This window comes from Ostrea edulis, chromosome 2 (assembly GCF_947568905.1).
Source record: "Ostrea edulis chromosome 2, xbOstEdul1.1, whole genome shotgun sequence".
NCBI lineage: Eukaryota > Metazoa > Mollusca > Bivalvia > Ostreida > Ostreidae > Ostrea > Ostrea edulis.
Window position 1 is genome coordinate 103,764,815 of NC_079165.1, and position 60,848 is coordinate 103,825,662.

General features: G+C 35.8%; 3 protein-coding genes and 2 long non-coding RNA genes across 7 annotated transcripts; 3 read left to right on the plus strand and 2 right to left on the minus strand.

The window, feature by feature from the left end:
• Window positions 1–3,934: 3,934 nt before the first annotated feature.
• On the minus strand, window positions 3,935–16,394 carry LOC125667258 (bone morphogenetic protein 1-like). The gene is made up of 14 exons (XM_048900623.2): window positions 16,156–16,394; window positions 15,129–15,240; window positions 14,782–14,909; window positions 12,896–13,054; window positions 12,394–12,484; window positions 12,166–12,281; window positions 11,882–12,064; window positions 11,630–11,768; window positions 11,399–11,520; window positions 11,075–11,230; window positions 10,273–10,372; window positions 8,727–8,851; window positions 5,586–5,738; window positions 3,935–5,225 (listed from the first exon to the last, which is right to left on the minus strand). Exons 1-14 carry the CDS (start codon window positions 16,208–16,210, stop codon window positions 4,873–4,875), a joined length of 1,992 nt encoding a protein of 663 aa, XP_048756580.2. The 5' UTR covers window positions 16,211–16,394; the 3' UTR covers window positions 3,935–4,872.
• Window positions 16,395–18,578: 2,184 nt separating this feature from the next.
• LOC125682445 (uncharacterized) lies at window positions 18,579–46,395 on the plus strand. Of its 3 annotated transcripts, none has more exons than XM_048923047.2 (6): window positions 18,579–18,787; window positions 26,271–26,337; window positions 26,435–26,537; window positions 28,156–28,283; window positions 30,571–30,738; window positions 46,083–46,395. In XM_048923047.2, exons 2-6 carry the CDS (start codon window positions 26,277–26,279, stop codon window positions 46,316–46,318), a joined length of 696 nt encoding a protein of 231 aa, XP_048779004.1. In that variant the 5' UTR covers window positions 18,579–18,787; window positions 26,271–26,276; the 3' UTR covers window positions 46,319–46,395. The 3 variants fall into 3 exon arrangements, with proteins under 3 accessions (XP_048779004.1, XP_048779003.1, XP_048779005.1); XM_048923046.2 differs by lacking the exon at window positions 18,579–18,787 and adding an exon at window positions 19,379–19,653; XM_048923048.2 differs by lacking the exon at window positions 18,579–18,787 and adding an exon at window positions 19,379–19,648.
• LOC130052036 (uncharacterized) lies at window positions 42,495–43,159 on the plus strand. Its single transcript, XR_008800377.1, has 2 exons — window positions 42,495–42,741; window positions 42,839–43,159. It is a non-coding gene; the product is annotated as an uncharacterized LOC130052036 (long non-coding RNA).
• A 2,403-nt stretch (window positions 46,396–48,798) lies between the features above and the next one.
• On the plus strand, window positions 48,799–55,154 carry LOC125667259 (guanylate cyclase soluble subunit beta-1-like). The gene is made up of 8 exons (XM_048900624.2): window positions 48,799–49,434; window positions 49,905–49,978; window positions 52,361–52,461; window positions 52,658–53,657; window positions 53,743–53,974; window positions 54,228–54,371; window positions 54,659–54,813; window positions 54,906–55,154. The coding sequence occupies exons 1-8, from the start codon at window positions 49,432–49,434 to the stop codon at window positions 55,033–55,035; spliced, it is 1,839 nt and encodes a 612-aa protein (XP_048756581.1). The 5' UTR covers window positions 48,799–49,431; the 3' UTR covers window positions 55,036–55,154.
• Window positions 55,043–58,670, minus strand: LOC130052035 (uncharacterized). Its single transcript, XR_008800376.1, has 2 exons — window positions 56,097–58,670; window positions 55,043–55,393 (listed from the first exon to the last, which is right to left on the minus strand). It is a non-coding gene; the product is annotated as an uncharacterized LOC130052035 (long non-coding RNA).
• Window positions 58,671–60,848: the final 2,178 nt, after the last annotated feature.

Genomic DNA, 60,848 nt, shown 5'->3' on the forward strand with positions numbered 1-60,848 from the left:
CAGAAACAGAGGAAACAATTCGAAATACTTACTTTATAAAAACAAGTCCCATTGGTCACAAGGTTTACAGGAGTGGAGTTTAACCCCTATTGTTCTTCAGAAGAGTTTAAAAAGATTTTCTCCCATTTTAATTCCCATAAAAAATTGTAACACCATATTGTGGCCCCGCCCTAACTCTACAGGATCTCTGAATCTACACAACATGGGTATGCTTCAATATCATTATAACAACCCTGGATCTGGCTGTTCTTCGTTATTTTATTTCCTGTATGCATGCATTACGTAAAATTTGATCCCCGATTTTAACCCAACCCTAACCACAGGGTACGTAATTTGAAAGGAAAAAAATTGAATCCGCAAAACTTAGGAATTTTTGCAAATTCCATTGTGGTGCCGAGAAAGTTTTTCCCTGTTTATATTTCTATGTAAATCTCCAATTGTGTCCTCTCTCAAGGCCCCTGCATGAGCATTGATACGAACAATTTGATATGTGCTGTCTGGAAATATTTGCATTTTAATATCACCAATAATGGCCCTGTTAATTTTGATTTTTAAAAAAGATTTGTTCCCTATATATTGCATGTAGAAATTTAATGCCCTAATGTGGGTTCACCCTACCCTGAGGCCATGATTTGAACAATTTAGAATTTACGCTACACATGTCAGAAAGTTTTCATTAGAAAAACTCACTTAATTAAGCTTTCAGTTTTGGCAAGCTGAAAACTTGAGTGTGCACTACTTTGGGTGCTTGCACATTAATATCGTCAATCATAACCTGCTGTTCCCCCGATTGTGGCCCAACCCTACCCTGCGATCCATGATTTGAACACATTAATTGAAATCTGCACTACTTGATCATATGGAGGCGCTTGCATTTTGATACATGTATAACTAATCATGGCTTTGCTGTTCTCGACAAGAAGACTTTTGAAGATTTCTCGTATATCCTCTTGATAAACTACGATCTCTTATTGACATCCACCCTATGCCGAGACAATGACTTCAACATAATTGAATCTGCTCTACCTGATGGGGTGCAAATTATTGACTAATCATACATGTAGCCGTACTATTTTAAAGAAGACGAATTTCTTTTGTTCCCCTATGTATTCCACGTAAAACTTTGATCCCATGTTGTGACCCCACCCAACCCCAGGGACCAAGATACTACCTAAGGATGCGCACATATTACTAGTAATTTAATAAATCATGGCCTTGCTTTTATTAAGAAGATTTTAAAACATTTTTCCTATACATATTCCCTTGCAAATTTTTTCATCCATTATTGTTGCCCTACCCTCATCATGATTGGAACAAATTTAAATTTACAGTAAGAGAGGATGTTTTTCAAATGGGTTTCGTGAATTTGGTCCAGTAGTTCTTAAAAAATTAAATGGTCCCACTATTTTCACTATTTCTGAATTATCTCCCCATAAAAGGAGTGTGGCTTTTCCTTTGAACCAAATTAAATCCCTTTCATCCATATACATGTATGTTTTGGGGAGCTTTGGTTGAAAATTCCTCATTGGTTCTAGAAAAGAAATCGAAATATTAGAAGTTTACGGACAGACAGGTGGACGCCGGACAAGATGTTATCAGAGGAGATCACTTGAGGCTTCAGCTCCGGTGTGTTAAAAGAAAGGCGAAGATAACGAACAGTGATCAATCTCATAACTCCTATAAGCAATACAAAATAGATAGTTGGGCAAACACGGACCCCTGGACATACCAGAGGTGGGATCAGATGCCTAGGAGGAGTAAACATCCCCTGTCGACCGGTCACACTTGCGGCGAGCCCCCATCCCGACCAGGCATTAATAATATCATTAAACACATTTTTAAAAATCATATATGTTCATGTTTCTGCTCTGCGTTTCATCTAATAAAAGCTGATCAGTAGACCGAGAATCACGTGACTTGCGTAGCCAATAGAAATAGGGCAGACTATTGTCCGGTCAACAGTTCATAAACTGTTGATAGAACAATAGACCACGAATGTGAGAGTTACTTTAACAGATAAAATGCTGGTTCTGTATCGAGTTAGTTTTATATAGGAAAAAAATTACGGTGTATAACAAACATTTTTATGACATCTATGGCGTAAGAAATAAAAAAAATCAATATATACACCCAAGGGTGCATAAGCCGAGTTGCATGGGATACATTGTAAAGTCAGGAATGATGTGACATATTTATAATTGTGAAGAACTAATTTCAGTTTTAAACTTTTCAAGTTACTGTCCAGGAACAATATTTGTCTGAAGTTTTCAATCTATTTTTGGTCCCCTATGACCTTGACCTTTGACCTTTTTTTTAAATTTTAAATCTATTTTCGGTCACTGTGACCTTGACCTTTGACCCATTTTCTCCAAAATCAATAGGGGTCTTCCTTACCTGGTACATAACAATATCTTTAAGTATCATTTGATTCAGATTTAAACTTTCTGAGTTATCATCCGGAAACCAAATATTTCTGAAATTTTGATTCTATTTTCAGTCACTGTGACCTTGACCTTTGACAATTTTACTCCAAAATCAATAGGGGTCTCCCTTACCTGGTACCCAACAATATATCAAAGTTTCATTTGATTAGACTGTAAACTTTTCGAGTTATCATCCGGAAACCAATTGTTGACGCCCAACCGCCCGCCCGCCCGCATCACCAAACCAATAGCCGAGTTCAACTTCGTTGCAACTCGGCTAACAAGCATATTCTTGAAATAGACAGGTGGTCAGGTGATCATTGGTAGCCTACTTAGTAACAAGATCCGGGAGTGTAAATGTAAAGTTCGGATAGGCAATGTTCTTCAATAGCCATCTGGAAATTCGTCTTTTGCCTCTCCTTTAATATGTTGGTAAACTCAATTGCGCAAACTTTCGGGATTGTCCAAGGTATAATTATAAATTCAGGGGGTTCAATTATAACTTTTAATTGCAGAAAATGTATGCAAGATTGTTTGTAACGATATTATTTATGGTTATGGTTATTCATGGTTATTGTATTTGAAATGGGAATGAATGAGTAGTGAGCTGAAAATCTGTCTTTAGTCCTTCTTTAATATACATATAGGTTGAGTAAAGGCTACTCCCCATATGGAGAAGGTGGGAATTTCCATAATTTAGAAATGTTTATGTTTGTTTATTTTACGTCCCCTCACTCATATTGAGACGTCACTTGCTGTAGGTGAAGTACCACAAATTTATACCTATACTTAGCGCTCAGGCCGTAGCAGTAAGGGTTCTTTAGTGTGCCAAGGTATGCCGTGACAATTGACCTCCGTTGGTCATATCCGAAAGACACGCGATTCGGTATTCAGAAATGTTAAACGTATATTATGTCAGAACCTTTATCGCTCATTCTTTACTGCCTCTACCTAGAACAAGCGACCCCTGACATCGTATAATTCTGGCTGTGTTAGAACACCGCGTTCTTAGAACAAGCGACCCCTGACATCGTATAAGTCTGGCTGTGTTAGAACACGGGGTTCTTCTGGCTGTATTAGAACACGGGGCTCTAAAGGGTGTCCAGAGTTAAGATCTCAAGGAAATTTATTTATGCAATAACAAACGCGTAATTTCATTTTATTGTTTACGCACTTCCGTCATTAGAGATTTGAATGAGATGACTCTGGACAGAAAAAATTATTAAAAATATACAACGGATAGACAGCTGTTATTAGAGGATTTTGATTATTAAAGAAGAATTACTGGGAGTGAATGGGACCCTGAAACTGGCTGGTAAGCAGTGTAAATAACTTTTAATCGACAAATGTCTCTCAAAGGAAAGGGGTAGATTGAGTTACAAGCCTTGTTATATATTATGAATCAGTGGGATAAGACATTTTTTAAAACATGGATAAATTAGTGTTCTGTGATAATGACAGGTGTATTTAAGCTTCCTGGGACATGAAAAAATGTATAAAGAGACACCATAGATCAGAGAGAAATATTTATTCGTGGTTCGAATTTCCTCCATTGTTTACATATAGGTTATAGTGCAATATCCTTGACCCAGGCGCCTATGGTATTTTTATAAGTGGATTAATAGCGGGTTCAGAATTTCCGGAAAATCATATATTTTTGGGGTCGGGGCGAAAATATTGGGTCGGTGGGGTGACTGTAAACACATACACATTTTTTTTTAACTTTTGCCTTGGCGCTAGTACAATAAAGAAATCTGAGACCGACCGGTTATTAAAGCCCCGAACACCGCACATTGGTCAATTGTTGAAGAAAATATCATGCTATGCACATTTCCATTTCAAAAGTATCAATATAGCATGAGAGCATTGCATGTGTTTTAATATCAATGTGAATGTTATATCCAAATTAAAACGTTTGCCTTACATATGATAACCTTATCAGAACAAATCAAAGTATCGTTGGTTCATTAGAATTGTACAAATGTATTCTTGTATTTCAACTAAAGATATTATTAATGGACCATATACACATGTAGCTCCGTAAAACCTTACAACTGTGAAATTAAGGAATCATTCATGTAACAGTATAAGGAGGATCGTATCATGAATTGACAGTTGGCAAAATCATGAAATGATAGAAAAAACAGTTGAAAATGTATCAATTGAGACAACGATGAAATTGAGCTTTCTGAAGTGTCAAAAACTCACGTGATGGGATTCTAATTGTTTAATTAATGTACTTTAATGCACAGGAGCTACATAGTCATACACAAGCAATTTGTGTACAGTTAAATTTCTTTGACTAACATTAATATTAACTACAAATACATGAAGTCCACAAGGACAGTCAAATAAATCCATTACAGCTTTAAACACATGCACATGTAATCATCCACGCTATGTCAGTTTCACAAACACAAGAACAAACTATATATGGCATTGCTGTAATTCACTTTGAAATAGGCGGTATTTTGCTTTTTATTGACAAAGGTAACTTTGGTAGCTTGTCCACGTTAGCTTTAACCGGCGGTAGTTTCACTTTTGTTTTTGATCTGAGGGCTGTCTTTGGGCGGCGCTTTCGTTTAGCCTCATTGTCACTTTCGTCACTGCTACTAATGCTAGACATGGACGACGCCGATGACAGGCGACGCCTTTTGTGTCCTTTTGATTTCATACCAGGAAGTTTCCCTCTCTTTATCGCTATTGCTAACCCTGCAATCAAGGCCACCCCAATAATGCCTCCTACTACTGCTCCGGCTATTATAGCAACGTTTTTCCAGGGAGTACTGGTTGTTTCTCTCTCTACAATTAAAGAAAGCAAAATCAAAAATCGCACTAAGACTGAAATACACTAAACATACCAGAAAAGTAAGCGTCTTTTGAAAGTTAAACATTACGTTACACAGTAAATAATGTTAAAGTAAAAATGACACGATAAGAATTACCCCCACCGAAGTACTAACACATGTACAAAAGCCCAAAATCTGATTTTGCCTTTGTAGTTAGTTTGAAGTTTCTACCTTTTAACAAATAATAAGCGCTGAGCATAGGCCTAAATTTTGCAGTCCTTCGTCGGCAATGGTGATTTCTCCACATGAGTGAAAAATGCTCGAGTGGGATGTTAAACAATATGAAATCAATCAATCAAACAAGTAATATTACCTGTGGTGATGTAGTACTTAATTCTGAATCCCTTGAACTCGGCATTCGAATCGGTAGTGAAGGCCACTAGTACATAGGCCCCAGTGTACTGAGTGATAGTGGGTTTCTGCACACCACAGAAAGAACCAAGCACGGGGTATGTTGTGCAGGGACCTGTCAAATATAAAGACGTTTAGCTATACACGAGCAGGGGAGAACTGAAGAGAATTCAACAATCATTGTATTGAATATGGATAAAGTAAAACATTTTTCAATGGTTATGATGTACAATAAGTCGTTTTATCAGAGACACATTTAATGGAAACAAGGCGTGTATTGGGAATCCGGTACTGGGGGTACATAATCACCTTTACGTTTTGTGAGTTGATTTTGATTGATCAGCCTCTAAATCTATATGATGGAATCAAATACTATATTAACCTTTCAAACACGTCTTATACAACGAAACACATTATCGCATACTAGAATCACCCAAGGCCTCCGCCGAGACCAATGGTATGATGTGCGAGTATTGATAACCATGTTAAGGGTAGTGTACTCCCAATAACTTTTAATTAACTAACAAAGTATTAAGATCACGTGCATCCCAGGATGACCTTGGTAAATATATTAGTCGTTTGTCAAGTCCCGAGTAAGTTTTCTGTTCGAAATCCGTGTAAACAATGGAATTCGTTTACAATAGATCGTTTTATTTCAAACCCTGTCTGGTTATTTTTAGGTCACCTGAATTCATTCAGGTGACCTATTGCTATCTGTTTTTGTCCGTCGTCGTGCGTCGTGCGACGTGCGTCGTGCGTTAACATTTGAACATTTTCAGCTTCTTCTCTGAAACCCCTGAACCAATTTCAACCAATTTTGGCATATAGCATCTGTGGGTAGAGGGGAACAAAAATTGTGAAATTTGTGGTCCCTGCCCCCCTGGGGCCAGAGGGGTGGGGCAAAAACCATCAAAATGAGTGTAATTTTAAAAAATCAGGGGTTCTTGTGTTAGGGTGGGACTCTATTGGTCATATAGTGAAAGTGTAGAAATTCTTTGAAAATCTTCTTCTCTGTCTCTGGGTATTAAGTAGACAAACTAATAGCATGGTAATGATGAGCAAGGATGCCTCTTTATACCCCCCGCAACAAGTTGTGGGGGGTATACTGGAATCGGGTTGTCCGTCTGTCCGTCCGTCCGTCTGTAGACGCAATGGTTTCCGGGCTCTAAAGCATTATTCTTTCCACCTACCGCCACCATATCATATACATGGACTACCCATGGGATGAAGATGTTCCCTATCGATTTTGGGGTCAAAAGGTCAAAGGTCAAGCACACTGGACATCGAAGTAGCAATATGGTTTCCGGGCTCTAAAGTGTTCTCCTTTCCACCCACAGTCACCATATCATACATATGGACTACCCATGGGATGAAGATGTTCCCTATCGATTTTGGGGTCAAAAGGTCAAAGGTCAAGCGCACTGGACATTGAAGTAGCAATATGGTTTCCGGGCTCTAAAGCGTTATCCTTTCCACCTACAGTCACCATATCAAACATATGGACTACCCATGGGATGAAGATGTTCCCTATCGATTTTGGGGTCAAAAGGTCAAAGGTCAAGCGCACTGGACATTGAAGTAGCAATATGGTTTCCGGGCTCTAAAGCGTTATCCTTTCCACCTACAGTCACCATATCATATATATGGACTACCCATGGGATGAAGATGTTCCCTATCGATTTTGGGGTCATGCGCACTGGACATCGAAGTAACAACACTCAGAAAAGAGGTAGTTTATACCTATTACCAACACCCTTTGGGAGATTGGGGTAAGCGGGGGGTATTCTTAGTGAGCATTGCTCACAGTACCTCTTGTTAAAAATTGTGAAATTCATGGCCCCTGGATCAGGGGTTCTGGTGCTAGGGTGGGGCTCTATAAGTCATAAAGTGAAAATGCATTATTTCTTTGAAAATCTTCTTCTCTGTCCTTGGGTATTAAGTAGACAAACCAATAGCATGGTTATGATGAACAAGGATGCCTCTTTCAAAATTGTGAAATTCATGGCCCCTGGGTCAGGTGTTCTGGTATTAGGGTGGGGCCCTATTGATCATATAGTGAAAATGCATTTTATTTCTTTGAAAATCTTCTCCTCTGCTGCTGGGTATTAAGTAGACAAACTAATAGTATGATAATGATGATCAAGGATGCTTCTTTCAAAACTGAAATTTATGGCCCCTGGGTCAGGGGTTCTGGTGCAAAGGCGGGGCTGACCACATAGCTATTCAATGTTTCTTCCATCCAAAAGTAAAATTCTTATATTTAAACACAAACCTAATTCAAACATTGGAAGGTTGTTACATGATACTCAGGTGACCTATAAGGCCCCTGGGCCTCTTGTTTGGAGATGTATGCCCTTGCAGGAATATGTAATTATGGCCTGTTTTATTTGTAAAACCCACCTTATTTGATTGCAGGCAGCTCTATTCGATATTTCATTATGTGTTGTAGGGGGTCAGATTGCATAATAAAACCCATGTGATACATATGTTCTTGTATTTTTGTTTTCGACTTATTCTGATCCCCACTAGGTTATTCTCTTATATAACTTCGTCATTTTCAAAATAAATGACTTTTTTTCAATCCACATCACTGTCCTGTTTTCACTGCCTTTATCAAGTAACAAGCAAAGGCTACTTGGCAAGTAATATTATTAACTAAGGAACATAAAAAGAATATCACAAATTCAGCTGGTGATATTTCTACGTTGGTGAAAAATAGGACGTAGAATAACAAAAAAACAAATCATTTGTCCGGTTTCGACTAGTCTCATAACGGTCATCAAACAGGGATCAAACATTTGCGAGATCTGGTTTTGTTAATATTTTACAAAGGAAATATCTATTTGGAATTTGTCTTGTGAATGATCACACTGGGTGTCAACCTGATTTTATCGTCAGGAAAAATGGCTGGGAGGCACAGACTTTTTCCAGTTTATCAGCAAAGTTATCTTACTTTCGAAATGTTTCACGAGACAGTCGATATATCGACGGTTCTTCAATAATGGAAGTCTTTTATAGCTATCTGCGAAGTTATTCGGAATTGAACATTCGGAACTAAAGAAACATTCGGAACTAAAGAATCATCCGGACTTGTATATATTACCTCTGTATACTGTTACTTTGTCGTATGAACAGTATGGATCCGCCTCTATTCTTGAATCCTCTACTTCAAGCCTGATATAGCCAGAACCCGTAGGGTTATGAATCAACCAGTAAGTTGTTATTGAACTGAAAAATCAATAAACAAGTTGTTTTTGTGCCGCAAAATAAATCCGTACGTAATTTCTAAGCTGGATGCAACCGATAATTGTTAATGGGCTAAATTCAACCAATAAGATGTTATCGATCTTTTAAAAAATTCAACCATTAGCTTAACTTATTTTTTAGTTGAAAAAGCAACAATCCAATAAATTGCAATTGAACTGAAAATTCAACCAATGAATCATTGCTGAACAGAAAAATCAACCAAAAAGTTGTCAATGAGCTTGAAAAAATTCAAACGGAATATCGGAACTATAAAATTTAGGAACTCTTCAGGAAAAGAAGTTACAAACACAATGCATCACTTTATGGTTTGAGAATTCATCCCTGATACAAAAAATATCTGCCTAATTCAATAATCATTTTTCGAGTGTTGTAAGCGAGTACCGGGGTATCAAAAACATGAGTTATTAGATTAAATGTGTGATGTTTTGTAGGGGAAGACAACATACACACGCATTCATAGTACCGGGTATTTCGTCTACAGTGGATATTTACTCAGTTTGTTTTATTTTCTCGAGTCATTATAGCAGCAGACTATTATGCAACGATAACATAATAATCACATTTATGCATCAATCTCCTGAGATTCGGCTAGTCTGGATATTTGGACTGACGGCTTCACCGAATCTCGGAACAATCTTTTATAATTCATGTCTGGAAATTTACATTCAACTCCGGCCAGTTCTAGCAATTAATGTGCAACTAGGTGACACTGCTGTTCGCTTCAAATAAGTTAATTAACTATTAAACTATGTATCAATATTTATGCAACATGGTACATGTACAGTTTATAAATTCCATAATAAAAACCATCACTAAATTTTCCGTTCAAATCACAGGCAATTGCATCGCTTGGGGTCGAATTTACTATTAAAGAGTAAATTCGACCCCAAGCGATGCAATTGCCTGTGGTTCAAATGCTGCCTTCTATGGCGCAATATTTTATATCCTGAAATTGAAGAGTTGCTATAGTCTGTTTTACTAAATTACTGATATATAAGCATCTCCACATACCTACTGTATATCGCTAATTTCCATTATTTTGGGGTTTGGACAGAACAACTTTTTGCTTGTCAAGAATTTTCAGACATTTTTTCTCCGTCTGCCCCATCCAATCCCATTTTCAAAAACAATGCTTCAGCTGTTTGTGCCTGAATTCACTATCCTCGTATCTGGTAGTTACTTATTGAAAAGTTACCCAAGCTAACGCAGAAAATGAGATCCTGTTGGGCATACTAAACATTAAAACCATAACGGAATCGTAGACAAAATATTGGTTCCAATATTCCATATTCAAATTGTATATTTTTGCAAGAACATTAAACGCTGATGCATACATAATACACACGATGCAGTTTCCGGTTTCAAAAGCAATAGCTGTTTACCTGTTGTACTTGTCCGGATAATTTGGTGATTCTAGGTACTCTGCGGTAGTGTTGGCAACTAGATTAGTGACTCCCGCTGGGGGTATACAGGCAGGTGACGCTAAACAGAAATAAGATTTTTTTATTATAAAAAGATTAAGAAATAGTTAAAATGCCCGGATATTTGTAACAATCTTAAAACTGAACGAAGGTGTAAGCACGGGAAATTGAATTTGAGTTGGTGATTTTTAAGGATTTGCGCATGACTTTTTCAAACAATAATCACTGAAAATGAGACTAACATTCATCTGTTGTTGTTTTAAAATGTTACATGCACATTATTATGTTGACAACGTTATGTGGGCGCTGGATCTGGGGGAGGTGGTAAGCCCCCTCTACTTTTTCACAAAACGTTCATTAATCAACGACTTATCCACCTGCCCTACACTTCTTTAATGAACGACTTTCGTTAGCATTCCAGTCCACAAAATGTTTACATCAATCGAAGTTCTTCGGAATTGCTTCAGATGCATACATGAATAAATCTATGCAGGTATATCAAGTAGATATACACCCTTTTGGTGGATCTACACGGGTGGGGAATTCTAAGTATTATTGGTACATAATTTATAATAATGACCACTAATGAGATTAACTAGATGTCCCTGTTTACGGGGCAAATCCTAGATTTGTTTTCCTTTAGTAGTAAACAGACCGTTATCGAGTTGTTCATTGCTGCATCATTTAAGTGATAGTGTTCATGACATGCAATGCTTTCTTTTTTAATATTTGTCATGTGTATAATATTTCATCCTTGACTTACAATACTCTGAGAGAGTTGTGTACTCTAGATGAAATCCTCTCTGGCCAACCGACCCGTCCGACCGGAACTGAATGTACAGCTTGTTGCTGGTCGAGTTGACGCTGCTGGAAATCTCGCCGCAGTATGTAGCGATGACGGCTGCTTCAGCGTTGTCGCCTGTATTCATAAATTTTGAAACCATTAAATTATACTCGAGGAAGCTTCAGAAGATGTATTTTAGATAAAATTTATATTCACTCGGTTTGATAGGTTTAGGAGTAAATTATTCAACATTGAGTATGAATTTGATGTAGCTTATCATATTGTATATACATATAATTTTACCGTCGTGTATGCGCACGTAGTCTCCCACACAACCCTCACTATCCTCCAAATAGGAGTCTATGACCTTCAGCTGGACAAGGCTATCCTCCGAACCCGCGATCAACCAAGAACAAAACAGGTTCCTAAAATATTTATTTCCTACATTAATTTTAGGTTTGACGTAAAACCCAAGTTGGATTCTATATCTTCAGGGAGAATAATATGTGATGATATCTGTAGGTTAATACTCACGTGGAATAGAAGACGGGGTAGTTGGGGGACTGTATATACTGTGTGTTGTTGGTGGCGGTAAGTTGGATGGTACCACTGCTGCACACGTCGTTAGGGGGCTGTGTGGTGGTGGTCGTCGGAGCTTGTGTGGTGGTAACGGCTGTTAAAGATAGAAAACATAGGGCCTTGAAAATTTGACTTGCATTTAAAATTCCGATTCAAATACTTTTTTCAGGTTTTGTTTCAAATGAAATACTCTCCAGTTCAACTTACTGGGAGCTACTTCTTTAAAACTGAGAACAAATCCATGTCTGCTGTAGCCACTAGCTATGGACCTAAACCTGATGTAAGCAGAAGAACCGCTGGTTGTAAATGTCATACTGCTTCTGCTAGGAAATGTGCTTCTGCTGTCACAGAAAAAACCCTGGGTCAGCGAGGGATCAGTCCTACTGCTCCCTAAAACAAACACCAAGTACACACTTGTATTTTTTTTATCTGAAGACAGTTATATGATTTACTTACATAATGTTAAAAGTCGTTACTATGTACATATATACCATCAAATATCTCTAGCGTGTCCGAAAAGCATTCTTCACCGCTGACCATATCGGAGAACAAAATCTCCATTTCCACCTTTCCACTTGAATTGATCTGCCATCGACATAATGTATTTCTGTTTTTAAAAAAGCATGCATGTATGTAATACACCACGTCAAGAATTATGTTTTTTTATTTTATAATAAGGTTATCTGAATTTGAAATGAGCAAGATAAATGTATACTGACTCGTCGTAGGAATCTGGCCACTGTTTGTTGGTAAGGTACTGGACGGTAGAGGTCGCTGTTAAAGTTACTTCCGCAGAACATCCGTTCTGGTCTACAATAAATCTTTACTTAATTATATTCTAAAACGATTATGGTTTATCTATTGCATTGCATTTAACATGTACCAAGATTAAAGAAATAGGAAACAAACGATCTGTTTTTGCAATCATTGTGAAGATTACCGATATAAGTAAGTAACCCACTGTTTTTCCTACGAAGTATGATTATAGAAATATGAATTAGCCCCTGTGCCTATGAATTACCTCATTGTGAAGATTACAGAAATAAGTAACAACCCCTTTGAAATATCTCATCGTTAAGATTACAGAAGTAACTAACTAATGTTTTTATATGAATTATCGCATTGTGAAGATTACAGAAATTAACTAACCCTCTGGGGGGGGGGGGGTCCCCTTTTTTATGAATTGTCTCATTTTGAAGATTACAGAGAAAAGTAACTAACCCTCCGTTTTTCCTATGAAGTATCTCATTGTAAAACCGGCCTGCTGTATGCTGGAGTCACTTTTGAGACGGAGAATTGCATCTGGCCCAGTCGACACAAACAGTTTACCTTGGCGGGCTGTGCTACATACAGTGGTTACTGTAACGCTGGTACTGGAACCTGTCAGCACGAAAAGTACCGCGATATTATATGCAAATTATTCGCATGTCACAGACTTGCAGATCTTGGTATACGATATTTCGTTTGTAAAATGCTCTACCTTCACATTCCCATATATTAAATGATTAGATACGCAAGAGCTTGGTCTGCTTATGGTCAGTTTTTAAATCAAGATAGGCTACTGACAAACAAGTTGATGTTACAGGGGTTCCAACAGTCTCGTTTAAAATCAGCATTTCGCAAATTCTATGGTCGTTATAACGATATAGTGTGCCAATACAACTTATCATTGGGTCAAATGCTGTCTGACGTGTTTCATACCGATTATTAGGCCGTTCTTGGCGCACTGATTTTGACTACGGATAACTCCGTTTACCTGATCAAGATACGGGGCTCACGGCGGGTGTGACCGGTCGACAGGGGATACTTACTCCTCCTAGGCACCTGATCTTACCTCTGGTATATACAGGAGTCAATGTTTGTCCAACTCTCTATTTTGTAAATGCTTATAGGAATTATGAAATTTATCACTGGTCGTTATCTTCGCCTTTCATCCATAATACTAAAACAGTTCATTATTGAGTACAAAAAGAAACAAAAACTGGGATTTTTCTGATTGCATAGTTCTCGACATGGTTGTTGTATGCTTGTTCTCTCTGCTTTTTTATTCCACTGTTTTTCGCTTTCATTCTGTAGTCCGTCTCTGTGGAGAATCATCTTCGCTAGCCAAGGGTGACGTTTCACGGTGTTTCTCTGTGAAAAGAGAAACACCGTGAAGCGTCACCCTTGGCTAGCGAAGATGACGGAGAGTACCAACAGAAACTAAACACCAGCTATATGTATATCGGTACCAACAGAATATACACACCAGCTATATATATACCGGTACCAACAGAAACTACACACCAGCTATATGTATACCGGTACCAACAGAAACTACACACCAGCTATATGTATACCGGTACCAACAGAAACTACACACCAGCTATATGTATACCGGTACCAACAGAAACTACACACCAGCTATATATATATACCGGTACCAATAGGAACAACACATCAGCTACATGTATACCGGTACCAATAGGAACAACACATCAGCTACATGTATACCGGTGCCAAGACATTTCGGTACATTTGACTATTTTTGTCTTAAAATATTTATGTTTTATGGTATATTAATTGACGTCAACTGTTGATTTTTAAGGGGGTGTATCTCAGTAGACTTGTGTTCTTTTTCTGTGGTTTCTGTAATTATTCATTTACTTTTAAATATTTCAGACGTAAAGTGTAAATGGCAGATATACACGGAGAAAGTGTCATGATCCGAATAGGCACACACATTTTTCAAACTTCACAAAATTTGGGACACAAAACTGACAGGTGAGATGAAAGGACCGCCAAGCATTTAATTCCTCACGTCACAGCGTAATTTAGATATTTCAATACCCATTTAAATAATTACTATTGAAATACTCCACAAATCAGAGGCTATATTATATCCCAGCACAATCTATATTCAGTTGGTGTTGGCTAAATCTCCACTCTGAGTACGTTTTTATCAAAACATTTACAGTAGATATGTGAATTTGAAAGGGAAAAAATAATAATAATAAAATAAAACATTCACCTCTCTCTCTCTCTCTCTCTCTCTCTCTCTCTCTCTCATCAACAATAATATTTAAATTCCACAGCAAGTTCTAAATATATACATTACATAAACCAACCATCAAAGAACTGGAGGTAGTCGTAAACACATTCAGACCCTTCCCCGTCCTCTATAATATACTCTCGTACGTCTACGACAACTCGATTCCCATTTCCGGCAGATATACGCCACTGGCAATCCATGTTCCTGTAGAGGATAAAATAGCTTAATAAAATGAAATACGGAGATGGTAGAATATCAAATGAATAAAATCAATACTGTTAATGTTACATGTAAAATTAACAACCAATAACTACATGTAGAATAAACTGCTGAGTACTTTATAGAAATCTCATTCAGCACCTTATTGTTTGAGAGTACTTTTAATTCAACATATTTATGACAAAATTAATATGCGATACTTACGGATAATACGACACTCTCCATCCTGGAGAACTTAAGGTCTGGAGGGACCGACTGGCCACAGGAAGAGTCTCGGAATTAATCAAATTACTTTCGCTGCATGACTGACTCTTCGCTGTGAATTTAAGATTACATAGTTTTGTATGTATCTGCCGTCAATCACTCTTTAGCACTTGATAACAAGTTTTGTATATATTAACAAATCCGTTCAATAGAACAGTGAGAGCAAATGGTGTAATTGACATATAGAAGAGGGTCAATGAGAGCCGTTCACAATACATACAATGATACCGATTAAACAATGCAATGTGCATTGGATGAACAACACTAGAATAGTACAACAATAAGCAAACCTTCAGAATTAAACAATCATTCAGGGCTTCTCTGGATGTAGCAAAAATAAAACGTGATAATCTGAGTCTACTGTGCCGATTTGGCTCTTCCTATGGTATGTGTCTGTGGTGGGAGCTCCTTTCTAAAGACCTTTTTTTTGTGTTTTCATACAAGAAATTCCACCATGTGATATTGAATTATTCTCGTCTGCTGGAGCAGATGATGTACTAGTACTATAAAGCCTATTTTGCTTGATCAAATATTCATTGCATCAAATGCTTTTGAAATCAAACAATCAATGATATACTCCATGCATGAGGTTCAGGATTGATGTGCATAGTTTCATGATAATGTCATCATGAAACTTGAGAGAATTACGATCTATACAGTACCCGTTTCTGGTATGACAAACGATGTTTTCACAGGTCAACTACTAGACTGTACAGTAATCATCAAAACATACAATGGCGTACATAAATGAAGAGACACTATTGGGTAGTAATATGGCTTCAAGAATTAAATGAAATTGATTCGATATTTTCACCGAGAATGTAGCTTAGACGTCAGTTGTTTTTCTTACTGTCGATGGTGACATTAGTTCCACGAAAACCAAAACAAGAGAATTAAGGGTGGTCGTGAGGAAATCCGATTATATTATCGATACAATTTGTATATATCTTACAAATAAAGAACTCACCAATGTTAAACAAACTGCAAAGAAGACAACAAACTATGACCCAGGACATCTCCATGTTTGATGGAATATCATAGATGACTGCTTACGATTCCATTGAAATTATATTGGCATGTTGTGTTTTTCCCAAACACAGATCTGTTGTCGAGAGAGCCGGTGCTAATCTTTGAGAAATTTAAATGGCGCAGTCGGGCATTTGTCGATTCCCGTATTGTTACTGAGGACTGGGGCGTTTATAATGCGGTTTTGTACGTTAAATCATTGACTGCTATGCCCTTTAAATTGTTTTGGAATATCATCACGGTCCCGTAACTTTTAAGAAAGCTTATTGTTCCTGTTGAAAGTTTGCAATAATTGGTTAGATCATGATGCTAGTGAAATTACAAAGTAACCCCCACCCCTCCCCAATGTGATTACATATTATTTTGATGCTGCGGCAGTAGTGCTCCGCGTCATATGAAATTCATATTTTCTTGATGATCATTTATCAAATTACATTGCATATGTTCTAGAAAAAATGAAAGTTATATCTAAGCAAGTTGGGACAGTTTGCACTATTTACCGCAGATAATATAGGGTAAACTGCTCCAGCTGACTTTGTATCGTATATAATGAGTAGAAACACACAAACAATATGGCAAATCTTTTAATGATAATGGCTTTCTGCTATAGTTATCGCTTTTTGGACTGGAAGTGCTGAATAGTTTTACACATGAACTTTAAAATTTCTTAAGTTTTAAACTATTTTTTTTTTTAATCTACTGTAATTAAAATCGTTATTTCATAAATTTTGAATTAAAGGGTTCATTTTTAAAATTATCAAGATAGAAAGCTGCAAGTGAAATTGTACGAGAAGCTCAGTTAGTGTTTTTTTTTTAAAAATATTCACTTAGTGTAAGCAAACTCTCCTCCCAATAAAAATCATTTACTTACCAGATAGTACTGAATTCATTCCTGGTATTGATTTTAGAAGCTTATATTTTCTATGCAATATAAAAGGAAAGCATTCTGAAAGAAAATATTGTATTATTTTCTTTTTTAAAAGTTCACTGCAAAATATAATCTGTTTCAATTATTGCATGTAGTGCAAATTGCAATATACTTAAGAATTTTATCATTTTGAAATTTAATGAACAGGATTTTATCAGTGTAAATAAACACAGTAGAACTTACACGACCGACGTGAAGTTAAACAGTTAAGCGCTATTTACTTTAGAAATGCTGAACGAAATGCTGTATCCTTGTAGGACAGGACTTCCGTTACCCCCCCCCCCCCCCCCCCACACACACACACACACACACACCCCACCCCCACCCCTCCTTCTAAATTTGAATGTTTAATTTCTTGGGTATTTCGGGTGTATTTTTAATAAAATATGTAACTTCAGAGTTTTTATTTGAATGAAATACACAAATCTCGCTTTGTCTCATCACTGATCATACATGTACTAAATGAATACTTTGACGAAGCACCTGTGGTCGTATTTCGGACGTCCTGGGAATGACACTCAACACGTTTGGTTCTGGTTCTGTTGATATATTTATTCTTGCTACGGAAATATTGCTTCGCGTCATACTAATGCATTTAACTTCTCTTGATAATTTTTCGTCAAATTACGTAATTTTTTAAAAATAAAATAAATCATGAGGAATGAAAGTAATTACTACTCCTTTTATAAGATATTAAGGTGAACTGGGACAGCTTACACTTTTATAAGATATTAAGGTGAACTGGGACAGTTTACACTTTTTCACCATGGCTTATAAAACATAAACTATCCCAAATTACTGTATATTCTAAAACAAAATAAAACTTAAAGCAAAGAGTAGAAATTAATTTCATTCCATAAATGAACCGATCAAATCGTGTTTTACAAGGAAGATTAAATCCTTCCTGTATAACTAATTATATATATAGGCTTCTGCACGAGACTGTCTAACAAACTAATAATCATTCCAATTTTAAGTTTCGGATTAAACACGTTTATTAATTCATGTGTAAAATTCGAAAAAATTTGAACACTTCAACTTGCACCTTATTTGAATACAAATGATCATAATACAAAACCATTTTATAATTATCATACATTAAATTAGGAGTATTGTTTGAGTCGACCATGACTTCCTATGTTATTTCGATGTGCTTTCATATTGATTATACCCAATCACACCCTATCATTAAATGAGAAAAATTCATAAATTCTAGTTCTTAATCAAGAAAATGTTTTTAAAATAAGCAGTGAATGTTGATATTAACTACTACAATAACAGATTGGATGAGAGCTGGGCACGTCCACAGATAGCTGGTAAATACTGAAGTGCCCGCTGTATTACCCTACACAACCCAGTCCGTATTTCAGCACAACATGTGTTCCGTGTCGAATATTATTATATAGTTTTAAAAAATTTAAACGCTTATAAAAACATTTACACATGAATTTAAAAAGTAGGTGTTTAATATTTAACAGTAACCGTGTAGCTTAGGATAATTGGACGTGTAATTCGTTGACAATGTGACCGATGTATTCAATTCTATAGTGTGAAACATCTACTTTTACTGATGTAGTAAAGGGGGTGAGTTTGATTCAGATGTAAAGGCTCATTGGAGACGTCAAACCTGTTATATTCAGATTAGGTAAGAAATCCAAAGTTATACTGATACATTTTGCGAATCCATCAAACTACCGGTATATTTGAAGGTGTGATATTTTTAATATTCAAAGAATTTTTTCATATTCGTAGCCATTGGTATAGTCTTGGAGCCACTCCATGGTTAATACTAGTTCTCGTCTCAGAATTTTGGAAAATACACTAAAGTTTGTTTCGGCTTACAATCCCCTTTTAAGAAAAACCATTCGAAAAGACTATCAAATCATATATTTTCAAAGGATTACGTGGTCTAGCGTTAACGAATTATAACCATAAAATTCGCGAGAGTTTTACGTCTTCGAAATTTCATGTCCGCGACGAAAGCTAATCCTTTTGATTTTAGCAAAAAGTGTGTATGGGAATGATGTTTTAGTCACTTAAAATACAGCGATAGTTTACACTTGTTATAGGGGTAATTCTTATACTGAGCTTTTCCAAAAACGCCTTCAGTAGTATGTTGTCCGGAAAGAAAGACTTGATTTACTGAATACTGAAAATGTAGAGAATTCAGGGGAAAAAAATGTAGTAGGTTGTACGAATTTGTGGCCACCGATTATAATGAGTTCAACAAGACACCAACACCAGGAAAGACACGTAATAGTAATGAATGATTCTTATTACACAGCTGAACGAGAGGCGAAACTTGCAGAGTACTCGATCGACAAGCCGCATTTTTCTTCTGCAACTGGACAAAAAAATTAAAATGAAAATTCAGTTTAAAGCTTCATATTCGCTATAGAAGATAGAGATTGAGGATGTAAACACCAAGGACGTCCTCAATGTTAAGTGATAAGATTGACAAACGTAAGAAGTTTCCATTTATATACAGGATATATTCGTATTTCCGGTAAGGTTAGTTAATTCTACGATAGTCCATAGTTCTCTCAAATTACTATCTTGCTTGTAAAAAACGGGGACAGTGGTTTAAATTTCTAGATCGGACAAAGTCTCGTTTATAATCCGTCTAAATTTTTCAAAGCTTAAAGCTATCAAACACGTGACACGTTTTCATGATTAATTTGAATCCATCAATTGTGAATAGAATGCACTCTCAACTGATTCGATACGCAAGAGCTTGTTCTGCGCATAGACAGTTTTTAAATCGAGGCAAGCTACTGACAAACAAGTTGATAGTACAGGGGTTTCAACAGTCTCGATTGAAGTCAGCATTTCGCAAAGTCTATGGTCGTTAAAATGATCTAGTTCGTCAATACAACCTATCATTGAGTCAAATGCTGTCTGACATGTTTCATACCGATTGTTAGGCCGTTCTCGGCACACTGATTTTGACTACGGATAACTCCGTTTACCTGATCAGGATATGGAGCTCGCGGTGGGTGTGACCGGTCGACGGGGGATGCTTACTTGTCCTAGGCACCTGATCTCACCTCTGGTGTGTCCAGGGGTCCGTGTTTGTCCAACTATCTATTTTGTATTGCTTATAGGAGTTATGGGATTGATCACTGTTCGTTATCTTCGCCTTTCACTGAAACTGTTGGCCATGAGAATGGCATGCACAACGAATTATTTAGTTACAGTATGTAGCTCGACTACCAAGAATACCAAGCCTTCAAACCATTACATTCTTTGTTGTGATGACCAGTGTCAAATAACACTTTTTGTGGCAAACCTGTGTAACGTATTTTGCCTACTTCAATTGATTTACAGAAGAACAGACGCGTATCACTCCAAAGTTTCGTTTGTTGTTTTACGCCCGGTGTCCGTGGCCGAGTGGTTAGAGCATCACGCTCAAAATCACGGCCTCTCACCTCTGCTCGGAGCGGGACCGAATCCCGCTCGCGCCGGTAAGTGAGAAAAGTTCCCCAGTTTACTTTCGGAAGGTCGGTAGTCTCTTCCCAGGTACATTGTATCGGAGTTCTCTCTTCCACCAATAAAAACTGGGCGTCACCATATAATTGAAAAATTGTTGAGTGTGGCGAAAAACAGCAAAACAACAACGTCCTATTCGAGACTATCTGTACTCATATCGAGAGATCACGGGCTGTAAATGACGTCACTAATGTGAGCCAATGCATGGCGCTAAGAGTATTTGTCACTTCTAGATGACAAGCGTTTGGAAAAGAAGCAAACAAACTGAATCGAAACCACACTCTCCCGGTCACAAATCGAATCCTCTATCACTGAACCGCCGCGACACACCTCAGAGTCAAGTTCTCTTTATAGAGTTTGTATATCATTGTTTGTAATCAGTGGTGTATCATTGTTTATAATCAGTGATGTATCATTGTTTGTAATCAGTGGTGTATCATTGTTTATAATCAGTGATGTATTATTGTTTATAATCAGTGATGTATCATTGTTTGTAATCAGTGGTGTATCATTGTTTGTAATCAGTGGTGTATCATTGTTTGTATATCATTGTTTGTATATCATTGTTCGTAATCAGTGATGTATCATTGTTTGTAATCAGTGATGTATCATTGTTTGTAATCAGTGGTGTATCATTGTTTGTATATCATTGTTTGTATATCATTGTTCGTAATCAGTGGTGTATCATTGTTTGTATATCATTGTTTATAATCAGTGGTATATCATTCTTTGTAATCAGTGATGTATCATTGTTTGTAATCAGTGGTGTATCATTGTTTGTAATCAGTGATGTATCATTGCTTGTAATCAGTGGTGTATCATTGCTTGTAATCAGTGGTGTATCATTGTTTGTATATCATTGTTTGTATATCATTGTTCGTAATCAGTGGTGTATCATTGCTTGTAATCAGTGGTGTATCATTGTTTGTATAACAATGTTTGTATATCATTGCTTGTAATCAGTGGTGTATCATTGTTTGTATATCATTGTTTGTATATCATTGTTCGTAACCAGTGGTGTATCATTGCTTGTAATCAGTGGTGTATCATTGTTTACATATCATTGTTTGTAATCAGTGGTGTATCATTGTTTGTATATCATTGTTTGTAATCTTTTAAAAGAGTTGTGTCGTTGTTTGTAATCAGAGGTGTACCATTATTTGTAAGTAAGAGTTGCAACGTTGCTTGTGTCAAAGTTGTATCATTGTTCGTAATAACTGAGTTGTATCATTGTAATAACAGAGTTGTATCTCATTGTTCGTAATAACTGAGTTGTATCATTGTAATAACAGAGTTGTATCTCATTGTTCGTAATAACTGAGTTGTATCTCATTGTAATAACTGAGTTGTATCATTGTAATAACTGAGTTGTATCATTGTTCGTAATAACAGAGTTGTATCATTGTTCGTAATAACTGAGTTGTATCTCATTGTAATAACTGAGTTGTATCATTGTAATAACTGAGTTGTATCATTGTAATAACTGAGTTGTATCATTGTAATAACTGAGTTGTATCATTGTAATAACTGAGTTGTATCATTGTTCGTAATAACTGAGTTGTATCATTGTTCGTAATAACAGAGTTGTATCTCATTGTTCGTAATAACTGAGTTGTATCTCATTGTAATAACTGAGTTGTATCATTGTAATAACTGAGTTGTATCATTGTTCGTAATAACAGAGTTGTATCATTGTTCGTAATAACTGAGTTGTATCTCATTGTAATAACTGAGTTGTATCATTGTAATAACTGAGTTGTATCATTGTAATAACTGAGTTGTATCATTGTAATAACTGAGTTGTATCATTGTAATAACTGAGTTGTATCATTGTTCGTAATAACTGAGTTGTATCATTGTAATAACAGAGTTGTATCTCATTGTTCGTAATAACTGAGTTGTATCTCATTGTAATAACTGAGTTGTATCATTGTAATAACTGAGTTGTATCATTGTTCGTAATAACAGAGTTGTATCATTGTTCGTAATAACTGAGTTGTATCTCATTGTAATAACTGAGTTGTATCTCATTGTAATAACTGAGTTGTATCATTGTAATAACTGAGTTGTATCATTGTAATAACTGAGTTGTATCATTGTAATAACTGAGTTGTATCATTGTAATAACTGAGTTGTATCATTGTAATAACTGAGTTGTATCATTGTTCGTAATAACTGAGTTGTATCATTGTTCGTAATAACTGAGTTGTATCATTGTTCGTAATAACTGAGTTGTATCATTGTAATAACAGAGTTGTATCTCATTGTTCGTAATAACTGAGTTGTATCATTGTAATAACAGAGTTGTATCTCATTGTTCGTAATAACTGAGTTGTATCTCATTGTAATAACTGAGTTGTATCATTGTAATAACTGAGTTGTATCATTGTTCGTAATAACAGAGTTGTATCATTGTTCGTAATAACTGAGTTGTATCTCATTGTAATAACTGAGTTGTATCATTGTAATAACTGAGTTGTATCATTGTAATAACTGAGTTGTATCATTGTAATAACTGAGTTGTATCATTGTAATAACTGAGTTGTATCATTTTTCGTGATAACTGAGTTGTATCATTGTTCGTGATAACTGAGTTGTATCATTGTTCGTGATAACTGAGTTTTATCATTGTTCGTGATAACTGAGTTGTATCATTGTTCGTGATAACTGAGTTGTATCATTGTAATAACAGAGTTGTATCTCATTGTTCGTGATAACAGAGTTGTATCATTGTTCGTGATAACTGAGTTGTATCATTGTAATAACTGAGTTGTATCATTGTTCGTAATAACTGAGTTGTATCATTGTTCGTAATAACAGAGTTGTATCATTGTTCGTAATAACTGAGTTGTATCATTGTAATAACTGAGTTGTATCATTGTTCGTAATAACTGAGTTGTATCATTGTTCGTGATAACTGAGTTGTATCATTGTTCGTGATAACTGAGTTGTATCATTGTAATAACTGAGTTGTATCATTGTTCGTAATAACTGAGTTGTATCATTGTTCGTGATAACTGAGTTGTATCATTGTTCGTGATAACTGAGTTGTATCATTGTAATAACTGAGTTGTATCATTGTTCGTAATAACTGAGTTGTATCATTGTTCGTGATAACTGAGTTGTATCATTGTTCGTGATAACTGAGTTGTATCATTGTTCGTAATAACTGAGTTGTATCTCATTGTAATAACTAAGTTGTATCATTGTAATAACTGAGTTGTATCATTGTTCGTAATAACTGAGTTGTATCATTGTAATAACTGAGTTGTATCATTGTAATAACTGAGCTGTATCATTGTTCGTAATAACTGAGCTGTATCATTGTAATAACTGAGTTATATCATTGTTCGTGATAACTGAGTTTTATTATTGTTCGTAATAACTGAGTTGTATCATTGTTCGTAATAACTGAGTTGTATCATTGTTCGTGATAACTGAGCTGTATCATTGTTCGTGATAACAGAGTTGTATCATTGTTCGTGATAACTGAGTTGTATCATTGTTCGTGATAACTGAGTTGTATCATTGTTCGTAATAACTGAGTTGTATCATTGTTCGTGATAACTGAGTTGTATCATTGTTCGTAATAACTTAGTTGTATCATTGTTCGTTATAACTGAGTTGTATCATTGTAATAACTGAGTTGTATCATTGTTTATGATAACTGAGTTATATCATTGTTCGTGATAACTGAGTTATATCATTGTTCGTAATAACTGAGTTGTATCATTGTTCGTGATAACTGAGTTGTATCATTGTTCGTAATAACTGAGTTGTATCATTGTTCGTGATAACTGAGTTGTATATCATTGTAATAACTGAGTTGTATCATTGTAATAACTGAGTTGTATCATTGTAATAACTGAGTTGTATCATTGTAATAACTGAGTTGTATCATTGTAATAACTGAGTTGTATCATTGTAATAACTGAGTTGTATCATTGTTCGTAATAACAGAGTTATATCATTGTTCGTAATAACTGAGTTGTATCATTGTTTATGATAACTGAGTTGTATCATTGTTCGTAATAACTGAGTTGTATCATTGTAATAACTGAGTTGTATCATTGTTCGTAATAACAGAGTTATATCATTGTTCGTAATAACTGAGTTGTATCATTGTTCGTGATAACTGAGTTGTATCATTGTAATAACTGAGTTGTATAATTGTAATAACTGAGTTGTATAATTGTAATAACTGAGTTGTATCATTGTTCGTAATAACTGAGTTGTATCATTGTTCGTAATAACTGAGTTGTATCATTGTTCGTAATAACTGAGTTGTATCATTGTTCGTAATAACTGAGTTGTATCTCATTGTAATAACTGAGTTGTATCATTGTAATAACTGAGTTGTATCATTGTTCGTGATAACTGAGTTGTATCATTGTTCGTAATAACTGAGTTGTATCATTGTTCGTGATAACTGAGTTGTATCATTGTTCGTGATAACTGAGTTATATCATTGTTCGTAATTACTGAGTTGTATCATTGTTCGTAATAACTGAGTTGTATCATTGTTCGTGATAACTGAGTTATATCATTGTTCGTAATAACTGAGTTGTATCATTGTTCGTGATAACTGAGTTATATCATTGTTCGTAATAACTGAGTTATATCATTGTTCGTAATAATTGAGTTATATCATTGTTCGTGATAACTGAGTTGTATCATTGTTCGTAATAACAGAGTTATATCATTGTTCGTAATAACTGAGTTGTATCATTGTTCGTGATAACTGAGTTGTATCATTGTAATAACTGAGTTGTATAATTGTAATAACTGAGTTGTATAATTGTAATAACTGAGTTGTATAATTGTAATAACTGAGTTATATCATTGTTCGTGATAACTGAGTTATATCATTGTTCGTAATAACTGAGTTGTATCATTGTTCGTAATAACTGAGTTGTATCATTGTTCGTGATAACTGAGTTATATCATTGTTCGTAATTACTGAGTTGTATCATTGTTCGTGATAACTGAGTTATATCATTGTTCGTAATAACTGAGTTATATCATTGTTCGTAATAATTGAGTTATATCATTGTTCGTGATAACTGAGTTGTATCATTGTTCGTAATAACTGAGTTGTATCATTGTAATAACTGAGTTGTATCATTGTAATAACTGAGTTGTATCATTGTAATAACTGAGTTGTATCATTGTTCGTGATAACTGAGTTGTATCATTGTTCGTAATAACTGAGTTGTATCTCATTGTAATAAATTTAATGATTGTTTATCGTGTAACGGATATTTCCCAGTTGGTATATATTTGCGTAATTTTGCGGATAAGAAAATTCCGCAAAAATTACAATTGTAATGTATGCATGTTCATGTATAGATGGATGAATGATTGGATAGATGAATGTATAATGCAAACACAGAAATTGATAACACAGAAAATAATTCGCTACCGTAGAAAATAATGTTTCTTATACATCTATATCATTTTTATTTTTGTTCGATAAATATGTGCATGTGTACATGTAAATTAATTTGATTAATTTTACTTTCTTTTACAAACAACCCTGAAATAGTTCTTTAAATGGTCTTCCTTATTCCATGAATGACTTCTATTTCTGCTACCTCAGCTCATCAGTACCAGTCTAACTTTAATTTGATTATTTTCAGATTCAAATGTACCTACGTAACACAGTCTTCACATTATTGATAACCATACTGCAACAAATATCTCATCGTAAGTGACATCATTTCCATAAACTTCTCTATGCAGTTATACCATATATATCACCAAACACTGCCATATATCACCATAATCTTTTTATTCATCATAGTTGTGGATGCATCATGTAGTAACCCAACAGACGTTCGTGATGTCACTGCCACAGCATCTGCCAGGAGACTTTTCTTTCCACTTTCAGATGCACCGTCCTCCACGTAAGTCATGTTGTATGACAATTGTGGTAGAATGACTTAATACCCTTTGGTGGGTGGCTGGTAGAAGGATACCTTTAGTTAAACCTATTTTAAAGAATTATGCAGATGATTCATTATATCAAAACAAAAATACGAGTTTATGAAGTTACATCTACACATACAAATGCCATACCCATTCCTTAGTTCGGTATTTGTCGTTATGCATATCTTCTTAGTACTTGATTAAGATTACAGATTGGTTTCAAAGACATTTATGAAAATGACACGTATTCTAATGATTTTCAGACAAGATTCTTAAAAAGCATCAAACTCTAATATATATATATATATATATATATATATATATATATATATATATATATATATATATATATATATTAAAAGAAATAGAATAAACAGTACACAAAGTTAAAAATTTAACGCAAGCGCTTTCATTTTATAATCCTCAGGCGTTAAATTTTTAACTTTGTGTACTGTTTATTCTATTTCTTTTAATATTTTATACCGGACACTGTGATTTTTTTAAAAACACAATTTGGATATATATATATATATATATATATATATATATATATATATATATATATATATATATATAAACTCAAATGATGTACTGAATAACACTATGAACGCTTCGACTAAACTCCTTTAGATTTAACAAAATATAAACAATTTTACAATGGTGTGTATTGTTTTTGTGTATTGCCTTTAAAATTTTAAGAAATTGACCATAGAACATTAAGATTCCTATTTCAAGGAGAACTCAACTTCTAAAGGACTGAAAAAGTGAAAAGCGTAAATAATGTAACTTTCAAAAAACCGTGTAAATCGACTTTCAAAGTTTGTCTGTTGTGGATGGAGCTGTCTCAAATACATGAAGGCCAAAACATTGGTATGGAATAGGGGGGAATTAGTTTTGATCATAAATAGCGTTTTATGAGGAAATCGATGAAAGGAAGGTCTTTGCAGTTTGGAGAGGTGAATCGGTTGGAGTCATTATGACTGGATGGAAGTTACGGGTTACCACTCAATGTAAGCCAATGCATGGTAGATAGTGAACAATGTCTCTTCTGTCTACCACTATGGGTTGGGTTACATGGTAAATAAAAAAGATATGAAATATCTATTTTTGATCACAACTAGCGTTGTTCTTGGTTGGTTGGTTATTTAGTGTTTAACGTCCCGCTCGAGGATCTTTCACTCGTATGGAGACGTCATTATTGCCGGCTGCAAAGTTCAGACTTATACTCGGCGCATACGGCCTTTGAGCAGGGAGGGATCGTTGTCATGTCACACCTGATGTGATACGGGGCCTCAGTTTTTGCGGTCTCATCCGAGGGACTGCCCCCATTTAGTTGCCTCTTACGACAAAGAAGGGGTACATAGAGGACCTATTCTAAACTGGATCACCACGGGATAGCGCAGTTATCATGGTGATGAAAGGTGAAGAAAACGAACAGTGATCAATCTCAGAACTCCTATAAGCAATACAAAATAGAGAGTTAGGCAGATACACTAGGTTATCTAATGACACCAAGACTGTTAAAGTACATCAAGTCGAATGTGATGACTTAAAATAAACTTAGATTTGTGGTGTAACTAAATATTTTTGTTCCAGGTATGACGTTTGTTACGACTGGCGGATTACGGCACAAGTCGGGGAGGTATTGGAGCTGTACTTAGTAATGGCGACTCAGTACGACCAGCCCTGCACCGTGGGAAGATCCTGTCTCTACATATACGACGGTAATCTAAGTGAAATAAATAGACAAAGGCCTACCCCAGTGCAACATGACTATTTGTTTTCCATTGTTCATGTTTTTACAAGTAACTAATTCAAAACAAAATATAATATTCAAAACAAGATTTGAGGCAAAAGAAATTATTTACATCGCATATCTACTTTCCACCAATCAGGACTGCTTCTACCTTACAATACGTTGTGAATTCCATATTATCACGTCTAATATGTGATATAAATGCCAGGTCACATCACAATGACAACAAAATGATCAAAATTGATATTGATTGTCTACCTCAACCGTTTAACGGTTACATATATTACACAAACTCCAGTACAGTTATGGTTTTATGCTTACTCTCATATATTGGTAAATCCTGATCCGATACCTTTGAATCCATGCTTCCCAATCTGTTTTTTGTTTTCTTTCACTAGACAGCTTGCAAAGTAAAATAAAGTTAACTTCTTACGCTTATATCATACCCATCGCATAAGGCCACGGCTCTACCACAGAAAATTGTGAAAACTCTGTCGCAAATGTGTTGTACGAAATTAGTTTTCGCAACGGAGAATCCGTTCGTTGACCTTTGTTGTTTTTCCCCACCCTCGGAGGGAAAACTCTTTTGCACACAACACACGAATTTTCGTACGATTTAAGCTTGCTATGACAGAGATTTTACAAAAAATGGACAACCGCAGAATATACCCGTTATACGAATATTACAGATTCTCCTCTTATCTCGTGCCCTTGGTCAAATACAACGTGATAGGCGAAAATAACAGTGATCAATCTCATAACTCCCACAAGGAATACAAAATAAAGAGTTGGGCAAACATGGACCCCTGGACATACCAGAGGTGGGGTCAGGTGTCTAGGAGGAGTAAGCATCCCCTGTCGACCGGCCACACCCGCCGTGAGCCTTGTGTCTTGATCAGGTAAACGGAGTAATCCGTAGTCAAAATCAGTGTACCAAGAACAGCCTAACAATCGATATGAAAGACGTCAAATAGCGTTTGACCCAATGACAGGTTGTATTGGCAAACTAGATTGTTATAACGATCATAGAATTTGCAAAAAGCAACGAGACTGTTGAAACCTCTGTAACATCAACGTGTGTCAGTGGCCTGCCTCCATTAAAAACTGGTCATACGTAGAACAAGCTCTTATGTATCGAATCAGTTGAGAGATATAAACACCATATGCAGGTGATAATGGAATATTGCTACATACATGTAAATTGTTGACGATTTTGACCACGGATTACTCCGTTTACCCCATCAAGTTATAGGGCTCACGGCGGGTGTGACCGGTCGACAGGGGTGCTTACTCCTCCTAGACACCCGATCCCACTTCTGGTATGCCAAGGGGTCCGAATTTGTCCTACTCTTTTAATTCTGTATTCTTTATGAGTTATAAGATTGATCACTTATCGTTATTTTCACCTTTTTGTTTTACAAAATCCAGGTATTTAGCGACAAGATACTATCGTATATCTTTGTAGAATTCTAAACATGTTAAGATGAATTTGAGACCCATTATGTATGCCCATCGACATTATACTACGGCTGTACTACAATATGCCTACGAATTGTGGGTCATTTAAAGTCCTTGGAATCGTAGAAAGTCCCTTTGATAGTTGTGAAATTATCCAACATTAAACCTGCCATGTGATTCTAATACGTCAGGACTGACAACGTCAAACTGTACGCTGTTCTTATTTGGATGTGGGATACTCGCACGATTGCTGGCACAAACTCTTCACGGGAGGATTTAACTAAGGAAGAGTTTCTATGAAGAAAATTAAGAGTGGTCCTATTGTTTTCTAAATTGAAATAGTTTAAGTTTAAACTCAACAGATTGTATAGGGTAGAAAAATGGTTTTTGAATGTCATCCATTAATATATTTTGGATTTGTGAGGTTTTTATGTCTTAAAGAAAGGATCATAATTATTTTCATAGTCAAGGTGTTCAGGTAGAGAATTGAAATAGGACTACTTTATCAAACCTATCGCCCATCTATATGCGTTTCTCCTTAAATAAAGATCACTTCTTGAATCTGCATTTCTTTCCTGATATCGATAACAAATCAATCCTGGGAACAAATCCTTAAACTTCTGGTTTCAGTATTTCTTTGATATTTATGTCATTTTTTCCATCCCAGGCAACACTGTAAACAAGGACAATGCCCATCAGAACTTGTTCCCAATCCTTTTGATTTCATCAATAAAATATGTTCAAAACAAAACAAAACAATGCCCATCTCCTTGACATATTTTAATGACTATTTCCAGGTTACAACTACTCGGCGATATTCGGGTACAGGAAGCTGAGGGAGGAGGATGGAAACGTCACGGACGCCCTGCGTCTGGCTTATCCGACCCACCAGTCCGTGTTCATTCGCTTCTACACCTATGAAAATAGCAGTTTTGTCCTACAACACCGATCCAGAAATGATATTGGTAAAATAGTCTGTATTATCTTTCGGAGAAAAATAGCACTTGAACCCATAGGCGCCTGGGTCAAGGTTATTATAGGATTAAACATTCTTTTTGAAGAATTTATCGATGTGTAAACTCCGGACATTTTACTCACAAACTGAATAAAAGTGCGAAGCACTTTTATGTTAAGTTTGTTAGTAAAATGTTCGGAGTTTACACATCGATAAATTCTTCAAAAAGAATGTTTGATTCTTATAATTCCAATTCATTCACTTTATTAACAATTGCAAAAATTTGAATAGTTTCCCTGCACTATGTTATTTGTTTTCAGGCGTGTATGAATACATCGCGTTTTCGGAATTTATTGATGTATAAACTCTTGTTCAGCTTTATTTTTGTCCAATCAAAACAATTGTAATAAATAACATTGGAATTATTGTACTATAACCTATATAAACAATGGAGGAAATTCGCACCAAAAATAACTCTTTCTCTCCGATTTATGGTGTATCTTTTTGCATTTTTTTTATGTTTCAGGAAGCGTAACTACAGAACACTTATTTATCCATGTTTTTAAAAAATTCTTATCCCACTGATTCATATTTATATAATGAATCAGTGGGATGACTTTTTTTAAAACATGGATAAATTAGTGTACTGTGGTAATAACACATGTAGTTAAGCTTCCTAAACATTAAGAAAAATGTAAAAAGAGACATCACCTCTGTCGGCGCGGGTTCGAATACCGGAAAGTGAGAAAGTTTCCCAGTTTACTTTCGGAAGGTCGGTGGTCTCTTCCCAGGTACATTGTATCTGGGTTCTCTCTTCCACCAATAAAAACTGGGCGCCACCAGATAACTGAAAAATTGTCGAGTGTGGCGGAAAACATCAATCAATCAGTCACCATAGATCGGAGAGAAATAGTTATTCTTGGTTCGAATTTCTTCCATTGTTTACATATAGGTTATAGTGCAATATCCTTGACCCAGGCGCCTATGCTTGAACCCATCTTCGATAACCCGTTTAAAGCACACCGTACCACATTCTCACTCTATAACGTTACAGTTTCCGAAACAAATCTTTTTGTAGACATGCCCTGTACCAACAAAAGAAATTTTAAAAAATCGCTAAAACGCATCAAAGACGCGTATGGCCGAGTTGCAGTTTGGAAAAGTATGCACGTTTGCATTCACGAAGTAAAAACATGCACGTATTTAATATAGTTTATAAGTATGAAGCTTTGAATGGCCGCAATAGGTATTTAGTGTTATAATGACCTTGACCTTTGGATTTCAAAAGCAACATGAATCTTGAATGTCATCAGGATTTGAAGTCTGATAAACATGCACCAGCAAGTACATGTATAAAAGTTAGAGGCAAGCTCAAATCTACAGTATATAGTGACAAAGATACTTTTGACCTCAAAATAAATAGGAACCTTCCTCTTTTGGATTTGATCAAAATATGCAAGTCTGACAAAGACGCACCAAGTAGTATGAAAATTAGAGACCGGACAAGCTCAAATCTATGGCATCTAGTGACAAAGTGACCTTAACATTTTGACCTTGAAATAAATAGGATCCTTCCTCTTTTGGATGTGATCATGTTATGTAAGTTTCACAAAGATGCCCCTAGTAGAATGAAAGTTAGAGACCGGACAAGCTCAAATCTATGGCATTTCGTGATAAAGTAATCTTGACCTTTGACCTTAAAATAAATAGGAACCTTCCTCTTTTGGGTGTGATCATGTTATGTAAGTTTAACAAAGATGCCCTTAGTAGTATGAAAGTTGGAGACCGGACAAGCTCAAATCTATGGCATTTAGTGACAAAGTGACCTTTGACCTCAAAATAAATAGGGACCTTCCTCTTTTGGATGTGATCATGCTATGTAGGTCTCACAAAGATGCACCAAAAAGTATGAAAGTTAAGAGACCGGACAAGCTAATTGTGGACGCCGACTCGACGCCTATCCTTCACCAATTTAAAAGACGATATTTGCACAGGCACTCGACGTTTTAAATATCTGTAATAAAAAAAAATGTCTTCCTGTAAACATATGCTACGCAACTCGGCTAACAAAAAGCACATAACTATATGAAAGAAAGAAATTTCAGTTTTGTAAATACATGAGGGTATGAACTGTGACGCTTCACGCCGGCATACATTCTTCGTTAACCGCTTCATGACAAGTGTGTCGACGTGAACCCTCTTCATTTCTGTCGGAATTACCAGGTGTTAAACTGGACGTACTATATTTATCAAGATAAATACGCGCATATTGTTCACATCTATAACACGTTCAGGAGGAAATGGCTAGCTTTCCGATTTGTAAAGATATCAAAGGCAAAATCATTGGTAATGTAGGTTATTGATTTGGTAACAAACATGATGGCGTCTAGAACTGGTAATTAGTTTCGGCAAGGAGAAAAAGAGAGGGGTATGTTATATTTCTGTGTGTGTTATGGATAAACTGTAAGGCATAAAACATTGTTGCAGCAGTTTAAATACATTCATTGTGTTTCCTGTGTGTGTTACTGTGTCCGTGTGTGAATAGAACCCATGTCAAGTGAGGGTAATGATAACCAACTCAAAACATCGGAAAGTGTAAACAAACCAAAATAACTCGCAGGAGGTTTTTGTCTGCATCCCTCCCTGATCTAAATGCAAAAAACACTTTTGGTGAAAAAGTCAAACTCAACAATATGGAAGGTAATTGTGAACTGGTTACTACAAGCAGTAACTCTTTGTCTGATCCTACAACATGTACCAATCATACTATAACAACGGATGCAATCCCCATTGCTCAACCGCCCCTTATACAATCCGAGGGTCAAACATACAGTTTACCAGGTCTGATTTATTCGGCTATGAGTGACCAAAGTTTCATGGAACAGTTAGTACCTGTACTGGCCAATGCCATAACACCTTCTATAGAAAAGGCTGTCCAGTCAGTATTTCATCAGCTGACAAAGACATTAAAAAACAAACTGAAGAGATCAGTGAGCTTAAAAAAAACTAAGTGATGCAGAGGAATGCAATACAGATCTTCAGAAACAAATATGGGGTTTGGAAGAATCGGTAGATGAACTAAAACCGTATGGCAGGAGAAACTCCTTAAGGTTCCACAACTGTCCAGTGCCTAGCCAACAACATCAGCAACATCATCGGAATCGTGTAGACACCGACGCGATAGTTACAGAGCTGTGCAAGAAGATGAATATCGATCTGACAGACGATGATATTTCCCGATCCCATCCAATCGGCAAACCCAACAAAAGTGGAAATATACAGATAATCTGCAAATTCAAAAATTGGAAAATCAAAAACAGAGTATACTCAGAAAAACGGAAACTCAAAAACACTAAAATATTCTTCACAGAGGACCTAACGAAGTACCGGCAGGGAATGATTCAGGAATTGGCCAAAGCAAAACGCGAAGGTGAAATGGACTCATACTGGACGAATGACGGGCGCATCTTTGTGAAATTTGAAGAGAGGGGGCCAAAACACCTAATCCGCTCCTTCAATGACCTTTACCACATTATGTCAAGGCCAGGATCTGATTAAAATGGACCTCCATACGTATTCATTATCACAGTCGCAATTGTGTTATCATCACTACCATTATGTTATTATTATTATTAGTTCCATTTTGCATTGTATATGTACATGTACACCTGTACATGCATCTTTTTACTGATATATATGTACTCATTAAAAAAACATTGTAACCCTCATTTTTCCTTCCAAAGTATGCTGTTCCTACCAGAATATGTATATTTGTACATAACTTTTTTTATATTTAACCTAGATGCTACCAACAGGCTTTTGGTTTTGCCTAGGGTTTACCTTTTTACTTTGTTCTTTCCTTTTTAACCGACATCAAAGGTCACATTGAAAATGTAAATGCAGTATGTGAATATACCATAGGTTTCGTTGCAGTAGGTTCCATGACAACACAATGTATGATTCTTTTTATTTGATAATGGGTAATACAATTGAACAATATCGAACCGCAGTTGGACTATATTACTATAAATGTAGATGTACAACCAAATCGCAGTTATTTCTCATGTCATTAGTTAATGATTGTGTCTATTTTCTAAAAGAGTGTCTTAAAAATTATATCTTTTGGAAAACCATACATTTAAGGTCAAAAGGTGTGCAAGAGGTATTGTTTATGAATTACGTGTTTCAAATTATAAACATACTTTTGTTTTTATCTGGAGAAGTTGAAACAAACCCAGGGCCATTTCATGTAACACAATTTACACTGGATATTTCCACTTGAACACTGTTGAACGTAAGAAGCATTAGAAATAAGTTCGACAAGTTTTTGAGCTTCGTGTTAGACTTTGATATTTTATGTTTCACAGAAATACACCTGGACGCTTCAGTTATGAACGATGATATTTATAAGATGGATTTAAATCAATTTTTCGAAAAGATAGGGATTCCCACGGTGGCGGTGTAATTATATATGCATCCGATTCATTGCGCATTGATAGACGTTATGATCTAGAACCTACGGATACCGAATGCATATGGGTAGAAAATGGTGTTCCTACCTGTAATATTCTTCTATGTTGTGTATATCGTCCTCCGAACGCCGAACATTCATTTTGGAAAAAACTCGAATGGTCCATTGAAAAGGCTGCTGAATTATCGGATAAAATCATAATTCTAGTGACGTAAATGTAAATTTCTTAAATCTCTCAAATACAGACATAGTTAATGAAATCCTTCTAAAATATTTCTTTGAAAACACGATCCAAGAAGCTACAAGAATCACGAAAAACACGGCTACTCTCATAGACCCAATTCTTGTTAGTGAAGCTATACAAGACGATGTATTGAACTCGGGGACAATAGCTGTAGAAAACACTCTTAGTGACCACAAAGGCACATACATCTATCTTATATCACATTCACTCCAAAATCAGTCATATGAGCGTAAAGTTTGGTTATACAAAAATGCAGATTTTGATACACTAAATACACTCTTACGTAATTCAGAATGGATCAAACTTATCAATGACGCGAAAGATGTTGATCAGGCGGAGAAAAATGTTTCTACAACTTTCCTAAACCATGAAAAAAGAATAACCAACAGACCTAAAGATAAACCATAGTTCGATTCAGCACTGCGGAAAATAATTCGTCTAAGAAACCGCGCGAGAAGTAAAGCGCTCAAAACAAAAAACAATTCTGATTGGGATATTTTTTTTTAAAAACTACGTAACAAAGTTAACAATATGAAAAAAATAGCGATATCAAACTATTATAATAATATAGAAGCCAATTTTACTGATGCAAGTATCAAATGTTCTAAAATGTATTGGAAACTTCTGAAAGATATATTTAAAACTAAACCTAGGACCGAAATACCACCGCTTCAGGATATTAAAGAAAATAATGATGTACATATTACATACAGCAATACCGACAAGGTTGAAGCGTTGAAAAAAAAAATTGCGTCGATTTCATCAGTACACAAAGATGAACCTACACTTCCAGCATTTTCTTTATTTTGTAATAGTGTATTCAACAGCATTAAAATTGTGGAGCAAGATATTATTGACATAATTTCAATTCTCCAGGTCAACAAGGTTGTAGGGCCAGATAAAATAAGCCATAGAATGTTAAAGGCTACAATCTTTAGTGTCTCAACCCCGTTGTGTTTTCTGTTTAATCGGTCTTTAAAAGAAGGTGCATTTCCTAAACAATACGTACTTCCTTTGTTTAAAAAAGGTGACCCATCAGTATTGTCAAATTATAGACCTGTATCATTGTTGAGTTGTGCTGGTAAAATTATGGAACGTGTTATTTTTAAATATGTATACAATTATTTTCAGTCAAATGATCTTTTTTACAAATACCAAGCTGATTTTTTACCTGGTCATTCAACTGTCTATCAGCTTATTGAAACATATGATCATATAGCAAAATCCATAGATGAGGGCAAATGTTGCTGTATGGTGTTTTGTGATTTGTCAAAGGCCTTTGATCGTGTATGGCATAAGGGACTTCTTTTTAAGCTACAAACTTATGGGGTGAGTGGTAACTTATTACAATGGTTTCAAAGCTATTTAAATTTCAGAACTCAAAGGGTATTGCATAGTAATGTAATGTCTAATTTCAAACCTTTTCATGTTGGAGTCCCTCAAGGGTCCGTATTAGGTCCTCTTTTATTTTTGATATGTCATTCATGTTGCTGAAAATATGTCAAGTTTATGTAGGCTTTACGCTAATGATAATTCTTTGCAGAACTGTTCTACAAATATCTATGATGTCCAATGCGTGCTGAATAATGATTTACTTCGGCTTGAACGATAGTCTAAACAATGGTTGTTAAATTTAATCCTTCGAAAACAAAAGCCGTCTTCTTTTGTACAAAGAAAAATACATGTTTCACTTGTCTACATTTTCAAAATTGCAATTTAAATTTTGTATCAACACATAAACACCTAGGTATCACCTTTTCACATGATCTCACTTGGTCAGCTTACATTGATTCTCTGTTAACCAATGCTTATAAAAAAAACTTGGACTACTTTAAAAAAAATACAGTTCAAGGTCAGTTCGAAAACGTTAGCTATTTTATATACTACTTTCATTAGACCTCCTCAAGAATATGCATCTGAAGTATGGGGTGAGTGTTCAAATCAAGATTCTGAAAAACTTGAAAAACTACAGTTAGCAGCAGCAAGATTGGTTACTGGACTGACATCATTGGCATCACGGGAATCTCTGTGTTTCGAAACTGGGTGGGAAAAACTTATTGTTATAGAAGATTGACAAAATAAAGAATAACTATGTACAAAATTTATCACAATATGGTACCCGAGTATCTGAAAGAAATTTTACCAAATATTCGTTCACATGAATCAAATTACGTTACAAGACAATCGTAAAATTATGGCATTCCTAAATGCAGATTAAACATAGATCTATAAATCATCTTTTGTAGCAAGAGGGGTACGTGAATGGAATTCCTTGCCCCTAGGGACAAGGCAATCTACGACACTAAGCTCGTTTAAAAATTGTTTACGCCTCCAAAAATCGCACCTTCCATCCTTATTTCCTTTCGGAGAACGCTATTGGAACGTAATCCATACGAGACTCAGACACAACTGTGTGTTGAATATAGATTTATGGTCGTTTTTAGTTGATGGAATTTACATAGCGATTACTTTGTACGTACTACATGCATATATTAATCAATTGTACATACATGTATATATTCATCAATTGTACTTATATATGAACAGATATAATTTATTACATAATTGCTTTATGAAAGCTAATCATTTTTGACCTTTGATACCTTTGTGTTTCATTTCTTGAACATTATCATATATGTAATCAATTGTCATATAGGAGAGGGCGTTCTAGGTTTTAAGAACTTGTGCTCAATCCGTTTGTTATAACATCCAGACAATAAAATGTGTTCAAATCAAATCATTAATTCGGTAAAATGCGGATAGTTAAGACTGTTATGACCTTGAACTGAGAAAAGTGTATTGCAGCCATCAAAACGTTCTCTAAGTTAATTAATACGATATACAATGTGTATATACAATGTGTATTTACATTGCTTTTTCATATTGTATTGCAAACTATATATTAAAATATAATTAAAAGTAGCATACAAACGTTTTAGTGGAGTAGCAACGAAAACCTTGTTTCGCTGAATGATGGTTGGATGGTTCTGGGCAATATGAATTCCTAAATGAAAAAGAAAGTTCACAGCTTACATTCCATCTATCTAAAGATGTGATTTTGATCAGAACATCATATTAAACCAAATTGGATATGACATTGTAAATTCTCTTCTTATATCGGGATCCGTGTAAGAATAGGTCCTCTGTATCCCTTGATTGTCGTAAGAGGCGACTAAATGGGGCGGTCCTTCGGATGAGACCGCAAAAACCGAGGCACAGTAGGTGTGGCACGATAAAGATTCCTTCCTGCTCAAAGGCCATAAGCGCCGAGCATAGGCCTAGATTTTGCAGCCCTTCACCGGCAATGGTGACGTCTAGATAAGAGTGAAAGATTCTCAAGTGGGGCATTAAATTATATTCAATCAATCAGTCTTATGTCGGGTAATTACATCCAAGGTCAGCATCAGTTTTATTTGAAATAGAGTTTTTATTCATTTGTTTGACGTCCTTTTGAAACGTTTTCTCTCATATTTACATGTGTAGGTGATGTCCTTAGCAGTGAATGTTCTTTAACGTGCTAGCGAAACCTCCATTTCCATGATTTTCACTTCTAAGTGTCAAGCGTTTGGCGAAAGAGCAACCTCTATCATTCTCTACCCAGAGTTCCATGCACTCCTCGTACTACACCTTTGTCAACGGCTTTTTGCAGAAATCTTGTAAAAGTTTCTAATATCCAACATTTATGTTTTCTACTAAATATCTAGTCATACTATGAAATGTTTTTGGTACAATTAATTTGATGCTTACTGTAAATTGTTTAAAATCGCTGTCTTCTGATCCTAAATTTGGAACTACTTCGTTATATGCGTATGAATGTAGGACATCCATGTGGTGAAGATTTGAATCAAAAGTAAGACAGGCTGTAAAATACGATAAAACTTGTGAAATAGGAGACAAACAGCAAAATGGTAAATAGAAGTGCCAGTGGGCTATGAAAAGAGCCTGGTGTCATCACCTGTTACCAGAACTTTTAAACGGAAAGGAAACCGAGAATTGTTGTTTATATCATGTGATTACATTACCATGTGATTCCAAGCGTTGACAGAGGTGTATGTGAAGCTTGCGTAACGCGCCCTCTGGTGAGAGAGTGCAACCTCTAGTAGTTTGACATGACAATGGCATGAGGAAGACTCGATTGATTTATTATTATTTTTTGTTTTACATATCGTCGACAATTTTTTCACTCATATTGAGAAGTCGCCATCTGTAGGCAAAGTACCACAAATTTAGACGTACTAGTATGCTTCGCAAAAAGGTCCTGCGTCGCGGCAGGCGTTGGCACGCTAAAGAACCCTCAACTCTACAGCCCTATTTGTGGAAAAGGTTCAAACTTGTAAACAATGCATACAAAGCTTTGTAACCATTGCTTTGAGCATGGAAAAGGTAAAGATACCGAACAAAGAACAGTGATCAATCTCTCGATCTTATAAAAGTTGCAAAATTGGGAACAGGGCAAACACGGAGTCTTGGACGAACACCTATGTGTGAACAACAAAAATTATGAAACTGGCAAGCATAAGTGTCGGTATTTCGTGCTATGGTCCAAAAAGTCTGAAACAAACGCGCCTTGGCGTCACATGCCTGTCGTCTGCCGTACAATGTTTACTTGCATGGTTTGTTTATTCCTCTTGGAAAGCCACCTCGGATTCCGCCTCTAACAGGTACCCCGGGAATACAGACAATTAAAGGAAGATCAAAGTCAAAGCAGTTGCAGAGACCTGTATTTGGCCAATGTGTACATATCTTCAGAGCTGTGATATACCGTTAGATTTCAAATGAGCCACAGTTTGACATTTTTGCACAAACAATGAGTTGATGTGCGTATAAAAAAAAATTGAATTCCGAGTGGTTGCTGTAATTCTTGATTTTGTACAAGTTAGATCTTAGGTGGTTTGAGGTAGGATATATATAGGATATTTTTGATATTTGGTTTATATGGTGTATTTATTCGCGAGGCTTGCCTCGCGAATAAATACACCATATCAACGAGTTGGGTATATCAAAATAGCAATTATAGATGTTCTATTTATCTCATACGTCTTCTTTTCACTTAGTTTTGAGATGATCCCCAGTATGATAGAAACAGCTGATTGAATTTGTTTTGAATCCGTGGCTCAGGCGTCGTACTTATTAATCTCCCTTACGCGGAAAAAAAAACAGTGCGCTTATAATCGATTCATGTATATTACAAAGGGCATTTTTATAAAAATAAACCATGGATGAAAATTGTCTTAGAAGGGATTATGATTTATAATTAATAATGATTTTGCTATTCCAACAAAATAACAACTATTGACCGAGTATTTATTGTTTGACGTAGGCCTGACTTTCTGATAAAAGTTTGATGTCGCCGTCTTTTTTAAATAAACATGTGTAACAACGATCAATGAAAATAATATTTTAATGCAATGTTATTAGAATGTTCAACAGTTTACAATGAAAAGTAGAAGTTTTTGTGTATTTGGATTTTATTCATGTGGTTTCTTTGGATCTGATGGCGAGAGGAAATCATGAGGCACTTTAGCAAATAAAGCTGTTGAGCTCGAAAGAAAAGAGACTGTACTTGTAAATGCTTGGTACCGCAGCATCTCGAGGTACTTTCGATTAGGCCTGTCCAGTAGGCTTTTGATTCCTTGTTGATGATAATAGTGTGGACATTTTTTTTTCTTATCGTAATATTTGAGTAGTTATTGATGGAGTTGACATTTTTATGGCCGGTAACTTGCATTATATGTCAGTGGGGGCAATATCATTACAATTTTGCTGTAAAAGAAATTCTAAATGAATACAGAATAACGTTATACGCTTTATTTCCTGCATCGATATGCATAAACACAGAAAATATGTCATCCAAGCGGGGACAGTGTCAAAAGTACATGTAGTTCGGACCGAAAGTGCTTTATCAAACGGGCTTGTGATAGAGTCAATGCTTTATCTTACTTGCAATATACACCATATGTATGAGATAAATCTCAACTACAAAGGCTTTGAAGAAAACGTCATTTTAAATACAATGAATGGAGATATTAAATTGCTACTCTACATCGAGATTGGCTTGTCTGGAGAAGTATACTGTTGCAAGATCAGTGGTAGAGCATTCGCTACGTAACCGGGAGATATAGTGAGTTCGAACCCCGCTCATGCCATGACCACGTCAAACCTGCGACGTAGACATACATGTGCTCCTCGACAAAAGTGAGAATCACGGGTCTTTCAGATAGGCACCTGATGCCACCTCGATTGTGTCCAGGGGTCCGTGTTTGCCCTACTCTTTATTTTGTATTGTTTAAAGGAATTATGCTGATCGATCACTATTCGTTATTTTCAGCTTTTCATCCTTATAAAAGGAGGCCCAATGTCACAACATGCGTTGGCACGTTACAAATGCAAAACTTGAGAGTATTTACGGGCCATTAACGGTTTATTACGAGTTCTTGCGATGCATTTACGGCACACATTTACGATTTGTTCCGAGTGAACACGGATAAATACGAGCAAATTACGATATTTTACGAGCTTTTTAGGGATTGTTACGAGTATATTACGGACATTTACGATTTAGCTTAGCTTTTACGTGTAAATCACGACCTGTCAACGTGTTGATAACGTGCTGTTACGAATAGTTAGGAGTTAGTTAAGAAATAAGATATCATTTTTTAATGTTGTTGGGATATGACATGAATTTGGTCACGTGATCAAATCCTATAACGCCCGAAGGGCGTTATAGTAGATTTGATCACGTACCAACTTCATGTCATATCCCAATAACATTCAAAAATGATATTTTATTTCTTATATTTATATTTTCTATTTTGATTTGTGTTCTTACCGAACTTCCATGATTATGTAGCAGATGACCAAAATAACGATCGTAGAACACAAAATATAGTTCGTTAGAGTTTTATCGAATAAAAAATTAGGAACAATATCAAAGAGAATATAAGATATAGATATTTAGTTGAAAATGTCAACAACAAAAAAAGACGAAACATGTGTAAAATAAAGCAATTTAGAGCGTTAACTGAAATGACGACAAGAAGAGAGGAGTAAACGATCAGCGATGGAGAAAGTGGTGTCGGTTTAGCTTACTAAGTTGAAAACGCAATTGTTGATCACAGATTTCAACAGAAATTCAAAGGATCTGAGAGAATTGATGGTGGATATGATGGGTCAAGTTAACGTTAAGCTCTTAGTCAGGTTTTTGGAAAGAAACAACGGTATGTTCATCGCTAGGACTCGCGGTTGTAGCCATGCAGGAGACGATTCAAGACAGTAGGACAGATTTAGACAAAGTGCAGGTAGGTTGCGTCTTTTTTTTTTTACCATCAGTGTGTGTAAAATAAAATAAAAACGAACTGACGGAGTTTTTGTTCACTTGAGAGATTTCTGTTGTAGGATTTTAATGAAGACTCGCACCGGTACCCTGACATGAACATGTAAATTTTTCGAGCCTCGAAACCAGCCTCGCTTATGATCATGCCGAGTCATAGCCGTGATGGAAGTTGCCAGGAAACAACAGGTTAACTTATCATCATAAAGTAAATAGGCTTATAACTCTGCCTACATGTTTTCGCTTCCAATATCATAGAACTTTATTTTATAAATTCGCCATGCAGAAGTTGCAGACGGTATTTAAAACTGTATAAAATGAAACAACAGAACGATATGAAATCGATGAAATTCTTGTTTGTTTACAAAATAAACTGTATAAATATCCTGCTGCGTTTATTTCTGTTCTGATGTCATTGCAGTGGCGGATCCAGGGTTTACGATACGGTGTGTGTGAAAGTCAAGTATTAGCCAAAATGCTTAGCCATTTTGGGTGCCAATCTGGAATTTTACTCACACTATTTCTATTATTTAGATTTGTGGCGAGAGGGGGGGTCTAAATCCACCACTGCATTGCGTAAGCAAGAAGCCAGGTGAAAATACAGGAACTGACTTTTGAAGCGATGATTGTATTCATACGCAAGAACAAACTGATCACGTGACCAAATTCATGTCACATGAAATTGAACATCAATTTCATTAGTACTGTCATATAAGGAAGTGCATTGGCTAATGTAAATATTTACGATTGTTTACGTTTTTGACTCAAAAGTGTTCGCAATTGGCTTTGTATCATCATTCGACAACTGACATTACTTGTAACAGCATGTATGTATATTGTATGCAGGATGTGTAACTTCTTTGTTGTCTTGATAACAACTAGAAGAAACTGTCAGATTTTGCGTCTTTTATACCTTTCCTTAATCGTAAAGTTTAAGTATGTACTCGTAAAGTACTCGTAATGACTCTGAACAATCCGTAAAGCAAAATTATTTTATAACCCGACGTGAATGAAATCGTAAATATCGCTTAGGCATTCGTAATAATCCGTAAAGAACTCGTAAACTATCCGTAACATATCGTAAACTAACCGCAAAGATTCGTAAAAAAAAATTACGAGTGTTTTACGGATTCTTACGAGCAGTTTACGTGTTCTTGCGACCAGTTTACGATACTTACGGATTGTTACAAGTTATTTACGGAAAATGAAATCCGTGGACAATCGCGAAAAAATTTTGACATGTCAAAAAATTTGCCCCTACTTTCACGGATCCGTGCGAGTTGTGACGAGTTATTAACGGATTCCGACGAGTGATTTACGAATACTTGCGATTGACTACGAGTCGGAGATCCGTAAGGAATCGTAAGAAAAATCCGTGAGTGTGAAGGTGGTATTATCCATATTCCAGCCATTTTTGCGTTGGCTATATGACGTCATGACATCATTGCGATTATTATGACGTTATAAAATTGACAACATTGAAAGCAAAGCTGAGAAATGTTGACTATAAACTCAAATATATATAGCACAAAACAATCTACATTTATTTAATAGCTTGTACTTCAATCGGCCCGGTGGCACTCAACGTAGTTTGCAAATCGACCCTGTGGCACATAAGTGGTTAATCAAATGAATGCGACTGGTAAAAAAAATAATGCTTTAATCTTCAAGGAATAGGGTCTATATTGTTTATTAAAGAATCACCCATCGTTATATAAACTATTCAAATGTAGTTTACCTGGTATGTAACATGAATTTTCACGAATCGTTGGTTGGTGTTACATGTATTTATACACCGTTCTGTTTACTATAGCCATAACGACAAAAAATGGCATCCGGTCTGTAAAATAGGCTTAAATTTATCCGGATTTGTATTATTATGATGATTTCAATAAATGTCAAACTGTTTAAATAAATAACCATATGATCATATATTATTTGAAAATACATGTATATTTGCTACCCAAATGATTCTCGTTTCCTCTTCAACTGCCACGATCAACGCAAATTGCGTCACGATGGCGAATTTGTTAGCATCTTTCAACTGATATTTTAACCCCTCTTACATCGTCGCCCGGGATGAAACTTAGAAGAATTGTAAGTTATTTAGTAAAATTTTAAACCATATGAAAATTGCTCCGGGCGACGAGGGAAGAGGTGTTCAATTTCACTGGTTTATTTATACAAAAACCATGAAAACACCACAAATAGCATCAAAGCCCTTACTTTATTTGATTGTGTATTACGCATGCGCATAGATAAGTTGATTTCCATATGCTTTTGAGAGTTACTCTTTTAGAAATTTAACAGGAAAATATCTGCAACGCAAAAAACTTTTCCTCCATAAAAGCCGGGCAGATTTTGGCCAAAACCGTACCTACTTCTTGGCAGTGCTGAGAACACTTTATTAATACGTTTTGATCCGTCCTTTGTTCAGAATTAGGGGGAACCCTTATCACGATGCAAAAGTAATGGCAATGGGAACCATGGACGAACATCTTACTGTTAAAAACAGACATGGGGCGCCAACGAAGAGCAGTTGGTATCGTAGAAGATATTCACAACCCCGCTCCTGAGATTTTCTGGTCGAATTCACAATTTTCGGTTTTATACTCTCATGTAAAAAACCACTTATTTATACATAGGTGCCCATACTTCTTTATTTCATTATTTTAAAAACGAAATGCAATGATAGTTTAATTCTTAAAATATTTTCTTTGTTTGCAGATATTACAGAACTCCCCCATAATTAACATTTTTGTCCAAAACTTAGCACAGTTGTACAATTAGGCGAAACCATGCGTCTGTATATGATATTGAATAGAGATATTCGTATTTTAGCGTAACCATAACTTATAGCGCTTATCCATCACCACCAACAGCGGCGCTGAAATATGAGTCTCGCTAATATAAGTATACATAGAGTATAATTGCACATATATGAAGATCGTGATGGAAAGTGCTGTCGCCTTTTGAATTATAGCTGCAACCCAGTCTTCGTGATTTATTTTTAAAGAAATTATTGTTTTCTTGATTTTCATTGCTAAGCATTTTCAGATGGGTAATTACTTTGACGAGTTACGTGAAACTTTAGTTTCCCATGCTCATGGTTATCGGAATATCCTGTCAAAATCTAATTATTTCATCACGTTTATGGTTTCTATCTCTGCCTTGAAGCTTTGTGCTTTCACTGAAGTGTTAGCATCATTTACCCATTTTGTGAAGACACTAAATTTTGTATGATCACAATAGTCTGCGAATCTGGAGTATATAACCCACATGCATGTGTCTTCAATTCATATCTTTTAGATGATGGTGGGTTTGCCACGGAACAGAAAAGGACCGTGGGTATCGCTATAGTGTCTTGTGCAGCGGCTCTTGTGGTCATCATCATCACGATCTTCACCATCCTCGCCTGCAGCAGGGAGAGAGGTAAAGAGACAGACAGCCAGAGCGGGCTGGTTAACGAGTCATCGAGGGTACAAGACAACGAGAACAACCTGTTCCGGAGGACAAACAGGAGATTTAGCATGTCCATGCTCTGATTGTTACTATGCTATAACGATATCATTGAACTGCAGTAACAGAATACCTTTCTGGAAAATAAAGATTTGAAGACTAATCGGAGTTAATTTTAATGCATCTAGTAATGCCAAAAGCGATGCCGAAGATGACAGAAATGAGGGGTGTGTGGAGACGAACAACTATCAGGCATGGGAATGCTTAATTATCCCCTCGCCACAAAGCTTCGAAGGTTTATAAAGACTCGCCTTTTGTTTGTGTGTGTTCGTTGGTTCTCCCTTGTGTACAAGATGAAAAACACACCTCTTGTCCGATTTTTATCAAACTTGCACGAATGATGTATATGTAATAAAACCCTAGTTCCTACTGATTTTTAAAATTAGGTGGAAAGCCACTGGAAAGGTTTTGTGTGCAAGATTAATTTACAATTTTCATTCAAATTTTTTACGAAGATTTTTTATCTATTGCGTTCACGATTGAATTCCTTAAAGTTTCACAAAGAAAATTTTATAACATTTATCAAATTTCAAGAATGGGAATTTGCTTATAGATCTCATTTACTACCGGTTGCTATTTAGTACAATGTATATTTTTCAATGTAAAGATTTTTTTTTTTCAAATCTCCTTGTGAACTAGATTTTGTTGTGTGTTTTGTGTTCGATCTCATAAATTCCTTAAGTCCTAAACTACACCCAGCTGCGAGTGGACGTTCTGTTTTCCTTTAAGAGTTATCGTTCTTTGCATACAGCTATGAGAACGCTTGAACGTTAGTAAAAACAATAATAAACAATAATTATTATTGTATTAAAATCCATCAAATAAATTCATTCAATACATAGCACTTTGCGTATAGATTGGGTTGGATAGCTAAAAATATAGGACTTAGGGTGAAACTCTGAGTGGAGCGGAGTGAAATCTGTAATGTGTATGTAACAGTCACAGTTTTGAAGATCAGTTTAAGAAAAAAAACCATTAATCTGGGATAAGCTATACAGTACATACCAGTCAAAAGCTATATGTATGGAATGTCAAACTTCATTGTCACCTAATTTATACATGTATTTGAAAGTCTTTTTGATACCAACATAAATACGAACAGTTCATAGAGAAGAACTATCTAATTAGAATTTGAGAACATGAAACGAATGGTACCCTCAATACAAGGTGATGACATATGAGTTGGTAACTCATCGAGCTCATTGTTTTTATAAGGTTTTTAGAGCAGGATTCGGCTGTCAACTTGATTGCTGATATCAAAATTACACATGTAGCAGTGACAAATCTTTTAACACTTTTTTTACATACAAAATGTTTGTTTTAGTTTGGTCGTTGAAGCTATTGAATTAAAACAAATCCCCTCATCCTAGTTCTATTCCAAACAGCCCTACAGTATGTATATACGAGTGTGTGCAGCATTTTTCCTCCTAACCCTATTTTAGAAATTTAGAATCTTTCATATTAATTTGACATTTTGCATTTACTACTGCGGAACGCTTTCTAGAAGCATTATCCTACATGTAATACATTGGTCAATACTGGACACTGTCCATCCTGTCCTTGTTTGTCCTCAATTTGGAATCTTCATTACATATGACTATTTCGTCTATACATTTAGCTTTTGGCAGGTATTGACTGAATGGCTTATTTAAAATTAATATTTTTTCCTTACATTAATTTTCAAAAACTACGACTATTAAATACAGATTTCACCGCACTCGTATATATGCTTTGCTTGATCCAGATGAAGGAATGCACTAGTGTAATTGTGAGTAAGCTTGCAAGCAGAACTCTCCGGCGATGGCCATAAATTACGAGGATGCTGATCATTACTCTCCTCATTGCATCCAATAATTAACCCATTCACTTCCCAATAAACACCTGAGAATACATCGGAAAACCTGCTATCGTTGACAAATAGCGAGCAATCGCAGAACCAGTCACACTGGGATTGTAATGACTATGAGGAAAAGTGAGGCGACCACAATACACCGGGATTAGCTGTTCCATCGCAAAAAGACTTTAAAGCTTTAACATACAGAGGAGGTCGGAATGTTTATATTGAAACATTTCAATCTGAAGCGGGACCGAGAACCTTACAGAGGCCTCGAGCATGGGCTGAATAATTGACACTTATCCGGCAGCTTTATCACCTCCATAAAACAAGATCAATAAAGTTTGCGCCGTCCTCGTTGGTTCTCATATCTACCCACTTTTTAAGATTGAAAAATATATTTAAATACATTTCAGTTCAGGTTTTATGTCTTTTCATGGATACACGATGCCGCGAAAACACCTGAATTCAACCAATATGTGTACCTAATAACATTCGTGAAGCCAAGGAGGCAGTTGTATATATTGCTATAGACCGTCCTAAAACATTCATGTCATTTCATACCCACTAAATCACAAAATCTGTAAGTCAGGAAACACTTATAAATAAAATCAGATGTTTTTGAAAGACGATTATATATTAAAACCTGACACAACAGGCCTGGTAAAACGACTTATTTCTATGACATGACAATCTGCTTTACTTCGTCGCAGACTGCAAAATGCTGGGATTGATTTCCATCACGAATTGTGTGGGCAAACGTCTTACTACCTGGCAGGAGTAACACGGAGAAATTGTTATTATCCCGACGGAGAGAACTGAGATAATCAAACCAAATCGCTGAGGCCAGATGCAAGTACCCTAGCAACGCGTGCTGCTCATCAGGACCGTCACACAGTCATTAAAGAATTTATCATGTGATGGTTCCCACGCGCCACCATTGATCGTTAATACTTTTAATACAACTGGCCTTCTCTTATCATTATCCCCCATCCCGTGCCCCGAATTGTTATTCCCATCTATGTTGTATACCTGTGACCACAAAAGAAAGGAAATCTCACCCTCAATATTTCTCCAGCGTTTTAAAGATTTATATCAGATAAAATTTACATAAAGCAATTCCACTTAAAAGCGCGAGTTAGGTTAGAGTGGCGAGATTCCGTATATTGTAAATATCGGCGCTTTATTCCGAGGTTGTAAAATCTGCACAGAGAGAAACGGAGTATCGAAGAGCACTGACAGATCGGGACGCTGAATAGTGTCCAAGGAAGACATGAAAACAGGTATCTGACAGCATCAGACAAAATGGTGAGTAGTTTTGATTTTATATTCTAGAATCTAGATTGTTACTATTATGTAAAATTACGTTCGGTGTAAATTTAATTAACACGTTGTGACGATACAGAGAGAATTGTACGAAGTATTTTTGTAAATGATTCATCAAAATATAATGGTTGATGTGTGAGAACCAGAGCTAGGTGCATCTCTGTCACAGTAAGTGAAGAGATTTATGATTTTAATAAGATTGCAGTCAGTAGGAAGCAATAAATAGCTGGCCTAACAGATGTTACAAAACTCGGGGGGAAATATGTCTGCTCTATATACAATGTACGATTTAAAACAAAAAATTTAAAAAAAGAGTAATTGTTCAACATTATTTACAACTTCGAAGTATTTTTAAACTGTAAGATGTCTAAAAAAAAACTTCCTGTACTCAATAAATTAATGAAAATGATTTTTGATTAATATTTTCTGAACATTAAGGTTTTTATTTTCAGTATGGTTTTGTGAACTACGCCTTGGAGTTGCTTGTGGTCCGTAATTTTGGAAATGAAGCATGGGAAAACATCAAGTAAGGAAGACCAACAAATTTATATCTCGTGATGTTCTTAGGTACCCTAGAACAGCATGCATTGCTTCCATCATTGTTCTTAGGTACCCTAGATGCTTACGTCATTGTTCTTAGGTACCCAGCATGCATTGCTTACGTCATTGTTCTTAGATACCTAGAACACCATTCATTGCTTACATCATTCTTAGTCTGCTCCTAAACTAGTTCCTATTAAGCCTATTAGTATTCACGGTGATTATTGGTTTTCGTATTATTTTGATACCGGTAACCTGCATACTTCAGATATATATAATTACCGTTATACTTATCTTTGGTTTAATGACATAGAGTGTAAAACGTGTTTTGTCAACTACATACACAAAGGCCAGTTCAAATATATTTACTCAGGTCAAATAACAGGATCAAAAGTACAATTATTTTGGTTAACATTTTTACAGTACGTGATTATTGATTGTAGGTTGATTAACGCTCTACTCTATACGCTTTTTGGTTAACATTTTTACAGTACGTGATTATTGATTGTAGGTTGATTGACGCTCTACTCTATACGCTTTTTGGTTAACATTTTTACAGTACGTGATTATTGATTGTAGGTTGATTAACGCTCTACTCTATACGCTTTTTGGTTAACATTTTTACAGTACGTGATTATTGATTGTAGGTTGATTGACGCTCTACTCTATACGCTTTTTGGTTAACATTTTTACAGTACGTGATTATTGATTGTAGGTTGATTAACGCTCTACTCTATACGCTTTTTGGTTAACATTTTTACAGTACGTGATTATTGATTGTAGGTTGATTAACGCTCTACTCTATACGCTTTTTGGTTAACATTTTTACAGTACGTGATTATTGATTGTAGGTTGATTAACGCTCTACTCTATACGCTTTTTGGTTAACATTTTTACAGTACGTGATTATTGATTGTAGGTTGATTAACGCTCTACTCTATACGCTTTTTCACAAACAGGGATGTCAATAGTACATATTGTACCCGTAGCTGAACGTACTAGAATGTACGAAACGTGCTGTTGACAAATTACCACGAGTATGAACTGGCAGGAACCAAGAGGCTCTGTCATGTTTTAAGTGTAAATAATGATCTTCCAAATGTTGATCTCAAATAGTAAAAGAGCATTTCGGTGTTGGAGAGGCGCTGCTTTCTCTTCAGTGCTCATGTCAAAATCTCCACTTACAATGTGGTAGCTTTTACATTGGTTTCCGAAATACCGATGAAAAGTTCAATTCATTTAGTGAGTTCTTTATTGTTTCAAGACTCCATGACAGCGGCTAGTGTGACCTGAATATTTGAGATCTGATACAATTTGATAATTGTAGAATGTTAAATGAATGGCTGAAGGTGGCATGCTCATTAAACTTGTAAGTGGTACACTGGCAGTATTCAGATGTTTAACTTTTTATTTCTTCAACATGCTCTTCACGAAATATCATTGGTATGTCAAAATATATGTTCGCAACGGAGATATGTAGAGAAAAGACATTGCCACAAATATGATAATTAGCATTATTTTCCTACATAATGAAAAGATAATTTGCCACGGTATTATAAAAAAGAACTTTTTTTTTTAAAAACTGAGCAGGCGTACTTAACATTCTGATAAATGTTCACCATTTCAACTTTATCACATTGAGTCTATACATCAAATCATCACATTGCGTTCTAAGGCAGAGCGAAGTATTGACGCTCTTTCAGACCTGTATAATCTGCCTTGGACACACCGATTCACTCATGAAGTGAGTTTTTTCTGTCCGATCAATTTCTCCGTTGCAGCTGTAAATCAATTGTGGTTTGAAGTACCTTGGGATATATTTGATTTACCATTATCAAATATTTGCATATAATTCAATTTCCATCACCATTGTACCTCTGATGATGAGGAACAATCGAATATCCGCTTTTGTTGTGTTTTATACACATCAGAGAAACACTATATGCATGGGATGGACAAGGAATGCAGTCGAGTCTAATATTGAATTAGAGCATATCTCAATGACAATCGTTAAAGAATTTCGTAAGGATCTAAGATATGTGTAGGCGCGCGATCCATTCAATTATGTTTATTGCAAAAGTAAAGTTTACACAGTTTTCTGGACGATAACACAACGCTTCAGCATATTTATCTTAATTCTAACATGTGCGTAATTTTTGGGCAAATCTGCCTGTCAATAATAAGAGAAGACTATTGGTGTCTGTTATCTTTTCGTTATAATAGAGATGTAAATAGGATGGGGGTTTTTTTTTTAAGAAAGGGTGGTAAATGTTAAAGCGCCAATCATAATTTTGAATTCTTTTCACTTTTCACGATCTTGCAACAACACAAAATCAGAAATCTCAGATTTTTATTTTCCACTTTGTAGGAAAGAGGCGGGCTTGGAAATGGAAGGTCATTTTCTGGTACGACAGGTGTACGAAGATGTTAAAACCTACGACCTGGTTGGTGCAGCCTCCAAGGTCCTTGGTAGGTGGTTTTGATAACGCATACCGTGAAAGTATTGACGCAGCATTTCCTTTTACGAAAAGTATTGTAGTAGATTTGTCCCTCTGAAATCGAAATTAGATCGAGAAATTTGCCAATAAAATCTATGCTAAATATGTTTCGTAAAAGTAAAATCATATTACCGGTATTTACTTTCAATTTACACATTACTGTTCAGAATTGCCAGCTGCTGATATCCTTCAATTCTTCGGAAAAATGTTTTTTGAGTTCTGTCAAGAGTCCGGATATGACAAGATTCTGCAAGTTCTAGGGGGTACCACTAGGGATTTTCTACAAAATTTGGACGCCTTGCACGACCATCTTGCCACCATATATCCAGGCATGCGCGCTCCATCTTTTCGATGTACAGAAAGGAAGGAGGATGGGGCTCTAATTCTTCACTATTACTCAGAACGTGATGGACTGGAACCTATAGTGATAGGTATCGTCAAAGAGGTCGCGCATAAACTTCACGAATCCGAGGTCGACGTGGAGGTCATAAACTTCAAGTCAAAAGACTGTGACCACGTGCAATTTGCCATTACTCATAAAGACAAGCAAGCAAAAGAAGTAGATTCTGTTTCTCCCGGTCACCATGGTATGTTTTCTAAAATGAAGAAAATCAGCCCTGCTACATTTTGTCGGGCGTTTCCCTTTCATTTCATGTATGATCGTAACATGATCCTCCGACAGACGGGATCTTCGTTACAGAGGGTTATTCCTCATACAAGTGTGGACAACTGTCGTGTGGATTCTGTGTTTGAGATGATTCGTCCGCATATGGATTTTGAATTTAACAATGTACTCTCACACATTAACACTGTATACGTGCTGAGAACAAAACATGGGATATTGGATTCGGATGGTCTATATATACAAACGAATTTCACGGAGCACCATGATATTTCGCGGATGCGATTAAAAGGACAAATGATTTATGTTCCAGAGTCAGATATGATGTTATTTCTTTGTTCTCCAAGCGTGACAAATTTGGACGATTTGCATCGTAAGGGTCTCTATCTAAGCGACATTCCTCTTCATGATGCCACCCGTGACCTCGTGTTGCTGTCCGAACGGTTTGAGGCGGACTATAAATTAGCACAGAATTTGGAGGTACTTAATGACCAACTACAACAGACCTACCGCGAGCTGGAGGATGAAAAAGCCAAAACAGACAGGTATGCCTATAAAAGTTGTCAGTGATATCGTTCTTTCTGATAAACTTGAGATATTAACTACCAACATAAACTTTATGGCTTTCAGATTGATGTACTCTATTTTGCCAATATCAGTGGCTAACGAACTACGTCATCATCGCCCTGTACCAGCTTCCAAGCATGAGAAAGTCACCATCTTATTCAGTGGCATCGTGGGATTCAGCGAATTCTGTGCTCAACATTCGGATGCCGAAGGGGCCATAATGATAATCAATCTACTGAATGAAGTTTACGTTAAGTTTGATGACTTGCTGAAAACCAATACAGACGTGTACAAGGTATCGCATCACTTAAGGCTGACAATGGCAATATTCAATATAGTGAAATTCTAGCAAATACTTTTGATGATAATAGCACATAACTCATTTGCTGTGCTGTTTTATTAAACCGAAATAGCATATAACTCAAACGGATCAAAGTTACAGAGAAATATGTTGCCAATTCGCATTTTCCTCCAACAAATTTTTGCTATCTGATTGAGATATATGAGTTTAATAACATTCAGTTCTGAAATTTTAATATATGTACCAGGTTGAAACTGTTGGAGACAAATATATGGCAGTCAGCGGACTTCCAGAACCTTGTATTGACCATGCGCGTTGCATCGCTAGACTCTCCTTAGATATGATGGACATTTCCAACCATCTGAAAGATCCATATGGAAACAAAATTGTGGTAAGACTCAAGATGAAAGCTGGCTACTCTCAGTTTGTATTACAAACACACGATTATGACCGCGTTTTGTTTTCTCTCGGTCCAAACATAGTTCTCGTTTTAATTAACTTTAGAAAACTTGCTTGTGATTTTCTAATCTTGTGTTTTATAGCGAAAATTACGAACATCCGTGAAATGATCCATTATACATGTAGTTGTTGGACTTAATCGCAATTCTTATGTAAAATTGGACTCTGAATATTTGACATATCCAAATGTGTAAAGTCAGAAAGAAATTCTGTTTACAGATTACAATAGGCATTCACTCTGGAGAAGTTGTGACTGGAGTAATTGGAAAGCGCATGCCCAGATATTGTCTGTTCGGAAACACCGTGAATCTTACAAGTCGAACGGAAACGACGGGTACCAAGGGCAAAATCAATGTGTCAGAATATGCCTACAGGTATAATCAACTACAACAGTACACCATTAATATAGTGTATACATATTTATAGTCTTCAGACTTATATTTTATTTTATTTCTGTCTTGTTTAGATTTCTGACGTCTCCGGAAAATTTTGATCCTGAATTTGAATTTGAACATCGAGGACACGTGAAAATGAAGGGCAAATCTGAGCCCATGGAGTGTTACTTCATGACCAGAAAAGTAGCGAAGAACAAATAGACGATGACGTGGTTGCATATTTATTATAGAACATAAATACTTACCTTATTCATATTACATGTTCAATATTTATTTAGTTTTAAATTGTTTGAATTGATATTACATGTATCTACTTAGAATGAATGTTTGTTGTTTTTTTCTTTCTTTCTTTTTTTTTTTTCTTCAAAAATCTTAGTTGTCTTTGCTGTGTGAAAAAACGATCGTTTTCTTTCTCTGCATGGATTGCCTTTGAGTAATGATGTGGAAGAACCCAATCTCTGGCAGGGATTGGGCACCTCCTTGACAGTCACAACGTTTCCTATGTCTGCCATACCAATCCCAAGTCTCTGCTGATAATGGACTGGCGACATGTCTCATCCTGTAGGAAATATGAGCGATTTACTGAGCAAATGTCGGAGATGGTCGTTATATATTTTCATTATACATATAGTTGAAAGATACTCTTAGTAAATGATTTCCATAAATTGCTATATTCCTTTGCATCCTGTCAGAGATCCACAATTTATTGTTTCTTACTGTGATTCATTATATTCCTCCGAAGGAAAACTTGTGTAGTACAAAGTTCATATCGGTCAATGTTAGTATAGCTAATATTTGAAATTTCACAGTTCCAAAAATATATTTTGGGTTTAAACTTCAGAGACGGATATTGACTTATCCTAATACTTACCCTTATATATTTGTGTTTGAAATCTTGACCTGATTTTATTGTTGAATTTCTTCAACTAATTGACACGACTTTATGCAAGTAATAGATCGATCTAATTGAACATATTAAACCTTATATATACTATTTTAATTATCAATTTCACCATGTATATTCATTGTGAAAACACTGAATATCTATTTTGATTAGAAATGGATAATGCGTTTTAAATGACAAGTTGTACTACTAATTAAGGCGACTCTACAGAAACTGCATGTATTTATTCTAAGTAACCCGGATGGTCTCTGTGCGACAATTGTAGAGGGCAATACATTAGCGCCAGATTCAAATCTTTGATGTCATGCAAGAAAAAAAATCAATATTTGTTGTCAAGCATATGCAAATTCCTTCATACCAAGTCGTAGAGGTGAAAGATCTAAGATCGCTACGGTAGGTAGCATAGAGTAATATCCTTAAGTCAGCAGCCTTGCCATTATTTTGTCGTTTCTTTCGTCAAATGTGGCAGAAGTCCACGCCATTATACAGATCTGATCTGGTAGCGGTAGGAGATATATCTAAAGGTAAACAAAGTTCCTGCTGGCGAAAGAAAAACCAGTTTACAGTTTACACAGTTTTGAATTTCTGTTGGATGTATATGCCGTGTACATGGTACGCTTTAAGCGAGAAGGATGAGGGTATAGAGGCACACAATAATTATTGAAGTTTGCTATATAAAGACACGAACAGACAGATCAGGGTCTACGTCAGCAACCATTAAAATAGCCTTGGATCAGAGTTATTACAATCAATGAGTTCTGCTTGGTGGTTCACCAAGCAGAACTCGAATACGATTTGTAAAGCAAATTTAAGACCAATTCTCAAGTCACACGTTTCATTTGAACTCAGTCACTAATACTAGTCTAGTCCTGGTGACGTGACGACTATCGTAAATCACGTGTCACTGGTTTCTGCGGGATGAAAGTGATCTTAATCAGTGGCTGTCGTTTTTCATCTTCCATGCCGAACAACCACTTTAGCTTCCGGTTTCCGTGTTTAAGAAATCAATAGCGATCATTAGACAGTAGACAGGTGATCGTTTTCGCAACTGATTCCTGCTACCAGAATTAAAGATTCCGATTGTTCAGTCAAACATGCCAAAGCCTCCAGATCAACTTTCAGAGTTATTGTATTGGTTGTTTCAAGACAGCTAACATTGGTTAATTCCTATTTTTTGAATATGAAAGAAAATTCAATTACTCAAGAAAATGTTTCAACAGTAATTAGTTTTTACGCCTTATACTTTAATGTCACAGTCCACTGTGTCCTCATAAAAGATGTTTCGGATATGTCTTGAAGCATTGTCATCTCATTATTCCATGTAAATTAGCTTACATTAATAGGGCAGTGTCCTTGAATCTTCGTATAGCAGCAGTCTAATTTTTACTCGCTTTGAAAATTAATCCCCTTGATCTTCAAATTGCAACTGTTCATGTCGTTCTGTTATTATGTGTATTCAAATCCAGGAGAATATTGGACACATGCATCTAAAGCGATGGTAAACGTTGTTAGTTTGATAGAAACATTCTTGGTCTAGATATGATAAATTGCTCATGATATCAAAGTTTAATTTCATATTTAAACAAAGTTCAACACACTTATTTAAGGAGGAATGTTACACCAGAGAAATTTGATATATATGAAAAGTGGAGGATATGTACAACAATACTTTGAAATTGCAAACTCTCAAATTTACTTTATATAGTAAAATAAAAGCAGTTTTAATAGAAAGCAATCTGGGGAAAAAAATTTAAAACCCCTACTGAACTTGAACCCGCGACCTACAATTCAGCAGTCGACGTGCTAACCTACTGAGGTACATGTAGCTAGGCGATAATTTTTTTAAATGAATAGTAAATGAAATAGTTATATTTTCATCCATGTTTTAAAAGGAAGTCAGCCATTATGACGATGAAGAGTACCTTCTTAACTGATGAACATAGTATTACATTTTTGCTTCCTGGACAAGAAACGAAATCGCTAATATGCGTACTCCATTACCTCACCCGGAGAGTGCACTATTACGTCATTTCCGCTGATGATACCGGATGCGACAATTATACACTATGATATTCATCAGAGAGTGTAACTTGGGTTTTTTTTTCGCATCTAGAACAAACCTATCAACTGAAGATATATACCTGTACTTGAGCCGGACTCCATTGCTTTAAGATATGAGCGACATGTATAGTAAATTTGAGTGCATTGCAATAACAGACATCCGCCATGAAGAATTTGCGACATGATGTGTATGAACGTAAGATGTAGATTGTATTTTCATATTAGCAGACAGTCCAATGGACAGGCGTACAAGTACGGCAAACACATCGTCGTTATGCGATCTGTCATGGGTTGGCGAATGAAATGAAATTAAAGATACAATTTCAAGGAGTAGAGTCAGTAAGAAAATTCTCCGTATATACATGTATGGCGATTAATCAGCGAGCTGTCAACATTAATTCATTCATAAAAGGGTTAATGATCATTGATCAAAAGTTTCAAGGAGATTTGATACGCGTCAAAACAAGACAGAAGCCGTTCTGCACTCTGTCATTTAAAGACGAATTTGATAACAGGAAATCTATATAATATATATAAGCCTGACAAAGTTTCAATTTTTGATTAAACAATTATACACTATTGTTATAAGCTTGTTTCAAGTTTTGTGTTCGATTACAGACCCAGATTTTGAACCTCGGACTGGTATAAAGTAATGTATAGTATGTATGATAGAGACAAAGAACATAAGACAGCCGGCTCAAAGCCTGTGTAAGTCCTACCATGTATGCGGAATGGATCTTGAAACCACGAATCTAAATCCAACCGGAGAGATTGCTTCCCTTATATTCAAGATGGCTGAAAATCTTTTTCTTATAATGAAGTGACATAGGAGGAATTTTATAACCAATATATAGAGATTCACATTCAAATGAGAAACAAACCGAACTGGTCGGTGATGCTAGTTTTTTTCTTTTTGCTGAGTGATTTTAGGGCTTTCCACCTTTCTGTGGAAAGTCCTATTGTTATTGTTCTGTTTATTATTATTATTTTCCTGCCGTCAAAAAAAAATTTGTCGTAAGACTTATCGAAAGACTTTATAGTTCATCATATAGTACTTCTTGAGGACCAATCATATATCACCCTGCGTGATTGAACTTTGACCCCTTACGGAGTTATTGGACTTTACGTAAAAATCCTTGTTAGCACTACTCCTCTTTAGCCGTAAATGCGATGAGTATCAAACCTTTACTGAACTATAGAAGTCATTTAGTAGAATTGATAGGTACATTAAACAAAAGAGTTTAATTACTCTTTATTAAAGTTATTGCCCCTTACGTTTTACAGTTTCTACATAAAACATGTCAAACTCAAGAACAATTGGTCTTAGAGGCATATGACTAACCAGAATGGGGTCAGTGACCTTTGATCTTGAAAATTTGGGTCAATGTCAAAGGTCAAGGTCATCTCAAAATACGAGAAAATGGCATATTTTACACCCTCTCTCCTGCAGGAGATACCCTTATAATATGATTTGCATAAGTATTGACGTCTTAATTGGTTTCAATGCAACTGATTAAAATTCTGAACTTTGACCTTGCTGTGCATGACAATGACTTGAGTTAAAAAGCTTGTTAGCACTACTCTTTCTAAATCAAAAGTTTTAGAGACATAAAACCTTCGCTGATGAATTCATAATAAAACACTCTTGCAGTGAGAGACTAATCGTAGGGATCCAAGGATCCTTAAACATAGTTATTGCCCCTGAAAGTCTCTAATACCATTAGATAAACCTATAACTTTTACATTGATATAGATAGAGACATGGGAGCACCTACATTAAGACCCACGACCTTTGACTTTCAAAATAAGGTCAACGTCATCATGAAAACGATTTTTTTTTTTTTCATTTTCAAGGTCTTTTAGAGTATTTTCAAATACAATAAATGTTATTTGACCCTACATGGACCTTTAAAACCTTTTCGACACATTTACACCCCCTTTGTGATCCTTTAAAATGTTTCAACTCTATTATCTTGGATGCTATTCAAGATAATCAGGGAATGTTTCAACATGCGCTCTTAAATCAATGACTTTGAATTTTAGGTCCAAAGGTCATGAATAGAATTGTAATGGGTTTTTTTTTTTTTAATTTTAAGATAGAAATTCTGAGGTTGCAAATTTAAGGAATTAACCCCTCCTTTACAAAACACTACATTTCAAGTCCTCTAGAATTTTTTACATTACATACAACATTCTTATTTTTTTTTTAAATCATAGATGGTGGAAAGTCCTCTAATTGTTCGTAGGATCACTAGTTTATCATTTTCGGGGGGGGGGGGGGGGGTCCCGTTAATTGTTTGTTTGTTGTTTCATTGTAACAATGCAATTTACAAATTCAGCTTTAAATCGGAATTTGGCTTTGATGTAATTTTTTTTAGAAAACGGAGTACTAAGTTGATGCTCCTCGTTTCACTTGATGTTCCTCATTTCATCATATTGTGATGAATCGGGGACCAAGCTATGGAGGTTTCATCTTGGTCAGCAGTATAGACACAAGAGAAAGAAAGGGGGGTGATGCACACAAGTCTCTCAGCTACCCATACTCTCTATATTCGTCCGTCATCATTAAAGCTTTACATTCTTTTGGAAGTAAATCATGCGTAAAATCACTGTCGTAACAGAAAGCTGATGAAGCGTAAAGATATTTAATGATATTGATTATCTACCGTCAGCTAATTGGTTTCGTAACCTGCGTCGATACAGCGGTTTGTTTTTTTAAGCATACTTTTGACATACTCTGCTCGCGATCGCAACAATTACAACGGAGAGGGGGGATCTGCACAGCGGTATCCGGTGGTAGATGATGAAAACGTTCTTTGTGACGAAATGAGTTTTTTCCGGAAGATCTGTAATGAGCTCGAGCCTGCGCAATTATTCGTTTGATCGATGAACGCTTTCACTTAGTCACCCATGTTGTTTTTCACTAATTGGTGGTTTTCAATTTGTTGCCAATAGTGAAATGCATTATCTAGAATTCTATTTGATATATAAATACTAGAATTCAAAGTATTTCATTTTATATCGGTATTGAATCATCAATAAGTGATCA

Coding starts and splice junctions, on each gene's coding strand:
- LOC125667258 (XM_048900623.2), bottom strand. CDS start 16,210: ATGGAGATGTCCTGGGTCATAGTTTGTTGTCTTCTTTGCAGTTTGTTT. Junction 12,485..12,895: donor CTTCATAGGAAAAACGGAGG/GTTAGTTACTTT, acceptor GATTTATTGTAG/ACCAGAACGGATGTTCTGCG. Junction 8,852..10,272: donor TATCCGGACAAGTACAACAG/GTAAACAGCTAT, acceptor TTGATTTTTCAG/TTCAATAACAACTTACTGGT.
- LOC125682445 (XM_048923047.2), top strand. CDS start 26,277: ATGTACCTACGTAACACAGTCTTCACATTATTGATAACCATACTGCAA. Junction 26,538..28,155: donor TCAGATGCACCGTCCTCCAC/GTAAGTCATGTT, acceptor TTTTTGTTCCAG/GTATGACGTTTGTTACGACT. Junction 30,739..46,082: donor CCGATCCAGAAATGATATTG/GTAAAATAGTCT, acceptor CATATCTTTTAG/ATGATGGTGGGTTTGCCACG.
- LOC125667259 (XM_048900624.2), top strand. Junction 53,658..53,742: donor GAAAAAGCCAAAACAGACAG/GTATGCCTATAA, acceptor TATGGCTTTCAG/ATTGATGTACTCTATTTTGC. Junction 54,372..54,658: donor CATATGGAAACAAAATTGTG/GTAAGACTCAAG, acceptor TTCTGTTTACAG/ATTACAATAGGCATTCACTC.